At 39.4% G+C, this 67,895-nt stretch overlaps 1 protein-coding gene across 1 annotated transcript; it reads right to left on the bottom strand.

The window, feature by feature from the left end:
* Positions 1-8,207: 8,207 nt before the first annotated feature.
* LOC141793131 (mitogen-activated protein kinase kinase kinase kinase 4) lies at positions 8,208-64,768 on the bottom strand. The gene is made up of 33 exons (XM_074673549.1): positions 64,593-64,768; positions 63,798-63,863; positions 54,061-54,117; positions 51,599-51,724; positions 51,390-51,500; positions 47,910-48,000; positions 47,565-47,695; positions 44,619-44,673; positions 44,275-44,353; positions 41,210-41,382; positions 36,276-36,348; positions 35,736-35,859; positions 34,699-34,815; positions 34,170-34,304; positions 33,516-33,581; positions 30,327-30,659; positions 27,875-28,009; positions 27,642-27,779; positions 26,321-26,391; positions 23,768-23,841; positions 21,923-22,008; positions 21,649-21,743; positions 21,350-21,434; positions 21,081-21,245; positions 19,999-20,107; positions 19,552-19,704; positions 19,252-19,395; positions 18,888-19,022; positions 18,635-18,735; positions 16,355-16,504; positions 10,089-10,248; positions 9,850-9,989; positions 8,208-9,695 (listed from the first exon to the last, which is right to left on the bottom strand). The coding sequence occupies exons 1-33, from the start codon at positions 64,647-64,649 to the stop codon at positions 9,612-9,614; spliced, it is 3,819 nt and encodes a 1,272-aa protein (XP_074529650.1). The 5' UTR covers positions 64,650-64,768; the 3' UTR covers positions 8,208-9,611.
* Between the last annotated feature and the right edge of the window lie 3,127 nt (positions 64,769-67,895).

Here is a 67,895-nt window from a genome sequence, read left to right as displayed (position 1 = left end):
CTACTACTTCCACAATAATAATAATAATAAAAATGATGATGATGATGATGATAATGATAACAGAATAATAACAAAATAAATAGATACTAACACTAAAAATACACTAATAATAATAATAATAATAATAATAATAATAATAATAATAATAATAATAATAATAATAATAATAATATGAAATAAATCATACATATTTATTTATTTATTTATTTTGTACCAAAGAGGGCTAATGAATGAAAATCATGCTCTTGTTTTGCAGGGAAAAAATTGGAATTAAATGAGTTAATATCCAAAAATTTAGAAATCATATTTTTTTTGTATTTTAAACTTAACATGAAGCATTTTTCTGGCACAGATGGGTAATTTGTTGTTATTTATTGAACATTGTTTGAATTCAGATTATGTACTCCAGCCTGGTTGATCATTCAAAGCTTTACAGGAGAGAGGAGGAGGAGGAGGAAACTGACACCCACACCTACCTGCAAATCACCTTGTTAAATTTAAACAAACCACCCACTGTGTAATTCCAGCTCTTCATACAACACCATGAAGCCCTCGGCCACCGTCAACTCTCAGCCGAGGACAGATTTAGCTCAGCAGCAGCACATTCAGGCAGAGGGACCAAGTTAAAATATAGGAGTGATCTGTGGTTACATAAGTCTGAGCACTCTGCTTAAAGTCCATTAGATACTATCAGACAGTGCAGTCACATGTTATCACGTTTAGATGATTTAACCTGATGAAAAGATGTTGTCTGTTGTGAATTGACTGAGGAAACTCTTTGTTATTGGTCTGTTGTAGGAAATGTTCTTGATTTCTTCTTATTAGAAACTAGCAGAGTGCATGAAGTTGGAAAAAGCAGGTTGAAGCTAATACGGAGACTTCACTCCATGAATTAGTGATCGCACACTGAGGCTCTGCTGGAGGTTTGGACAATCTGCTGCTCTGCTACCTGTTAGTGCAAACATGCTCACTGGGATCACACCTGTCTTTTGAAGCCATAATGTTTCTAATCTTACACATCTCAAGTGCTGAATCACATCAGGTTAAAATGTCACTTTAATCACATTTTTGCCCAGTTAATCAGGTAGAAGTTAAAATATATGGCAGCCTATGTGGGAACTTTTACCGACCATACATTACTGATAGGTTAAAGGCTGTAGGAGCGTTCACTCTGGGCCATGGTGGTAGATAGACTAACCCTCTAACAGCTGGACTAACTCTGACAATCTTCAGATCATTATTTTCTCTAAAACGACACAGAACTCCTCACTTCCTGTAAGATCATTTTGAATTTATGCTCCTATAGCACCATCATGACAAACCTCTCAACCCTCCAACTCTCCAATTCTACTTCCTCCTCAACTCGTCTGCTGGAGAGACCGATTTAGCCCTAGACTGGGTCAGCTGATCCCCCTTCTCCCCAATCAAAGCTGAGCAGCTGAGCACAGTGTCATACAAGCATGCCAGGCTTGCCCCCCCAACACACACACACACACACACACACACACACACACACACACACACACACACACACACACACACACACACACACACACACACACACACACACACACACACACACACACCACCCACTCAGCCTTGTGTTGCCTCACCCAGCCTGCTATATAACTAACATACTTCTTTCCCACTCATGGCCTTTAAACTCCTAAATGATGGAACAGATTTCTCATCCGCTGCAACATTTTTGAAGCTCAGATATTCAGCACCACAGATGCTCTCCATCTCGATCACACACCAACGCTTAAACTCACAGATTTACAGACAGATTATGAAACAAGCACTCGGGAAGTGATGCAGACACGGTCAGACTATGACTGATAAAAAAGATATAAGCAGTGAGAGATGATGATGGAGAGATGGGGGAAATGCAGACATTTAGTCACTCTGAATGAACTGATACATACACATGTTTATTGATTCAAGTCCCAGAAACTGATATGTTATGACTGACATAGCATCAAAGCTACACAAATAGCCACATATGTATAGCAGAGTTATTAGAGAGGGCTGGAAGAAGATATATACCATCCATATATATCTTCCTCTCACTCACTTCACTATTGAAGATAGACGGATAAACAGATAAACATGACACAGCAAATATAGTTAGCTACACTCAGATCATACCAGCTGTGTTCCTCTCTCTGGGCACCAAACACAGACTGATAGCACTCAGTATTAAGCAGCTGAAGGGCCTTTACCCAGAGGATTAGTGCTTCTGATCATGTGATCACCTTTACTTTTGTTTTCTTTTTATAACCAAGGAAGGAGTATGAGGGATATGTTTAAAACCTACACGGAATGTTCCTTTATTGGATTTCCACCCTTCACTTAATCTACAGTTTGTACAATAATGTAAAAAAAAACAAACATTAAATTGGATCAAACAGGATTTTTGGTAGACAGGCCTCAGAGTACCTGTCTTTTTAAACTGTTGATTTGTCATGTTGCATGCACAGCAGGCTCAAACCTCCACACACACCAAATGCTTCCCACCTTACCTGTCTGTTCGTTTCCCAAACTGGCCAACAAACAACAACAACAACAACAGAAGTATTGATCCAAAGCAAAGTGTGAAGGATCCAGATACTGAATGCTAAGCTGCTATGTGACAGTCAGGTTGCCAGTCATGGCTTGGTTACCGGACGCTCGCTCCCCACTCAGGGAGAGCTGACACACACATTTACACACAAACACACAGACAGCAGCAAGTGTGAGAGTTGAGGGGGGTTGTGTTTGTGGAATGGGGTTAGGAGGGAATCTGAGGCTGGTAAGGGGGGCGGGCTGAGGGTTTCAGTCAGAGGGGTACTAAAGGGACAAATTTAGAGCAGAGTATAGAGTTCATCAACAGAGACAAACTCATTTAAAGGCAGAGCTCCATTCAGAGGTAAAGAGAGTGAAGATACTGTTTACCATGTCTGTGACCCGCTGAGCTGCAGCAGCAAACACCAAACTGAACCCATCAGAGACGAGTGGGACAGACAGAGAGGGAGGACTCTGGATCACAGAAAGTAAAGAGTACACCGCTGAGCTGCTTCTCCAGAGGCTCTATGACATAATTTCATCCAAGTCTGTCAGACAGGAAACCTGCTGCTGGAGCCACCGAGTCTTCAGAGGATATATGAGACCAGATCAGATGAGATGAGAGACAGGCCGAGGCCAACACACCCAGAGTGACTTCCTTCACAATCTCTAAAGTGATAAACAGGTATATCTAAATAAATCAGATTATGGTGGTCAAGTTAAGTTATTTCAGTAATTCACTTCAAAATGTGAAACTCATAAAGTATATAGATTTAGTACACACAGTGAAATATTCAACCCTGTGTTTCCATGTTTCCTTTTCTGTTAGTCCACAGTGTTTTCTGAAGCTCAGAGTAAACACATCTGTTAATCATCACTTCATGCTTCCTACAGATGACAAGCTTCAATGAAGAGGATGATTTCCTTTTCCAGCACTCCTGGCTCCTGCCCACAGCGCCATAACTACCAAAAGCTGGTTAAATGATATAACTGTGACTGATCAACCAACTAAACTCTCCAGACCTTAACCCCTGTTAAAAATCCTTTCTTACTGGTTTTATGAAATTATCTGATTTTATAACATTTTTTTTCCTTCATTAACTGTTAGCCATTATCATCACTCTTAAAAGAAATAAAAGTTTAAATGTTTGACCCAGTGTGTACAGAATCTGTGTATACTATAAAATATAGGAGCTTCACTTGATAAGTTGCACTGCTGGAATAAATTCACGTTTCTACATTATCATAATTAATTGAGATACAAATGTATTAACATTAGGGTTGCAAAGGGATGGAAAATTTACATGGGAATTTAATTCCGAAATATTGAACATTTAAAGGTTGTTGTTTTTTTTTCCCCTGTCAACTCAAATAAAGATTTCATAGAATTCCCAGGGGATGTTAGCTCAGAATTTCTGGAAATTTTCTTGTTTTCAGCTTGAATGAAGTTTTCAAAAATGATCTTGGTTGAAACAACATGGTTGAATGGAAAATGACTGTGTACCCACATACGCAAACACTTCCATGCACATTTGATGGTCATCAGTCACTGCTTCGCTGGTCTAAAGCATATCCACTAAGACCACATTTCTGGATTTAGAGTCCAGACAACTTAAGTTTTAATGATAGTACTGAGATAAATATATTTGACGGTATGGTTTAATTTTAAGTTAAACAAACAATTTTTTTTTTTTTTGGAGTGCTGAGGGGATAAGAAGAATATGTCAATTGTAAATAACTGAATCTTCTTTTATTTGTCACCATTTGTGTTTTTTGTTTCTCTGTGAGAGAAACCATTTAAGTTCTAAAAATTAATTAGTGTCATTTAGAAATGTTATGGGTGTCCCAATGTAACTGGTACAATGATATTGCAGCCTTGGCTTTTGGCTGAAATTGATATCGATCACATATCAGCAGGAATCTTACATACTATAGTTACTTATTGTTTTAGTATGGCATGTTAGGAAAGGCTTAATCAAGTGTTATTGCTCAATCTCAATGATGAGGTTGGTCATATTAAACTTCCTCAGTTCTGTGCCACCACAGGAAACTTGTGCATGACAGGTTTTGACTTAGTTGCTACATCTTTTTCAGACTTTAACAAAAAACCAACCAACCAACCAACCAAACCAACAAACAAAAAAAACAAAACAGAAAAAACTGCCACTCATCCGACATCACTTCTACTCCTTGCTACTTTGTTAGCACCTTAGCATGCGCTGTTGTTGTGAGGCTCTGCATGATGGACAGAAGTGCTGGAGCAGAGTCTGAAACGGACAGCTGGTATCAGAGTGTTTATATCAGGGATTTTTAGATGCAGATTCATATCATCTAATACTTTTTTTTTTTTTGGCTGGTATCGGACCAATATCCAACATCATTACTTGATCAGGACACCCCTAATAAATGTTGTGTCAGGCATATTTGCACAAGTTTGTCTATGATAAGTATTTATGCCTTTATTCATGACAGTTAGACTCAGTTAGGAATAATTCCTGAAAACTTATTTATAACTTCAGTCAAAAATTTTGCATTAGACATGCATGTCTTCCTATAACAAAAAAAAAAAAAAAAAACATTTAGACGTGTATGACTAGGTAAATGCAGTTGATATGAATTCCTGAAAATTCCTGTTAATCTGTGTTCGTTTTCTGAAAAATCCTGAGGAAACTTGAAAAAAATTGTGGACTTTTGCAACCCTGATGAACAGTATTTTAAACTCACTTTTTCAGAGCCACAGGCGACTTCATTCAGCCAAGGACTAAAGTGTTCTCCTCCTCTTTTCACTCAATTGTTATCTAAATAAGGATAAATGTATTCAACAGAATCTTGTCACAGAACTCAAACTCTGAAAACTGAATGAAAATGTTATGGAGGTAATAAACCAGGGGGTCAAAGGGGCGTTTTTTGACCATGAGAAGTTGCAGAGTGCTCAGTGAGTTCACTCAGGGTTTAACTGAACTCTGAAAGAAATCAAAACAGAAGACAAGATGCACTGTTGAACATGTTTATTGTCCTTTCACTGTTTTATAGCTCAGTAAATGAAAACATAAGTTAGTATGTGTTCATCTCAAAGCAGAATAAATGAAGCATCAAACATAAGTCCAGTGCAAAAATTCAACAAAACAAAAACAACTTAAAATGCTACAGACATGAAACAAACGAGGGGAATATATCTTCTAAAATATATATCAATAGAATATTTGGTATTTTATATAATTCACCTCTTAGTCACGCTTATTTACAACTGATAAGAACACAACGCTCCTGTTATTGACTGTACTGAAAGCAGCTGCAAACTTCAGCTTTTCTTCATAACAAAAGATGGAAACAGTTTCTAAACTGTTTTGTTTACGCTGAGTTCAACCAGAGGGATGATAGAAAAACATAAACTATAATATTTTCATCTGAAAAAACTTCATTTGTCTACTTTCTACACTCTCACTTCTTCCTCATTCTTCCAATCGTAACCAACATCATCTTTAAGTTTTGATTTCATGTTCGTCCTCCGTCACTGTCTGCTCTTAATGCTCTGTGAAAAACGTTGAATTTATTTTTTTTACGCAAGTTCAGTTTAGCCTGACACCAAATGTTACTGAAATAAAGAGACAAAAAAGCTACTTTAAAACTATTAAAGTATGTTGGTTTACATTTTAAAGCAACATTCATATTCCTTCTGTTTGCTACCAACTTCTTCCTTCAAACTCCATCCTTCATTTCCACACTTACTAAATTCTGGCCTTCCTCCTCCACACAGACACACTCTCATCATTTTCATCAGATGTGTAACCTTCACGGCACTTAAAACAGAAAAAGATATCACATCTTCTGTCCAATAAACTTTGAGCTAAACTCATCATGGTTAAATCACCCCTCAGTACTCTCCTGTGTTGTCTCTCCAGCTGGAACTCTTCTGTTAGGACTTGTAACTCGGGGTTTGTGACGAAGAGAGCTCATTAGCAAAGACGGAAGCAAGAATGTGAGGCAGCAGAGACATGTTGACGACGTGGGTGAAAAGGAGTTGTACAGGTGAGTCACCGCTGAACGGAAACAGAATCTGTTCTCATGTGAACCAGGAGAAGCTGGAGGTGGAGGAGCACACATCTCTCTCTCATTAATGCTACTGTGAAACACTCAGAGACAGTTTGTCTGCAATGACCAGCTGCAGACGACAATATAATTAACTGATATGTAAAAACATGAGCTCCAGACAGCTTGAGTTTCCCTACATTACAACAATTCAGGAACAAGATGATCATTACTGAGAAAAAGAAGTGGATTATTTGAATAGATTACTTTACGTGAACTGAGGATCAAAAGCTTTTAAACCCCTGATATCTGACAAAGTCCAAACTCAATAAACAAAATCTGTCTTTGTGATTCTACTGCACATCACTGGCACTCAGAAAGTGCGACTGCTACAAAGTTAGGGACATGATTTTAATCTCTAAAAGCATTCTTAAAAATAGTTTTCACTGCAGTTAGACAAAGTTTGATGTCTCCAGAGGACCAAACCCACAGCACTAATACCATAACTGTCTAGTTTGTATTGACCTGTATTGTGTAACCTCTAATCACTAACAGATGTTTGTTAGATCATAAAAAGCAGCATATGCTACCATAACTGTCACAGCACTTAATTGACCTAAGTGTTTGGTGCTGTAAACTCTTCTTAAAATCAAAACCTAAAAACATCAATGTCCATGTTCACAACATGACTGTGTGCTGAACACTTGAATCTCACCTGATAACAGTTGAAAGTTTGATGTTTGGGTCTAAATAAAATGTGAGCAGCTCATGTTGGGCTCTACCTCCTGAGAAGGAAAGAACACAGCTGTATGTATGTATTCTCTGCAGCCATGTTTGGTAAAAACTCATCTGGTGTCTAAAGCTGACATGAATTCTACAAGTGATCTTGAATCTATCATTTAATCCTACAGATTTATGCTCCCGGAAACCTGTAATCCAATGTTCCCATCTTTCCCATTTCTAAATCCTTCAAACAGGTAAAAAGAATAAAGACACCTTCCAAAGTGCTTTTGTTCTCTTTGGACACACATCACTGTGAATACTGAAGGAAAAACCTGTCGACCTGATCCATCTGATCCTTGAAACTGACCCTGAACGAAACCCTGAAACTTAAACAAAGCTCTATTAAAAGAGACAGTCACTATTAAAAAGTTCATATTCCAGTTTGTAATATCTGTAGAAACAGAAAGTAATGAAAACATAAACCGTAATTTGAAGCCAATAACAACTAGATTATGAGTTTGAGCAGTTTCCTATTGATCAAAAAAGTCACACTTTAAGCTCATACCTGACTGAAAAATGCTTTAAAAAAAATCATAAACCTTCTGACTCTCCCGTTCATGCAAATGAAAATTTGACCAGCAGTAAGTCAATGAACTTGATATGGTTTGGTGAGATGTATGGTCCAGCCCTGAGTTTGATGGAATCCTTTACATTTTCCATGAAGTCTGGCTTTAAGGGTCACTTATAGGGAAACATAGTTTTATACTTAAGAATGATAAATTAAACCCTTGCAAACTTATGTAGCTGGAATAGGATAAATCAAAGCTAAATTAGCATCACTTTTATTTTTGGTGATCTGATTTGAAGCTAATTTTGGAAAAAGTCAGTTAAAGGTAAAAGGACTTTTTCATAAACTTGACTTTAAGAAGCATTATTAGTTCTGTGCTCGTGCATGAAATAATCTGAGAGTTGTAAAACAGTCCATCTAACCAAACTAAGCAGCTTAATACAAAAGCCTCTAATTGTTAAAGTGATCTTTTTGCTAATTTTGCTTTTCTATGAACTGCAACTTTAACGCTAAAGTAAAAAAGACTCGTCAGGATAAGAACAGGAGAATAACAAACTCAGAGGTCTGGAGTTATGGTGGTGGAATGTATGTGGACTAAACTTTTCCTTCATCTGGCTCCACATTTAGGAATAATCATGGATTAACTGGAAAGCAGTTTTCAACGTAAGCACGGAGCAAAAGTTCACTTTTTATATCTGTGATAACTTTAAAGGCTAAAATGTTTCTCTTCATAGCTAAAGATACTTTCAACCATTAAGGATTGGACAAATGTTTTTTTGCTGAGTAATACTGCCTGGTAATACTGCATGTAAAGAATAACATAATGATCAGAAATGATGAAATGACCGACTCTGTTCAGCTCCTTCATAAAAACACTTCTGAGGTAATAAAGAACTGATTCAAGGAAATCTTTCAGAAAAAAAATGAAAACAGGAGCAACAAACTGTGGAATGTAGAGAGCGTCTGTTCTGCCACGGCTGCTTTTTGGCCCCGACACCTTCTTTGACCTGTGCGTAACACTAACTGTACTAACTGTAATAGAAGTGGCAGATTAAATAATGCCGATCCAGTAAAACACAGACAGACCTTGTTAAAATTTGAGTGAATAAATAAAAGTGCATGATAAGCTGAGAAAATGATGATCAGTAATTTGGCACTGAAAAAAAAGAAGACTGAAGTCATCCAGGAGAGATGTGAAACACACAGAGCAGATTTGAAACGTCTCCAGTATTGACTCATTGGGGACGGGATCTTGAGAGCAGATGTTGCACTGTATCGATGTTTACAGGAAATTCCTGCTAGTCAGTGTATCAAGTATTTGTTTTGCCTCCAGGTAGGTTTGGATAAACACGACACAAAACAAGATCTTGATGTTCGAAGCAGGGATGGTTTGCAGCCCCAACTTACATGTGATCAGCACACGTGGTAAGACTTCCTTAACATCTCTTCATCAGGTCTTGCTGAGGGGTGGTACATTAAGTCTGGAGCATCTATGGAAGGTGCGATGTCTTCAAGTATTTCTGCAATGGCTGGAGCAAACCTCTGATCCTTCTGCATGAACATGTGATGATGATAAATAATAGAGGGCTGCTTCCTTCAGTTCATCACTGCATGGTGTGGATTAATCTCTGTTCATCTTAGATCTCTGAGGGAACGTCGGCCAGCACAGCTATACAAAAGCTTCCTCAGGTAAACACAGAACGTCAGAGGCAGACATGAGCAGCTGATCCCAGACTAACAGATCCAGTTACCAGTTGAACAGTGAGTTCTGTCCCAGAGTCATGAAGTAGATCTGACTGCTGCCTCCTGACTGCACTGAGGCAAAGAAGACCTGTGAGGCAGAAGGATGTAGAAAGGAGTCAGGTTATGAAAACAGGAGGAATTCACCATGCAAAAAAAATCTATATCCTTGCAAATTATTACACTGCTACAGAGGCTTTATGATATGTAACACTTAAAATGCTGCAGAAAAGATGAAGCCCCACCTTGTCATTTCTTTCACACAGGAACTTCAGTTTCTGGGCCTTCTTATGCATGAAGACTCCCTCCAGGTTCCCGGTGTTTGCCGACCTCAGCTCGATGGCTTTCTCTCCCCAACCCATCACCTGGTTCGACTGAAGGTAGGCTTTACAGAGGAGAGAGAAAGATCAGACAGATTAATGTGTATGAGTTAATACATACGGTCTATACTTTTCCTCAGCAGTATGGTGAGTGAGCTACTTACCCACTGATGCGGGCATTTCCCCCCACTGCAGCACCGTGTCCTTGGTGATGCGGCCGTACGTGTCTATGTAGACGCCCTCATCTTCATAGCAAACCAAAACCTCTGTCCCTGCGCTGTTTGGCAAAATGATGATGGCATGGGGATGGATGGAGCCCTGGATCTATGACACAAACCAACCACAAACACAACAAAAAGTTTTAATCTCACAGTTTGGAAACTGCTCAGTGTTTTCAAGGTTTGAACACTGGTTTGTATAATTACACAGTCACCTCCGTTGGATGTCCTAGTTATTCTTCCTCTATCTGCTCAAAGTAATACACACTTGTTTAATGCGGAGAAGCAGAGCCATAGATGACTTTATACTCTGAACAAGCAAAACACACATCACTTTTAAAAAGTTAGGAAGCTGTTCTTCTGAATCATTTTACATCAGTTTGAACCTTTTCATTTTCTACTCAACCTTTATTTAACCAGGTTGGTTCCACTGAAATAAAAAAAAAATAAAAAAGGCACTTCATCTGACACTTGATGGCAGCATCTACAGCCAAATAGCTTGAAGCATTTTGTTGCACTAAGTGAGGTTTTCCCTCCAGTCTAAAGGAGCAAAAACACAAAGAGCGACAGAGTACAATTTACAAAACACATGATTCGCATGTTTTTAATCTTAGATTTAAAAACATTTAAGGACACCAGCACCTTGAGCTTTAAAGTGATAATCCGGGATGGAACAAGTTGGGTCCTATCACAAGGTTTAGGGCAGAAATTACCCCTACAGCAGTGATTTTGTGCAGCAGAAGCCCAGAGGGCACACACCAAACACCCCCTCCCTGCTCCTCTGCCGATTTCCTCTGCACTCAGGCGGGGCCATATTTTAATTGACCAAAAACTGCTAAATAAGGCTCTAGTTCTCATCGTGTCTCTTCGTCCTGGCAGACTACCTGTGTTTGTTTATATCTGGCACGCCGCGCGCGCGGACGGATACACTAAGCGGGGAGCGCCTCGTAGCCAGCTGTGGCTCTGCAGCGGAGGTAGAGCCGTTTTGGTCAAGTAAAATATGTCCCCGTCTGAGTGCAGAGGAAACCGGCGGAGGAGCAGGGAGGGGGTGTTTGGTGTGAGCGCTCTGGGCTTCTGCTGCACAAAAACACTGCTGTAGGGGTAATTTCTGCCCTAAACCTTGTGATAGGACCCAACTTGCTCCATCCCGGAGTATCACTTTAAGTCATTCTGTATCTGATTCCAGGCTGAAGGTGCAGAGTACCCAAAAGCCCTTTTTACAATTTCTGTCTGAGTGTTTGGGACTGAGAGCATAAAGAAGTCCTGAGAACATTTTTGACTTCAGGGCAGACTTGTGGCTGATCATCAGCACATTAACTGAATAAAACAGGTCCTGAAGTTGAGTCTTGTGGCACAACAACTACCGGACAGGTATTGTTGCGTTCACAGGACCTCATCATGCTCTCTGTCCCAAATGCACAAACTGAAATTGGGAAAAGGGCTTTTGGGTACTCTGCACCATCAGACTGGAATGTTTTGCAGAATGACTTAAAGCTCAAGGAGCTGGTGCCCTTAAATATTTTCAAATCGAAAATGAAAGACATGGAAGCAGATTCTATCCGATGCCGATGTTTTTAGCCAGGCTGTGATATGGCTCATAGATGTGTCTGTTCTTAATCCATAATGATGTGCTTGTAAATTGTTTTGTCCTTATTGTACCCGTCTGCAACTTTGTGTTTTTGCTGCTGCCTGTCTTGGCCAGGTCTCCCTTGAAAAAGAGGTTTTTAATCTCAATGGGACCAACCTGGTTAAATAAAGGTTAGATAAAATAAAAAAAAAAAAAAAACTAAGAAAAAATGAGGTCCTATCACCAACGTGAAAACATTGCCTCCTTGTTGTTGGATAGGACTCCATCAAAGTGACTGAATCCAGCAAATAAAAAGACAGTTGGACTGAAGAACATTAAGTTTTACTGTGTCAAATGAATTCTTCAGTCCAGGACCACACCCCCTGCAGCACCCCATTGTCAAGCTATGATTCAATCTGTTGCTACAGTAGCAGCATTTTAATGTCTTTTTTTCTCAAACTAAATTTCACAGGATGACGTGAGGTTTTTCCTAAGTTTAAAAAGGTCAGTTAGTTGTTCAGCAACTGCTCTCTAAATGACCCTGGATAATCCTGACGAGATGCAGATTAGTAAATAGTTAATCAGACAGATGTCCTTAAAGATGGGGACAACAACTGCTGACTTCAATGTATCTGGGAAGAGTAACTCAATTGACAAATGCCTAAAAGGTCTGTTTTTTTAAGTTCCACACAGCACAACTGACTTATTCACTGAGCAGAGTAAACAGAGTATAACATCTTTAAAGCACAAGAGACCTCTGCAGGAAAAAAGAGAAATTAAAAAAGATATTTTTTCTTCTGTTTCTTCATTTGTCCTCTAAGCCTGTGTCATACGTTACCATGTTTTGAGCCACCACAATCCTGAGCATCAGCACCGGCATCCACAGACGCAAAGCAATCTTAATCCTCTGCCTTGGAATCAGCATTGTTACATAGTTTGCAGGTCACCATGAAAAGAGCTTGTGTGTGTACGCATGTCTCTAAGGTGGTGGGAGATGCATTGTGTTTGAAAGCGGCTGTGTGTTGCTTGGGCTTGTCTTAGAGAAAAGAAACAGAAATAGGGAAAGAAAGGAAGAAGTGCCCTCAGAGTGAAGCTCAACAGTCCAAGATCCTCAAAAGTGACGTGTCCTCAAAAGCAGTCCATGAGATCCTCAACAAATGTCAAAACAAAGGTTAGACATAAGGTGTGTAGGCTGGAAGTGCCATGAAGAGCGGTGTGTGTGTGAGAGGAAAGTATGACATGAAAAAGAAAGAAAGAAAGACAGAAGCATCAAGACTTGAGAGTTAAAATGATATCGTAGCAGCAGCAGTAGCAGCAGCAGCAGTATAAGGCACGGGTGTAGGAGGCAGCTCTGTGCTCACTCGCTTAATATACCACAGAAGCTGTGAGGAGAAAAAAAATCTCAGCTGAGGCAAAAAAAAAAAAAAAAAAAACAGGTCAGGACTCAGAGAGTTAATGATCACTAGAGAAGGATAGCGGGGGAGTATTTTTAGAGCTTTTTCTGGGTTTGAATGATCGCCCCTTCAGTTTGTGTTTGACCAACTCTACTTGCATATATTACAGGCAGATACACACATTAAAGAGGTGTGGGCAGTGTGTGGGTGTGTGGGAGAGAGAAAGGTGTGAAAACATGATATAGACTGAGAGAGCAATAAAAATCTGAAATTAATCCCAGCACAGGGAAAAACTAAAAAGAAGAAGGAGAGGTAAGGAAGATGCGCAGACTCTGACCTCAGTGAGTCCTCCTCATATGATGAAGCCTCAACAAAATGATCACTAACAACTTTAGGTATACATGTCTCTGGACAGATAAAAAAGGCCATTTCTTTCCCATTCCTGTGTATTTTATCACATTGCCAGCCTCTAACCTATCTACTTATTATTCAAAATGATGTTTCTGAATCTGAATATGATCATGACTCACCAGAGGCTACAGTGAGCTTTATAAGCCCACATGGATCAGAGGAGAGGGGAAAAAAACTACTTTAACTCTAATTGTTTCAGCAGTGGGCGTTTGTTCACAGTAAAGTGGCAAAAATCATTTGCACAAAACTTTCTTAGTGATAGAAAAGGCTAAAAGTTTTTTTTAAAGACCACAAGTCATCATAACTTGTAAAACCTGCTTTGTATAGTTCATTTTATGAATCCAATGTCTCCATGCTAACTCGATGCCTGTAACATTTAGTCACCAAATCCAATAGAGCATATATTTATGTGTGACTTTTTTCTTTTCTAATGACTGTTAAATGATAATGGCATCTAGTCTTGGCATTCCCCTAAATCTTCTTAACCTGCTAATATGAGCAAAAAGAATTTGGAAATTTTTATCAATCAGTCTTTACCAAGAAATAACACGTTATCAAGACATTTTTTGAAGAAACATTGGCAGTCATGGTCACATCACTATAATCGAAACAGATAAAAACGGTGCTCTGACAACACTCTTGAAACAACTCTCCACAGGACAAAACTGAATTAGTTCCTGTTCATGAAACCATGTGTTGATATGTGTTAGGGCTGAACAATTTTGGAAAATAAGCTAACTGTGATGTTTTTGGACCAATATTACAACTACAATTTAGCATGTGATTTTTTTTGTTTCACTAAATACAAGCAATGAATCATGTCGTTTGTAGTATGACCAACATCACAAAGGAAACTGTTGATATAATAAACAATTATTTCTTGCACTTTGAATTGAAAAAGAAAAAAGGAGCACTGTGAAAGTTTACTGACCAGAATAAAGTTTACAAGGGGTATAGCTCTGCCAGCCGCGGTTATTTTACTTTATGTATCCGATTTGAAAATTGCATTCTATTACATTGTGATATCAGTTTCAATTCTATTGATTGTTCAGCCATAATATGTATTTAATATTTAAATGTTGAGTCCTTATCTAGCCATATTTCTACCTGTCACTCTCTTAAATCTAATGGCATTTAAGGATATGTACATTCTCATAGTCAATATTCCTGGCCCTGGAGAACAGCATGAATTTTTTTTATTTACCTGAGTTTAATGCAAATTGAGGATTATAAAGATATTTCAGGAGATAATCAAAAGCAATTTGTAAATTTCAGTCACTGATTGTACAGAATCAGCAATATGGTTAACAACAGCACCAGCTACACAAAGATGGGCATAATAACCATTCAGAAAGGAAACAATGGCATTGATGTAAAGAGAGAAATGCACTGGGCCTAAAAAGGACCCTTGTGGCACACCTTTCCTGGATCCAGACACATGTACCTTCATTTACAAGTAGAATAGAATAGAATAGACTTCATTTGTCATTGCACAAAAGCAACGAGATTTCGCAGGTGGTGATGGCGGTGATCCACCTTACCAGAAGATTAAGACAGAAAGTGGTGCAGCAGGCCAGGGCTGGGTCAATGTGCTATTCTCGCGATTCTATTCCATCACGATTTTTAGGGTGCCGATTCAATTTAAGTTGGGATTCTTCGATACTTACGATTTTTAGTTTTCTTTTTTAACACCAGACCATTTGAAAAAGTTAAATGATGAAGACAACGTCTACAGACTACATCGAGGGCAATATTTTCCTATAAAATGCACTTCATGTGAGTCGGAGAGAAACATTTCACCCTCTACCCTCAAGTGGTAACTTTTTTTTTCAATTCAGTCAATAAACAAAGACTGAAATAACAATCTGAATTTGAACATCTTGATTATTTGACAAAGAATCACGATTTTGGTACCTACTGCAGGTGGTTGCTAGGCTAGTGAATTAGTTCATGTAGGCATGGTCGGAGGCTGTGAGTGTGCCCTGCCACTGGAACTGAGCCAATGAGGAGGATCCCAGTTTGATTTTGTGTTCACAAACCAGTCACTGAAACTCCTGCAGACCCTACCTAAAGCCTACTAAAGATTTTATTGTTGTGTTTTCATTGGTATACAGAACAGCTAGTGTTGTTGTAGAATATGAACTAACAAAGTGATATGATGTGGTCAAAGGGCTTCACATTGGTGAGGTGACTGTTGTACATAAACTGAGTGAACAGGAGGAAAAATAGTTTTCTGTAAGTCTGTGTCAAAATGTCTTATGACATAACTACTATGGAGGGAAAGCTAAACTCAACCTATGACATCTTTATGACCTTTATCCCCTCGCCTTACTTCATTTATTTATTGAAGTTCTGGCTCAACTTAGAAAACTCTGACTCCATTTGTTGGATACAACAGACAGTCTGAATAGAAATGTGGGCATGAGTCACAGCGTTCAGCAGCAGCTCCACCATCCCACAGACTGAACAGAGAAAGAGAAAGGGAGAGGTTGGTTGAGACAGCTTGAGACTGAAGATGGGGGTGGAAAGAGAGGAGCAGGAGGAAGAAAGGTGAGGATGACTTACATCTGTAAGACTGTGAGAGGCAGTGGGAGCGGGGAGGAAGGGAGGGGGAGTGCACCGTCAGAGATTGGCAGAGATTACATAAAAACGGTTACACAGAGATTAGATCTGATGATAGTATGACAAGTAAAAGTAAAGATCAGGTACAGTAGAGATCCACAGTGTTATGTGTTATATCATTCACAGTGTTGTCTTTTGAGCACGAGGTTGGATCAAATGTCCCCTGATAACTTTACAAGAAGATGTGAAAAACAAAATGATAATAGGTCAGCTCTTACGTGTGTAGGCAGGTAGAGGTCGTACGGTGTGCCAGAGTCAACATCAATGGCGTGGAAGCCTGACAAGGAGCCATAGATGACCTTTAACCTCTGTCCGTCCTCCACTGTCAGGTCAACTGACATGGGCTTTTGAGGCAGAGACCTGAATGACTGCACAGGCACAGACACAAGGACAAACAATCATTTACTGTTAATATCTCACAGTTAATCACAGTTAAGCTAAAGCTCTACACTGTCAGATTGCACTACTTCTTGTTTGCATGAGCATCACGTTGCAATGAGACCTGGAGCCACCTCTAGCACATAACAAATATCAATCTATCCCACCACGATGCAGCAGCGGTTAAATCAGTTTGCTGTGTTTTCAGAGGGGGTGGTTTTAATACAGTCTTCACTGTAAAACAATGCAGTAAAACATTTTAAAACCCTGGCAATGATTTAAACCGGAAAAAAACCCAGTTATTTACTGTGTCTATATTGATTTCACAGTAAATTTGGAAAATAGAAATATTAAATAGTAAAAAAATACAGCTAAAGTCTGTAAAGTTCAGTAAATCATTGTGAAATATTACAGTATTACTCAGACTCTACTCTGCACTTCACACTTATGTTATAAAAAAAGGAGTGACCCCAGTATCTATCAGGAAAAGTTCCTTTTATAAATTTACAAGTAATTTTCTTTGACAAGTTTGGAAGCATCTGGAAAAAGGCACAGTATCATTTCCGCAAGGAGGAGTATTTTTGTCCCTTGCTGTTGAGAGAAGATGAAGAAATAGATGGAGAGAGATGAAGAGAGAGCTGTAGTGAGGAGGAAAAAGTAGCTCAGGCCACAAAGGATGCAGAGAAATGGGACACACGTCTGCTGGGAACCGGTGTGTACGGCTCTCGTAGCCTGGATTTGTCATGACCCTGTTAGGTATTTCTGCCTCCTCCTATCGATGTCCTTTACCACATGAAAAGATGTATTAGGTGCAGTTAACATAGTAGAGTGGACTTCTTTTATCAGCCCTTAATGGAAAAATTAAGGAGAAAAACTAAGAATAGGTTCTACCTGAAGCCAAAGAGGCTTCCTCTACGTTTCTAGAGACGTTTCTCTAACTTAAGTTGATCTTTAACTGTCATCTTATAGGAGGGTCACGTCAGATTTAAACCACCATAAGTCTGTTTAAGTAGGGATGCAGGATATTGGATTTTTGCCGATATCCGATATGCCGATATATCGAAACCCCTTTTGGCCGATACTGATACCGATACCGATAATCACAAGTTTGTTTGTTTTTTTCACTGTAAAGAAAGCTAAGTCTAAGTCTTATTTGTTTAAGAAACACACATAAAACAAGACAGAAAACATTTGATTTTACCATAAATAAAAAATGTATTATTTTTCAAACTCAAGACATTCAGTATTGAAATACAGAAAAATAATTTCTTTAGATCACATGAACTTTAAATGTACAATGCATTTTTAAACATAACCAAGTTGCATTTGATTATTTTAGAGCTACTGTAACAACCTGGTGACAGACACAGAGCTCTGCAGTGCAAATAAATGAAGTGCTACATTTTATTTAAGGAGCTTATTTTTCAGATGGAAAATAATAATAATCCTAACTGAATAGCACCTTATCGGCTGTGCATATCGGCCGAAATTTTCATATCTGCTGATACCGATAAACGTGTTTGTAACCTTTTATCAGTCAATACGGATATTGTGCCGATAACATCGTGCATCCCTATGTTTAAGCTGTAACCACTTGCCAGTAGCCTCAGCAAATGCTCTGGTTATTAACAGCTACAAAAAAAAGGTTAGATGCATAACTACTTGGATGTAAACCAACTCAGATGAAAGATGACAAACTGTCCTTCAGTCAGTGATGTAACATTTTCAAAGTTAACTCTCCCCAAAGGTTTTTGCTTTGGAGACAACATCAGCATCTTTCTTGGCTTTCCTGGGACGTGAGCCCTCGCTGTAGTTGCATTTTTACTTTTGGTGCTTCTAATATTGTTTTCCATGTTTACTTCAGAGGTAAGGTTTGATTCTTTGAAACAAAGTTTTCCTTACAAGTTTTTTCTTTGTCAAGCAACAGCAAAGCCAGAAGCATGCTAAACAAAAATGTTTAGGTCTGCGTGGGCACCTTCGGCTATTATCAAAGAGCTCATTTTATGCTTTCTTTAAACTGTCCATGAAGGTTAGATTAAGTGTGTATGAAATAAGCATAGAAAACGATTCTATTTATTGAACAAACCCATCTCAAACCTATAATTATAAATGTAACTAACCTTGAATGCCATGAACTTGTGGTACGGTTTTGGGGCCCAGGCGTAAACCTCCACAGCATTCTTCAAAGCGATCACCAGGAACTTAATCTTGTCATACCGCACTGCAAAAACAAGATTGAGACATAATAACTAGTTTTTCTACTGCTAGGCACTCCTGCACTAAAATAACACTTGCTGTTTTCAACTTTCATATTCTGTGGCTTAAGTTAAACAATAAGTACAGTTACACACTGACTCTGAATCTTGTACTTACCCACTTTATAGTGCACACAACCCTCGAGGTCACCTACTGAGGTCCAGCCTTGTCTCTTCTCAACCTCGGGATCGTTGTGTAGGATTTTGTTTCTCAGCCAGGACAGGTAGTAAAGGCGGAGCTTGTTCTTTTTACCTGGGAGAAAAAAAGTAAGAGTTTGGTTAAAAAACAAACAAAACAAAAAAACCCTCAACACATGGACAAATCTACTTTCCATCCTGTTTATTGCACATCACAGAACAGCAGTGAGCTCACGTTCACGTTAAACCCAGAGTGAATGAAGCTGATGTAGGATTCTTTGTGCTCTGGAGCTGCATTTAAAGGCGTCTCGTCCTAAATGGACTTCAAGCTAAAGTCCTTATACCTGATATTGTGATGAGAACATTGAGTCCTTCCAACACGTCCATCTGTTGGAACCTCCGCCTGCTGATGAGGGAGTAGACTTTACCTTGACCACTTCGATCAAGGAGCCACAAGCCATTCTCAGTCCCCACTAAGAGATTCACTCCTGAAGCAGAACGAAACAGATCTTACAGCTCATACAATCAAATTATTGATTAGACAGCAGCAAATCTGTGTTTTCCTCCAAACTATCAAACACACAAACTCTTAATTAAATGTTATTCCTTCAATTCAATGTTAAAGAGACTAAAAAACTACAAACCCCACAGCCCAGCGCAGAGAACCTCCGTGTTGAATTTCTTCTTGTACTTGCGGATCTCAGGAGTGTCACTCTGCGGTCGAATGTTGGTGGGGTTAACATTCACCACAGAGCCCTTCCTGTGGTTCTCCCTTTTGACTGGCTCATCTTTACTGCCTGGAAAACAGTTTTATATACACGGTGAAGTCATGAAACACACAGCAAACCAGAGATTTCTCATGACTCTGTATGTATGTCTTACAAAACTACTTTATATGAAGTTATTTTACTTATACAAAACATAGGAAAATCAAATTGAAATGAATTTAATTCATTTTTTAAATCAAACTTGTCTTATTTAATTTTTTTAAATTTAATTTGTCTTATTTATTAACTTGTTTATTTACTCCTATGAAAACATGAATGCAGTAGTGTGTGTGTGGGTGTGTGTATAAGCATGAATGGACTCACTTGGGCTCTGTGGTGGTGAGGACATTGGGATCAGTCTTGGGTCGATGAAGGACAGGAAGGATGAAGAGGATGACGAGGATGTGTTTTTACCAGTGGGACTACTGACAGTCTGAGGATTAGAAACAACAGGATGAGCAGGTATTTTATGTCAGATTTATTGTTATCTGGGCACTAAACAGCACAAACAGTTTGCTTGGTAAGATTTTTGAGAGTGTAAAAAAAATCAATTCATTTTTTCAACTGGGATGAAAATTCATTGAAGATACATCAAGGCTGGGATAAATGTAACAGGGACCCGGTAATCTACAGACTGATTGTGAAAATTGTGTTATCAATGTATCTTGATCTAGATGGATGCAGACAAAGAAAGTGCACTTTAAACTTTTGAGACTAAGCCAAAGAAGCCATACAAATAAGAAAACTATAAGGAAATACTTCACCTCATATTATCTTTGGCGAGAAACCACAGCCCTGAAATAATTGCTCATGGATCAAGTCAGGACATCCATGTGCAATTAAAGCTGATACTGTATGCACTCACTACATAGATAGATTATTTCAAGGTGGTACACGTGCTTCTGAACCGACCACCAGCTCCATCTGGTGGTCAGTTTAACTAATGCAGCTTGTCTCATACATGAACATGGCATCCAATTGTTCAATCTTGATTGTATCCAGAATTTTCTTTAACCAATCAAGGTCATATGTTTTTTTTTTCCAGACTCTGATGTCTTGAAATTTTGAGTGACACAAATAAAAAAAAAATAAAGAAAACACAATCTTTTGTAATAACTTCTTAAAGACTTTGAATTAAAAAAAAGATCAGTGCTTCCGAGGGAAACAGATCACAAGTTCTACATCACAAACCAAAAACTGCATTAAAAAATAAGTCTTTGCTGTTCACACTGACTGCAGGCTAGACTGGAGTTACTAAGACGATGACTGCTGATATGGAACTCAATGATTTATTCTGAACAAACAATTTTTTAATAACTGCAAAAGTGTGTGTGTGTTTGTTCTTGACTGTTTCTCTGTGTCTTTGTGCGTTACTGACATCATGTTCCTAATACAAAACAACTCACATAAAGTTCCTGGTGCGTGTTGGAGCGAGGCGCTGTAGGCAACAGTGAGTAGTTGAGTTCACGTGTTTGCTGCTGGGCCAGAGCATTGTGGGTAGGACTGGGGGAAGAGGTTTTCTGCAGGAGGTCTGGAAGCAGGTAGGTATCATCCGAACCTATCCGAGAAATCTGAAGAAAAGGAAAAGACTTGACCTGGTATTCATCATCCCACAGAAACTGAAACCTTGAGCAGTTAAAGGGGAAAGTAAGAGTGTGTGGGGGTGTCAGGGTACCTGGTTGAGATTGTGGTGAGGCTGCAGGACGATGCCATCAGGTATTCCTCTGACGTATTTTCCCTTTCCATTGGACAAGCCGGACCTTTAAAAACAAAGAGGGGTCAAGACTTCAGCCAAGGGTCTGACTGCTTTAAATAGTTAAGACTAAGATTCAAACATCTTCAGGAAGAAATACAGGGGGAATGAAGACCACAATATAAAAACACCACAATCTGCTTAAACACTGTGAACATAAAATATGACAAGCTGATCTTATTTATATCAGATGAAGATGACGACCAGTGGCAGGGATTTACCTTTTAGGTTCTTCTTCATCACTGCTGCCGACCTCGTCACTTGAAGACGAGTATTCTGTGGCCTTGTTTAATCGACTGAGAGCAGATCTTCCTCCCTGCACGATAAGAGGATGAACAGTTAGAGTGAAAGACGTAAAGTGAAGCAGCAGCAACAAGCTATCCATAAAAACATTCATACATCTGGAGGTAACATCTGTCAACTGTTGCATGAGAACCAAACAGACGATATTTGACAGAACCATGGGAACTGAAACAAAAAGAAGTCTTTATTTACCTGTGAATCTGGACTGGTGATGTTTTCTTGTTTCTTCCTGTGTTGCTGGCGGGACTGCAGAGGTGGACTTCCCAGCTTGAAGTGACCTAATAACACACACATAAATGTACTGATGTTAGAGGCAGTTACACAGTGAGAAAATTGCAGCCAGGAAGTGCCAAGGAGACCTACCAACCAGAGCCCTTCTAGTCAAGTTGATTCATGTATGAATGCTCTTTCTTTTTAGCTTGGTGTAACTGAGCAGACCCTGAGTCAGCTTCATGTGGTGACATTAAGCATTTTAAAACAAACTGTATGCCTCTTTATAATCTGTAGGTATGCAACACTTAAGCTTATGTATTAATTTGTTGCTGTCGAAAATTTAGGGAAGAAGAAATACATCAGGAATCGTTTTTGTCAGAGGAATTATACATCATTTAAAGGTCCCATATTGTGCAAAAATCACTTTATTAAGTCTTTTAGTGAAATTTGTGGGTCTTTGTCTTTCCTCCCAGCCCACAAAATGTGATATTTAATGACAAAACCTGTACTTAGTAGTGCTTGTGAATGTAAAATCCTGACCTAAAATGAGCCGTTTGGATTTTGGGGATTTGCCGACGTCAGCGATTCCCATTTTTGACCAATCAGGAGCAAGTCTGACCTGATTGGTCCACCGGCGCAGATACCCCTGAGAACCTCCTCCCCGCCTACTCCCCTCCCCGCTGCTGCTCCAGCAGCCATCACTGCTCTGTTATTGGCTATAAGGAAATGTCCCAGCTACACTCAGTGAAACTGTGTATGTGTGTGCTTGTCACTTCACGGCCGACTGCTTTTCCAGCTTTGGACAGTACAACAGAGGGCTAGTGAATAGACTGGTCCTGAATCCAGGCGCATTACCAACCATCCGCCAACAAACCTCGGACCCTGGAAATGTGAGTATTTTAAATGTTGTGTGCTGTGGAGCAGATGTTAGAGCTTTTCCTCAGTGTCCCCCTGTGTTAGCTTCACGATGCTAACTTTAGCTGTGGTTAGCCTGTTGTTTTAGCCTGTAATGTTACGGTAAACGAGCTTCCCCGTTTTCTAAACATTGTGCACTCGGAGCTCGTGGCGCCGCTCTCTGTGACGTGGAAGAGCGGGGCGGTGTCAGTGGTGGCTACATATGAAGGTCACGCCCACTAAATCAGAGCGTTCTGAACAGAGGGGCTATGGGAGCCTGGACACAATGCTGCTGTGCTTGATTTATTGGCTTTTTGGACCAAAACATGTTACTATCAATTTGTGAAGGCATCAATGATCCATATTAAACTGCAGAAAATGAGCAGAAAATGGGACCTTTAAAGTTTAATCAAAGATTGAAGAATGCTTTTGATTTGATCTCTACTTAATAAACTTTTTAATGATAGTGTTATCAAAGACAAAAGCAGCAGTACAATGCTGAGCAGATAGAGAGCTCATGATCACAGTAAAACTGTTTGAGTCTCCAGAAAAGTCTTTGATCTTTGTCTCATAACAATAAAGGACCAGGCTAAGAAGCCAGAGTGAGTGGGAAGTTGCTCAGAAGTTCCCCTCAACAACTTTGAAATGTTAATCATATTCTTCCAGTTCTTCTCTTTTTCCCATTTCCCCTCACTGTGATCTAGCTTCCTCCTGACAGAGCAGGGCTGAGACAAGCATGGAAAGGTCGGGTTGGTTTTTATTGATTCATTTATTCTGTCTGATTGTGTGTTTTATACGACAAAGCTGTAACGTTTCTGACTGCAGGGCTGTGAACTTTAAAGTTCAGGAAAACAGTTTGTATATTTACAGTTTAACAGCAGGTTACAGCAGCTTCACATGAGACAGACTAAGTGTAGCTCCAACACTGACCTGGGTGGTTGCTGTTCATTGAGGAGACGTCATGACTTACTGAGCGTCCATTTGCATGAAACATTGGACTGCCACTAGATGGAGAAAGAGACACACACACACACACACACACACACACACACACACACACACACACACACACACACACACACACACACACACACACACACACACACACACACACTGATTTTTATCTGACTGCACAGGCCTTCGTACTGAAACACAGATATTAAAGATAGGAATGAAAAAGAGCTTCACAGTAGCTGAAAGTATTCCTCTGGGTTAAAGAACCACTCTGTTCATCATTCATTACAAAAGATAACTCTACATCTGTACATCTAAGTTCAGAGATTCTGGAACTCTTGTTTGAAATTTGCAGGGTATTCTTGTGCTACCATGCACTTTCACAATGACTGCTGTGCAGGAGAACCTCTTCAGTGCAAAAAGCTAGTAGGTTCTTTCAGGATCCAGATACCCCTCACTGATTTATCCTTGCATTTCTTAGGCTGTATTCAGACCAGAAAAGTCTTTTGGTCCACTTGTTTGGTCCGGACCAAAAGCGGACTTTATTTTTTTCGTTTGGTGCGGTTCATATTCAGATTGTACTTTTTGCAAGTGGATTATATTCTGTAAACACATCCACATGTGTGACGATCAGTGCTCTCATTGGACAGCACTGACAAAGGGCGGCACACAGAGTACAGACCTGGAAATGGAGTTAAACATGTGTGTTTGTGCTCTTATTAGAGCTGTAAAATCATTTTCAGTTTCAAGAGCAGCTCCTTCAAAGCAGGCTTAATAACACCGTTTACAATTTAGGAACAGGAAGACATGCATCAAGGAGACGCTATGCTTTGTGTGTCCTGACCCACAACATGCTAGCAACAGCGTGGCTAAACAAAGGACGGAGGATCAGGTATGAACCAAAGACTGTTAGGTTACGGTGGCTTTATAGGCCCAAAAGGTGCATGTATCCTGTAGTTAGTTCGGATGGACCTTGGTTTGTATTCAGACCTGCAGAACCACGAACCGCACCAGAGTTTGTTTGGAAGCGGGCCGAGACCACCTCAAAAAGTGAGTCTCGGTCCGGTTGTTTGGTCCGCATCAGGGTTTGTTTGTGTCTATTCACACCTGCATAAAAAGTCCGCACCAGCGTGAGAAACGAACCCTGGTCCGTTTAAAGTGGACCAAAAAGTCCGGGTCTGAATACGCCTTTATATAACACAAAATATGGGCCAGAGCAGGAAGTATCTCTGTACCATATTGTTTGACAGACGCTCTAAACGACTGGAAGTGTTTGGCAGACTTAACTTTTAAAAACTCAACAATATGACACAAAGGAATAATTTACAAACAGGAGTCTGTGTTTTACATGTCAAAACTGAATGAGAACAGGTGTTTCTGGGCTAAAAAAACAAACATACTAGAATTCTGAAAAAGCTTTAGGTTTTATCTCAGTTTAATCATTCCTTTCATGCTTGAAGTCAAATCTCCACCTGCTGATGTGGAGCCACAGTAAAGAAGTTTTATGTTAAAGCAACGTTTCTGATCCATGGACAACTGAAAGTAGATTATTCCCTCTGCCTTTCACTTTACTTTGCTTTAAACCAACTCTTCAGGGGTCTTTCTGGCTCTAAGCAGCTAGACACTCCAAATTTCCACCATCTTGATCAGGGACATCCAAGCTTTTTTCAAAGAGGGCCACGTTTCAACGCGTAAAGCTGCTCTTACTGACTTATTATTAACTGTTACAGTAATACATGCTCTGTTTGTTACATATTTCTTTTAGTGATATCTGTAAAAACCAGTCACTGTGTGTGGTAAAACATACTTGCGTCATCATTACAGACTAGTACCAGATAAGTGGTCAGTTTTCTGTGTGCCACGTGTTAAGTGCTGTAAATATCATCAAACTCTGCTTCTGACTAAAGAAAATGTTCTTTTTAAGGGGCGGTATTGGGAAAATGCGATCAGGATCTGTATTGATCAGGATTGTTCTTCATAATTTTTAAAAACTATTTTGACCTGCACACATTTTAGCCCAAAATATTTCTTATCATTAAGATTTTTTAATGCAGCAGTTTGGGCCTTTTCTGCTGTATTTAATAACTACTCTTATTTCCTCTTATGTGCTTTTGAGCTCTGAAGCCTGCTTTCACATCATGCTAAAAACACTCATTCTTGAGTTTATGCAGAATGTACAGAGCTTTAGCTTTGGTTTGTGATCTTGACAGGAAATATAAATGTACCCATGGGCCTGGTTTTGGAAGTGAACTTTGCTTTTTTGCCATCTAAAGCTGAGGGCATTTCTCACTGTCTGTTTAACAGAGACTCAACAGCTTTGAAACGTACAATCGTCAGAAGAGCCACGCGTAGCTTCAGAGCTACACCTCCTAAAGTAAATCCTTTCACAAAACACAATATTTATTATGTAATATATTACACTAAGATGATGACTAGAAAAGCATAAGGGAAAGATAACTTCTTGATTTTATGAGATACAGATGTTTCTGCGTGCTGTTTTTTATATAGGCTTTTGTAGTTGAGATCTACCTTGAAGCTGTCCTCTTGTGTCCCATCACCAGCTCTCGACAGTAGAACTTAGAGGTAGTGCGTTCTGGGACCTGGAAATTTCACAAAGCAGAAGAAAAATGAATAATTAACTCAAGAACTCGACTGAATTTCATGGTAAGTAAATGAAAAATGATGGCGCTCTTCTTTTAGTTCTGTGTGCAGAGTCAAATGTCTACAACAGCAAGGCTTCAGTCAGTCATAGAAAAGTTTCCATCAGAGTAAACCAGTTGACTCTCGACTCTCAGCTGCACTAACCAGCTGGTGACTTATTGACCTCTCATCTCCTGGTTCTCATGACCTAGATGCTCAGAGGAAGACACACCCAGTGGAGCAGGAAGTGAGTGGTGAAAATATCTATCATTTTTCTTACAAGTTGCCCACATCCTGCCTCTGGTTCATCTGAATTCACAACCTAATGCTGAGACGTGTCTCATGTTTCCTGAAAACTGTTTCAACACAGGTTTGAATTTACGATCAGAGGTTACTGAACAGTCACACAAACTCATGAGAGCAAATACACTATGGACTGAATTCTGACACCATGGGCTCCATGAAATGCACGCAAACTGCCACCAGTGTCTGCTTTTGTGTCAAAGTCTGATTCATAAAGCACATGGTGATGAGGATATTACAGCACAAACACAGCCATGGAGCTCTGCTGACAGAGCAGAAACCATGACAGTGTCAGATGATTACTCTTTAAGTTTTGTGACAAGTTGTCATGTCTCTTGCATTATTTCAAGAAACTTCACAAGTTAATTTTTCTTACCCAATCAGCACATTTTTTCCTCTCTACAAGCAATCCAGGTCTCAACCTGTCTTAATATCTTGAGATAAGAGCATAACTGGTAGAGGGGTGTTAATCACATGGGTGTTTCAGAAAGGTAAAAAAACAACTCCTCTATATCTTCAAGCTTTCATTGGAACTTTCCCCAAAATACAGCAACGCACACAGAGACAATACTTATCTTGTGCTGTGTGAACCACTTCCTTAACTTTGGTGTGATCAGAGCACATGATGGGCAAACACAAGCACTTTATGCCAACCTCGTGATGCAGGCTGGTCTCCTGTGCGTGGCATAACTATCCTAATGATGTCCTTTTTTAACCACAGTCGAGACAACAAAGTAGATCTAATTTTAAAGTTTCATTTTATTTAGAAGACGCTTTAGTCCAAAGCGACTTACAGCACAAGTAAGAATTTAGACAGACGGAACAACCTAGTTTAATTTCCTCTCTCTGAGGTCAGTCATCTTTCTTGCTGGTATGTCACTTCATGTGTCATCTGCTCATTCCTCACCTTAGGAGGTGTCTCCACAGAGTCCCAGAAGACATCATCAGTTGGGGAAAGTGGGCTGAATGGGGCTAAGGGGGACAGGACCATATTGGACATGGAGCTGCTGTGAGGGGCATCACGGCTAGAACGTAGATTGGCATTCTAGAGGAGGAAGAAAAGGACAAATAAAGTCATTTATGGCTGTGATTTCTACCTGAACACACAACACCCTGTGTGATGGGGAATAACTGAGTCACCTGGTTTGGGTTGGCTCTTTGCATGGCTGGGGTACAGGGACTGGAGCTGCTCCCCGAGCCCATCCTGGAGTGCATCTGGTTGGGCAGACCAGCAGCTAAAAGGAGCCGAGCGAGGTTTGATTCCTGGAAGTCCATCTGGAACAAAAACAACATGCTTAGGACTGTGAGCGTCCGTCTATAACCAAAGAGAGATTAAATCATTCTTCCTAAACATTTTACATTATAACACATTGATGGTTCCAGCAGTTCTCCACTCCAGCACTGCAGACTAATATGTCAATTTTTGGTGAAATGTGACTTAAAAATTCATTTTTGAAGCTCACACTTTAACTGAGATGAAAGTTTGAGTCAGAGTCTCTTGAAATGATTTACATTTTGCTGCAGACCCAGTCCCTCTCTAAAGAGAACTATAGTCTAGCATGCATGCAATTTCTCATTATTATTACCCGTGTTGGACCCTAACTATTTAGACTTTACATTAATAATCTCCCACACACTGGTGATGACACTGTTTTGTATTCACATGAAAAACATCTCACTAAGCAGCAAAGAAGAAATCAAAGGCCATGGAAAGGATTACAGTGTGGCTGGACCAATCATGTCTCAGACGTAAAAACGTAAAACAAAGGGTATGTTTTTTTCTCATATACTTAATTAAAACCCATCAACAATGACATCATCATTCAGGATTAGATAACTGAATTAGCAAGCTAGTTTAGAGAAAATGACCAAAACCATCAAATACAACCTCCCAAACTTTAACATGAGAAACTGTCTTTCAGTTAAAGCAAATATATTTTCATGCATACTATGATCCATTTCTTACATATCATTCTCCACTGTTGCTAATATAATTGCTAGTGATGTGTAACTCATACAACCCCACACTAAAAAACATGAAGTCCTAACCCACAATAATACAAATTAAAGATAGACCGATGTGGATTTTTCCGTGCCGATACAGATACCGATTATTTGTGTCCAAGGAGGCCAAAAACTGATGTTTGAAGCCGATATTCAAGTCAAAAGTCAAAGTGAAAATATTGGTGTCAAAATTTTAAACAGTACCAACTCCTACACTTAACTTCATTCAAATACCTTAAAGCATGAGTTTATTAAACAGCTCCAAGGCTTAGCATCATGTTTTATAAAGTTAAATGAAAACTCAAAAAAATAAATAGCTAAAATGTTACAGTAAATAAAGTTTTCCATAATTTCAATGTAACTGCAATAACTGTAATAACTGCACTGCTGATTGGCTGTTTCCCAAGCCATGGCTCTGCTTGTAACCAATCAGAGGGTACTGTGGGTGGGACAGTGCTGGAGACTGAGAAGTGGGGGCAGACAGCAGAGCGGCTGCATCAGAGCCACAACAACACATTTTTAAAATTTGTTTCTTATTGGCCAGCGGATTAAACAAATATCGGCACTGATAATTGGCCCGGCCAATAATCGGTCTATCCCTACTCCAAATCTGCTGTTTTAAGATGAAACTTGTCACCTCATACCTTACATGAAATTGGAGGAAATCAATTAATCAACCTATCAGAAGATGAAAACAACATTTCTGTAAATTAGTTTATTAGGGCTGGGATGATGCGCTATTCTCGCATCTCAATGCTGTTACGATTTTTGGGGTGCCGATTCGATTTAAATTGTGATTCTTCTATGACTTTTGCGATTTTGAGTTTGCTTTAACACCAGACCATGTGAAAAAAGTTAAATAATGATAATAATGTCTACAGACTATATCCGGAGCCATATTTTCCAATAAAACAACATCACGTGAGTCAGAGAGAACTATTTCACCCTCTGCTGGAGAGAAGTGGTAACTTCTTTCTAATTCAGTTGATAAACAAAGACTGAAATGAAGAATTTGAATTAAAACAAGTTTTTTTTGACAAAGAATCCTAATTTTGATATTGCCAAACAAAAAATCCAGATACACAGATTTTTGACTTTTTTTCTTCCACTCCTATATTTCGTCTTGTTGAACCACTTAAAAAATAATATGTGAATTTAGACTTTGCCAAAGTTGAATGCAACAGCACCTTCATTCTTTTGACCATTAATAATTCTTGTTCAGGTGTTGAATTTCCTTAGTAACTCAAATGTGTAATATTTCTGAAAATGTCTGTTTCAAATGTAACTACTGGAGAGAATTAGGCTTCACGTTTTTGTTTCTCTGCACACACTACAAGTTTACATTTCACTTAATTTCTGTAGATCTACAGCTTATACTGTAAAGATCCAGTAATTCAGAAATCAGTGAAGGCAGTATAGAAAAATGAGAGAAAGACCAAAAGCAAACAGAACTGGCAAAGGAAGAGATACAGGCAAAAAGTGACTGAATAAACTGTTCAAATAAACTAAAATGTGTGGGTGTGATAGAATCAGAGTCAAACTGAAAGATGTTGGATGTGCTGGGGATTTCTGTGCACAGTGGCTTTACCGCTGATCGCTGGCTGTGTGCGGGGCGGCTGGGTGAGGAAGCAGCAGGAACAGCAGCAGCTGTGTTCCCACTATTAGCTGCTAGCTTCTGGAAAGCTGCCACAGGCTTTTCTCTCTGCCTCTGCCTCTCCCTCTCCCTCTCTCTGTCCCTGTGTCTGTGGTCGTGTTGCAGTGAAAGCAGCTGGGTTTGGTCCTTGGGCAGGGTGCGGTGAGATCTTCTGCTTGCTGAGGGTTGCTGATGCTGAGCGAGAGGCAGAGGCTTTGCTTGTGGCTGATGCTTAGGATGGGAGAGCTGGGCCTTGTGCTGAAGCAGCTGGTTTGAGACCACGGCTCTCTGCGTAGCAAACATAAAAAGCACACATAGAAACTGACAGAGTCTGGAGGTGCCAAATGAAGCCACTTACAGGTGCTCTTCATTCGGAAGCATTCATTTTTGTTTGCAAATGCAGACTGATAGGATTTACAGCTACTAAATAATGAATCACGACACCTGCCAGAGAAAACTCAAGACACTACAGGTGTCACTGGTGCTCAACTTTAATAAATTAGGAATTTTTTTATTCTCCTTTCCTCATCTTCACCCTTAAAATGTATTACTATTTGAGTTTTTACTAAATCCATCAACAAATAAAGAATCCAGCGGTGCTATTTTTTACATAAAGTTCTCTAAACTTTGAAAGTTGGAAGGTCAGATGAGGCTGCTTTAAAGTGATACTCTGGGATGGAACAAGTTGGGTCCTATCACAAGGTTTAGGGCAGAAATTACCCCTACAGCAGTGTTTTTGTGCAGCAGAAGCCCAGGGCGCACGCACCAAACACCCCCTCCCTGCTCCTCTGCAGGTTTCCTCTGCACTCAGACGGGGCCATTTTTTACTTGACCAAAAAGACAAATAAACGGACTCCCACCGAAAAAATCTGATATCGGTCTGCATTCACGCTTTATTTAGAGAATTTTCAGCACGTTACTTTCACACAAAAACACCGCTGAATAAGGCTCCAGTTCTCATCGTGTCTCTTCGTCCTGGCAGACTACCTGCGTCTGTTTCTGTCTGGCACACCGTGCGTGCGGATTGATACACTCATATCAAGCGCCTTATAGCCAGCTGTGGCTCTGCAGCTGAGGTAGCGCCGTTTTACAACACAATGAGAACCGAGTCCGTTTATTTGTGTTTTTGGTCAAGTAAAATATGGCCCCGTCTGAGTGCAGAGGAAACCTGCAGAGGAGCAGGGAGGGGGTGTTTGGTGCGTGCGCCCTGGGCTTCTGCTGCACAAAAACACTGCTGTAGGGGTAATTTCTGACCTAAACCTTGTGATAGCACCCAACTTGTTCCATCCCAGAGTATCACTTTAAGGTTTAGTGGTAACTGACAAGACAAGCCACAGCTACTGGGTGAACTCCTTATAAAACACAAGCTCGATGTAACAGACAATCAAAGACAGACACAACAAAGCTTATGGTAAAAACACACGAATAAACACTGATAGAACCGCTCCAGAGCTGTAAAATAAAGCTTCAACAAACAGTGCAGCCAGCAGGTGCTTGAGCTTCAGGCTCTGGTTTGCAAACTCATCTTTCTCCAGTAAAATGTGGTAAAGGAAAACATAAAGAGTCAGTGCTGTCTTAGATAAGAAACCAGGTGCCAATATGCTTTCTGAAGGAGGATAACCGAAAAAGAGAAGATGGCAGATTTGCCAAGTTCATGAAAACTTCAGCAAAAATACACGTGATGTGGCAAATTTGGCAAGCCCTACCAAACAAACAAAGAAACAAACAAAGATTGTGACTGTAGATTGAGCTTTTTACTTAACTGGACCACCTGTTCTTTCTTTCTCTACAGCATGCACATTTGTGTCCATCCTCACATATAATTGTAGAGGATACATGCTAAATGAGATTATATCTATCTCAATTTTGCAATGAAGGTAAATACTCAAGAACTGACAGTTTCCTGGAAACATGATGGAAAATCATTTGAGTGACTTATCCTGCCATAAATTACCTAAAAGTTCTCAAGTGATTACAAGTCACTGATATAGTGATTTCAAACTGGGTGTATACACATGACAGAAATAGAAGAATATAACAGCAGACATAACCGAAAAAGGGAAAAAAACAGGGAAGAATTTTTGAAGAGTAGAAAGTGACACTGAAAAAATAAAAAGAAAAAAATTGCTGAACTTTGAGAAAATAGAAAAAGGAAACACTTTATGATTGTTAAAGGTTAAAAAGAAAAGTATAAAAGAAAAACAAATGAGTAGAAGTGACATGCTGGGATCAGTAGAGACAGATAATGTGTGGTTTAGAGATGGAAGACTTCAAATCAAAGTGAGGAAAGCGCCATAAACAAAGGCTAACAAGCATGTCAACATCTGATACTGTTTCGAGGTGACGCTGTCTCTCTAGGGTTTCCAAATCCCATGATAGTAGATAACAAAAACACACTGTTAACTTAAAAAAGTGTCCAGAGCATGGCTTTGAAACTGTCTTAATTTATGCTTTTTAATTCCAGTCATCTGGAATTGGGGCAATGACACGGACGACCCGGCATGAACTGAAGTGAAAGCACATGAAAACTCAAGTCTATGATTTAACTTCACTTTGTGTTCTCTACACTACAGCCAGAAACACAATAAGCCACAAGAACTAATACATTTCTCAAAAGATCTGAAAATGACTCGTCTAGATTCCAATAGAGCTGCAGAAAGTGATAAATAACTCAGTCTTTAGGATTTCAGAAAACTGAGCACCGTCAGAGTCCTTAATCCACAGACTGTGCTATACGACCTGTTTGAACACATGTAGTCAGGACTCTTTGTAGAATTCTGTCCTTTCTTTAACACACACAAAAAAAGAAAGATAATAAAAACAATGAAAAAGAGAATGAATAGAAGAAAGCAAACAAAATAAAAAATTACCAAAAGGAAAAGAAATAAAGATCAACTAAAAGAAAATGACTTCAGAAAAAAGATCAAAGACAATGAATGAAAAAAAGAATAAATGAAAAAACCCACAAAACAGAAAGTGGAGTCTAAGAGGTTGACAGTTAGTACCCAGTGCTGCGTCACTACTGATCAAGACTATCAGCAAATCAAGAACCAGACAGTGTTCAATGATTCTGAGCCTTAATATGTTCAAAATGTGGAAAAAATCTCAGCAAAAAAAGTTTTAAATCAATTAAAGGTTTTTTACCTGCTCGACAGGAGAGTCTGGAGGCCTTACCGACACATCAGCACCACTATTTCTGCCTGTGTGGTCCTGTGGAGGAGACACACACACACACACACACACACACACACACACACACACACACACACACACACACACACACACACACACACACACACACACACACCATAGACTTCTTTTAATTAGAGTATGCTAAGGTCTTGAGCAGGATGAGGTGGGAGCTAAAATATTCAGAATGTGCAAGATGGCACGATGCTTTTAGCCAACATTGAAACTTTGAATATTTCATTATGACCTCTTTTTGACTTTGACTATAATATCCTTATATGGGCCAAAATACTCTGTTTTTAATTTAATCCTCCTCCTTACTCCTCAGGTTTTCTCTTGTCTTCCTTTTTGAAAATGGGGCGTAAGGAGCTTGAGACTGCACAGCCGAGTCTCAGCGTAATCTAGTGTTGGTGAGCTTAGCTGAAAAGTCTCCCTGCCGCTGTCCACCAATAATAAGCTTCTCTTATTAGTAACAGGTATTTCATGGCTAAAAAGCAGCACCCTCCACCTTCAGTGACATCCAGCAGAGCAACGTCTCACCACAACAAAGATTGTGTCAGTATTACACTTTCATGTCCTCAAACTGAAGTTATGACGATTCATCTTCACCTGTCTCCTGTCACTCCGGCAGTTCCTCTCATCCAAAAAGAGTCTGTTGTCCCGGAGATCAGACTCCTCCCCCAGCAGGATCTCCTGAAGTTCTGCCCACTGGAAGGCGCAGTCTGTCAGCTGACGCCTCTGCTGCTGCACCATCAAAAGTCCAAGTAATTACAACCATATTTGATCAAACATCACACAAGCTGAACTTCTGATTCGAAGATGAAAGTGATCACTTCTTTTTAATGAAACATGGATACTTATCTTGTTTTAACTTGGGTGAATGTATCTTTAGAATTTATTAAAAAAAAAAAAAACAAAAGTAAAAATTTAAATGAGCTAACCAAGAAAAGAGTATATTTTTCAAAGCTATCAGCTCAGATAAAGTTCAAAGTCTAAGGAGCTGGAACTGGTAAAAGCTTTTGAATCTTACATGAATTGCTCCTTCTCTAAATGAACTATAACCTGCAGCCTTCTAATTTCTCACAGACCAACACATACAGAGTAAATACAGGAGGTATGGTGTCCAAATAGTACTCACATCCTCTAACTTCTGCCGCTGCTCATGCTGCTGCTGAATCCTCTTCTGTCGATCAGCCAGTAACTGCTGCTTGTATCGTTCCTGCTCCGCCAACTGCTGCCTCTGCTGCTGCAAAGCCTGGACATGATTTATTTAATGATCAAAGCTGAAAAACGGAGGACATTTCATGTGAAACTTGTTTCCGCTAGGTGAAAAAAATAAATAGGAAGACTTTCCCTAAAAAAAGTTAAAAGATTAAAACATCAGTCAAAGTTATGAGATTAAAGTTGAATTTATAGTAAAAGATTTTAAGGGATTAAAAAAAAAACAAAAGTTTGAGAGACTACATAAAAACTAGGCCATTTGGAGCAAAAAAATGAAATTAGGAGACTAGGTCCAAATAACCATACAAATAGTAAAAATAAAGAAGATAATTGGTCTTAAACATGGAATAAAAAGTCAAAATAATGAGAAATAGTAAAAATTGTGATACACAAAGTCCAAGTTATGGGTATCAAAGTTGAGATTATGAGATGAAAAAGCACAATTATGAGTTAAAAAGTCTGAATTATGAGACATAAATTGAACTTATGGCATTAAAAAGTCAAAATTATGGGAAACTAAGTTGAAATGATTAATAAAAAGTCAAAATAATGAGAAAAGGTTTAAATATTTTGTCAAAGTAATTAGTTGAATATTCAAAATTGTGAGAAAAAATGATAAATCATGAGATAATGTCAGAAATGTGAGATGAAAAACTAGAAACTTCAAGGCAAATCTAGTGGCAATGACATCTCTGTTCTCTGAGCTCATGATTTTTAAATGTGTTGTCTCATCATTTGGCTGTATTTCTTTGGATGGCCGTCTTTATTTTTTCACCTGGCAGAAACCGGCTTCCACAGACTCATCACACTCTTTGAAATATTAGTTAACCAAAGCTTTGAACTACGCACTGGGAACCAAAATAGATGCCTGGATTGTAGATGGGTTTTTGGTTGACAAATAAAGTGAGACAACTGCTCGAGAAAACAACACACAACACCAATAATGAAACTGACCTGTTGTCTCTGTCTGGCCCCGCCTCCTCCAAGGCCTCCCTCTCTGCCTCCTTCATGATCTTCTGTCTGTAAACGCAGAAACTCTCGCCTTAGCGTCCACTCTCCTGGAACATTCACTATGGAGCTTAAAGAGAAGGAGAGGAAGAGAGGAGAGAACGCATCTGTTAAGAAATGAAGATGAGTTAGACAGAAAAACACACTAACAGCTCATCCTCAGAGGTAGGACTTAGTTCTTGGTGCCATCTGCTGCTTGTATCTCAGGGGAAAACAGAGGAGTTTGTACATCCAGGAGAACATAAATGTCCCCTACATTTACTCATTAGCTGTGTGAAAGGGAGCTGAAAAAACGATAATGATAGTATGAGCATTAATCTACATGTTTGTGAAACACACATCACAAAAACCATGAAGGAAAGGTCTGCATGTTTACTGGGGTCAGCTACTGTGGAAGACTTTTGATTGGTAGAAGTTACAGCTTCACTTCACTGACCCAGAGAGTAAATCCTTCAACACATTCTAACATGCCTTAAAGAGACTCACCTGGGCTCGCCTTCCTCCTCTGTCACCTCATCTTCCTCTTCTTCACCATCACTGTACTCGTACTCTGGACCCTCTGACGGTCAAGAGAAAATTAATAGAAAGACAGACAGAAATGGAGAGAGATACCTGAGGTCATTTATTCAGTCATTATTGAGCCAAATATATAAATAACAATATTAAAATTGATGATCGGTGGAGAAATGAATCTTCTGTAATTCCATGTATTGACAGCACTTTGTGATGAATTGTAGCAAGGGATGTCCCGATATTACATTTTCACTGCCGATACGATACCGATACTGCAGCATTGAGTATCGGCCGATACCGATATTAATCCGATACGATATCAGCATTAAACATGTATACTTTTATTACTTATTTTGTAGTATGTCTGTCATGTTAGAAAAGGCTTGATTAAGTGATATCATTCAAACAAAGAACAGTAGTCAGCAACAGTAGGTATGAGGAAAAACTGACCCATTTATTATTAACCAATGGGTAATGGAAATTTTAACATTAGACATAAGAATATACTAGTAATTGAATAAAAAAAGAATAAATTAGAAGACCCAGAAAATAACCTAAATCAAATAAAAAAAGCAGGAGCGGAGTCTGGAATGGACTGCTTACATCGGAGATTTTAGATGCATTCCGATATAATCCGATACTTGTTTTTTTGCTGATATCAGACCGATATCCGATATCAATATCAGACTGGGACAACACTAATTGTAGCTACAGTGATAAGTTAACTGTTTGTTCAGTGCAAAGTTAAATACTTAGCAGCTACTTAGTTACTTCATTTGTTTGAGTCATTATGCTCAAATAGTATCACCCAGCCTGCCCAAGGTAAAATATGTCTCTTTTCTTATTTTACAGATTTGAAACTGAACTGTTAGACAAAGCAACTTTTTGAAAATGCAGACCAATGCCCAATCACTGGGCTAAAGGTGGGGTACATCCTGGACAGGTGAGCACTGTACTACAGGGCTAACATGTAAAATGCTAACTCCAAACAGAAAGGATCCTGCCCAACCAAGGAATCAAACCAGGAACCTTCAAAAGGCACATTTATGCTCAACGTTACATTCAGATAGGGATAGGGACGGAGCCTTCTGTCCTTGCTCTGTGTTCATTCATTCATTGATTGTCTGAACCACTTATCCTGTTCAGGGAGCCTATCCCAGCTGTCATTGAGCGAGAGGCTGGGTACATCTTGGACTGGTCGCCAGTCAATCACAGGGCTGACACAGAGACAGACAACTATTCACACACACAATAAACCTGATGAGCATGATTTTGGAATGTGGGAGGAGGCCAGAGGACCCAGAGAGAACCAATGCATGCAAGGGAGGGACATGTAAATTCCATACAGGAAGGCCCGCCAGCCTGACTGGGAATCGCACGGGTGCATTTCTTTCTTTCTTTGAAGCTGCAGTGCTAACCGTTGCGCCACCGTGCAGTCTTGCTCTGCGTTCATTTCGTCCGTATTTCTGCATGTTTCCATAAAGCTTACAGGTACGGACCAATCAGAGCAGTACCACCGGAAACCATGGGGGCAGTGTTGCTGTTAGTACCCGATACAAAGTTTAAGTGAGACATTAAAAAAAATAACTTCAGTGAAACTTTCGCAATGTATTTAACCACCTCACTGACCCCTGCCTGCTACAATGCTGCCTCAGATTTTGTCTTTTATGCAAGCGAAACATTAATACCTCATCCACAGTCGCCATGCTTGTTTTTGAGTTTTGTTGTCATGAACTTTTGACTTTGCGTAAAGGACGTACGGATGTGTGTGGGCAGTAACATCGTTTGAAACGGACGGATACATTTTCGTACGTAAAGGGAGTATAATGGGCCTTCACTGTGAGGGAACGGCGCAAACCACAACAGTGCAGCCCAGAATATTATTAATTTAAGAAATATAAAAAATTTTTTTTCCAACAATACATCATTTGAATCAAAATCTACAACAAGATAAATTGTTTTATTAAAGCTCCTGAACCCCACAAGTTTTAGACATCAACAGTTCATAGAAACAGTCATGTTGATGGTGATCTTCTTTAATTTTGCAGCTCATAAACATGTCTACGTATCAATTAAATCCTGTTTCAGCACCAGCTACAAACTTCTCACAGGAGCTTTGAATGCATGGAAATTATTGAGTGGTCACCTTGTTAGACTTCAAATTCATTTTTAAAACATCTCATGCTCCATTATCCCTCACTTCACAATAAACAGTGAAATCATTCATTAGTCAAACCCTAAAAACCTAGGAGGAAATTTCCTCCTCCATGCTATTAAAAAGGACAGCGAGATGTAGCAGAGGCTCAGCAGACTGTGTGAAAGGAGTGTTTGTATGTTCATGTAAGAATATGGTCTCATAATTCATTACACTGATGTATTAAAAAGAACATTTGAAGGGGCAATACAGAAATACTACAGTCTCTGATCAATCAGCCTCAGGGTGTATTTAAACCATTTTGGTATCCATCCTTTAGCATTTATGTTTGAATTATGAACAGGAAATTCTCAAAGTCTCTCGGAGTCTCTTGGCAGCACATGATCTTTCCACCAAAATCGCTAACAGTTCAAAACTGGTCCAGGGGGCTTTAGTCCACAGGCCAGTCATATAGGCTGTGAGCCCAGCACTTTCCTGAACATATGGTGAGAGAGTAGCTCGGTCCAACTCGGGCATTTACTGGATTTGACACGCCATATGTTGCCATTAACACCCAGGAAGCTAACGAGGTACAGGTGTGTGTGTCGAAGCAGAGGAAGAAGGAGGCTGCCTGAAATGAACTTACGCTGCAGGAGAGAAGAAAGTGGAGGAATATCTCTGCAGACGCACCAGTATGTTTTTGTCTTAATTTGGAGTTTTCAAAGTATAAACCATGTTTGTCCAAACTATGCTGCGTGATTTCCTGAAAATGGCCTATTGGTTCTGCCACAGTAACTTTTTCACACACACGTACCCACCAAGGTTTCATTTCCCTGGAGGGGAAAAACAAATGTGATTTAGAACACACTGCCTTGACACCCCCCTCACACACACACACAACATATGCAGCATGCAGTGTGTCTCGCAGTCATTAGTGTGTTTTTAAAAGCTAATAGAAGATTAGAACCAGATGGGCAATCTGTTTCCTCCTTCCTTCCCCTCTCAGTTCCTCTTTCCAGCTCTGTCTCTTTCTCTCAGCTGTGCCTGTGTCTCACTCTGTCTCTTTCTGCTGCTATCACTGTCTGATTAAGTTGCTTTGGCTGTGTTTGACTCGTCCAAATGACTTAACTTCATAGACAACAACTGTTGCTGACACTGCTTGAATGCTAATAAGAGAACATCCCTTCTGGGCTGTTTTTAAAACACTAGTGCTCATTAAATTAAGTAGAATAAAACAACTCATCTGTGGGTCTAGAAGCCATTTCAAACTTATTTGAAGACTTTATATCCAAACAAACAATTTAGGACTTTTAGTTTAGACAATCAATCATAAGGCTCAAATTCATGAAAATTTGATGATATAAAAAAAGGAAAAGGGTTGTTCACTAATTTATAGATTCATCTTTACCTGTCTGGAAAATATATAGTCATGGACGGAGCTTTAATTATTTAGGTCAGCCAGCACAGGAGTGCAGGTTAGTCTTTGTTTTGTTCAGGTTAAGACGAGCAAAACGCAAAATTTAATTTGACCATGAAATGTGGAGAGTGAAACATAAGCAAGTTGAACCTTTTTAATGTAAATATATGCCTTTTTGATTTTGAACAATGAGTTGGTAAAAAAAGGACACTAAGTCATGGAATCCACATCTGTTGAAAGAAATGAAACATCAGCTGCAGACCTGAGAGTGAGCACTGGAATTATTTTCATGAATGAAAGTGTCAGAACACCAGTTGTGCATGTATCACTCAGGTGGCTATTAAAACAGCTTGGGAGGAATCTGCTACTACACTGAGACTCCATTAAAAATCTTTCCTTTTCGAAGGTTACCATGACTCCTCCTCATGTCCCTCTATATTTTGACCACTTCAAGTATCTCCTTGCATTTGTATCCAAATTGGTTTTATTGCAAGACAGTGCTTTTTTGCAACTAGAAGACAGCAAAATCAAACGTGTTAGATTTACAGTGTCAGAGCAGAAACAAGAATAGAGAATTAACTCTTCTTGTGTGTATTTAAGCTACAACATACTTGTTTCTCGAGGAGAGTCATCTTCATCTTCCCTGATCACTGCTACAGTGTTGTTTTTAAACTTAGGTAATGTCAGTTTTTATTTGTCTCACTTGTACTGAGCAGCTGCTGTACTACAAACTGTTTAAATACAGCTTTCTAGTAGGATAAATGAAGAAACTATGGTTCCATGTTGTGAGTTGTTGCCGATGAACTGGTTGTCCTGTCAGAAGGTTCCTGGTTTGATTCCCTTACTGGGCATGGGCCTTTCATGTTGTCAGTGCTTGCATGGGCTCACTTATCGTTCCTCTCAAAGTCCACTAACATGCCTCACAGGTTGATCAGTCACTCATAACAAAGTGTACCCTGTCTGTTGGTTCACATTTAGTGTGGACAAATGAAGACACTTTAAAGTGTTAAGTTTAACTCTATGTATGTTGTCATAGCTAATTTAGGGGAACTGTAGAGATTTAATGGTTTGCATAAGTAGTTGTCTGCCATTTTCAAAGTAATACTGATCAAAGATAGTTAAGTGTAGAAAAACAAGTTTTGTAACTTATAGGTAACAGTCACAACTCAAAGATTTCAATTTACAGTTTGATCTAAATGAAAAGATTCCATGAGCTTTTGATTCTTTAGGAAAGCAGAAGCTGTTCCACCAGAGCAGATGCTGCACTTACTCAGCTACAGCATAATAACAATTCATCTTCTACCACAGTAGGGAAAGAATTAAGACATTTGTCGTAATCCATCCGTTCCTCCTTACCTTTCTCCCTTTTCTTCCGAGTCCTATCCAGGTGATCTTTGAGCATGATGCGAACCTGTCTTTCATTGGCCAGGTCTCGAATGAAGGCGTGTCTCAGCAGAGTGTCTGTAGTGGGTCGATGCAAATGGTTCTTGACCAGACAACCGTCGACGAATGACAAGAAACGCTTTGACCTGCAAAAAATGTAATTAGACAAAGATTATGCTGTGAAATATCAAATTTTCCTTTTTAGTTTAAAGTCTTAAAGTGTCAAAATGTGTGCTTTGAATAAAGTTGGGAATCTCTCAGTGGTTTGATGTGAAGCTCACCTTTAAACAAACTCATTCCTAGTCTTTTGAAGTAAACACATTTCTTCACAATCTGCCACTGCCCACCTTGACTCTGTTTTTCACTTAATGCCAAACCTTCTGTGGTGAAATGACCCACTTAAAGGGGTCTCAAATTAAACTGGTTTAAGGGAAATAGCTTCACTGAGGAACAATTACAGACATGCAAGTGCATAGCTACAGGTACTACAGAAGTTAAAGCTATGACAATGACTTAAGTCCATTTCCTTAAGAAGTCTGTAAACCTTTTGTGCTTATTAAAAATAACATGTCTTAACTTGAGCAGGTTTAGGATCATAAAACAAACAAAGTAAAAAACCAAAGCATACAGCAGTGTTTGTAGCCAATGAATCATATGAAAAAGAAATCAAAGAAAAGTTTGTCAAAAAGAAAAGTGGGAGACAAATAAAAACCACAGATCAATTTATCAAACTTAAAAAATTGTAATTTTAAGAAACTCTCTCCCTTACATGCAACACCAAAAGTCATTTATGCTGAAACTCACCAGAGCAGTGGAAGCTAGAAACCACTTGTTGCAGTGTAACCAAGAGATATCCTGTCAAAAATGTTGACTACAGAGGCAGTATCTGCTTACAGTTTACAGAGACTCCTCAGAGGTGTACTATCTGAGCTCCAAACAAGAAGAAAACAAGGAAGGGACACTATGTGCTGCTTCTTAGTGTTTGGTGTGCTTTCTGCCTTTGGGAGGCCTTGAGGCAAAAGAAATGGAGGCAGTGTACCCCTGACCATTGAAGCTATTAAAAGCTGTCCTGCAAGCTGTCCTGCAAACTTATCCATTATGTATGACAAGGAAGAAGAGGAGATAGTATGAGAGAGGAGCAGAGGAGACAAGTGGAAGAATGGGATTTATCTTAAAATTGACAAAGATACATCAGTAACAAAAAGGACTGACGTTTACTTTGAAAAAAATGTTGGACACATAACTGTTGGTAACTTTCATTTAGCTCCCTGCATGACTTAGAGCTTAAGTGTTTGTTAAAGGAGAGTGCTGTGAAATATTTTGTCTGAAGTCAAAAGTTGATTTATCCCTGCTTTGAAATATACTTTTTTCCAATTCAGTGTCCACGCAGACAGTCCAAAGGACAAGATGTACTGAGGCCACACTCTTGAGAGGGTTTGGTTTGGAGGATTGTGCAGATTTCTCTTCACTAAACAACTGTTCAGTCAACAAAATGGCAAAGGCAGTGGGTGGCAATGTAAAGTTAGTGTCTACAAAAGCTATTTTGGGAGGATTTAGATGTAAACTGCACCAAAACAACAAACCCACAAGAGGCGTCAGTATGGCCAATTGCCCCACGAGTCAAATAGCCCTCATGTGGTCGTCCAAGGTTTAAGTCCAACCTGCGGTCTCTTTCCCACATGTCACTCTCCACCCTCACCCTGTTTCCTGCTCCCAATAAAGGCATAAAAACCCTGAGAGTATAGCAGAAATTGAAAAAAAAAACAAACAAAAAAAAAACAACAAACCTACACCACTTTTGAGTTGACACCTCAGGCTGGTTTAGCAAGCTGTGGCTGAAGTTAAACCTGTGGTTCACAACCTAGGGTGGCTTCACAACTCACTCCTCTGTGAGCTTTAGCCAGGCTCTGAATGCCTACAGAAGATAACTGAGTCTGTGTTGATAGACTAGGCGCTGCCCTGTTGGCTATGGCTGCCTTTTGCAGCAGCTCTCTCTTCTTTGTCCATTTCTTGTAATTTATTTGTCTCTTTTTCGCAATCTTTGTATTTGGAGTGGATCATTACTTTGTATGGCTCATTTGTTGGGCATGGACACCAAACTTTTTGTGGCTTCAGTGATATTTTTTCTACTTTTTCTCCTGTGTTTGTCTGGAGATCCTACATGTAACCATGGCCGCATTGTTTACATGTGAAATCAGCTGTTAGCAGTCTGTAGCATGTCAATGCTAACTGGTGTAAGGCCAGATGTCTTCCCACAAGGTGAGGTGAAGGAGGTGAGGACGACGTGCTGGTTCTCAGGTGTGAGCTAAAAGGTGACAACATGGACCTGTCCTTCCATCCATCGTTATTGGGAACGTAAGATCTATTTCCAATACGATGGATGAGCTAGCTGTGCCAACCCAGCAACAGAGGGACTACCAGAAGGCAGAGTAACATGATGCTATTCACAGACATGGCTAACAGAGCTAACACCAGACACCAACGCCACATTAGAGATGTGAGAAGAGCTTCACCTGACTCTGTGGAGGTGGAGGCTGGCTGAACTGGAGAATGATGGACAAGCTGTCATCATCTATTTTCTTATGGACCTTTTTGCACTTTCTTACTTTTATATTCTTGATTGCTGCCGTGACTTCAATTTCGTTGTACTTGTTACAATGAAAATAAAGTTCTATTCTATTCTATTCTATCCGACTATTGTCCTTACTTGAATTAATAAATACACAAGTCAGTGGAGTCAGTTTTTCTAAACCAATACAAACAACTCACAGATTTTCATTTTAAAATAATGGAAGGTAATGTAATGAATCATAACAACATTTCAGTAATCTACTCACATCTTTAAACCAGTATCAGAGCATGTTATTCACTCTTAAATCAAATCAGGTCATATCAAATCCACAATAAATCAAATTGTGGCACATCAGAATCAAATTCAACACAGGTTTTTTTTTTTAAATACCCAGACCTTATCGTGTTTTCAACAACACGCTGCTCTTTAAGTTCTGTGGTGTGAGTGTGTGTGTTCACAGGCTTACCATTTCTTTGATTTCAGCTTTGGGGGAGGGTTTCGTGGAATCAAGAAGAGAGCTCTCATTGGATGCATGTCACACAGGGCTACAAATAAATCACAGAGGGAACAAGAGAGTCATTGACAGTCAAAGTGAGCAGATGATGGAGAGTGAGAGTGGTTGAAGGAGGAGCGTGAGAGTTGTCTGGAAGGGATTTTTGGAAAAAGGAACTGATACAAACACAAAAGGTTACAAGAATCAAAAAACAACTCCAGAGTGAAACACACACACAAACACACAAACACACAAACAAACAAAAACAAACAGATATCACACATTAATGTGTGCATGAGAGAATGTTTCTAACTTACGGGGTGCTCCTTCAGCCATCTCTAGAGCCGTGATGCCTAAAGACCAGAGGTCACTCTGAGAACAAAAGAAACAAGAAGAGGTTAAGACTGGGATACACACAGATTAGCAAAGACTGGGGCACACATAAGTTCACATAAGTGCTTTGTTATCATTAAACTTTGGATGTATTTTTTTATTTTTAATTGTAAACATGCATTCTGTCAGTAAGGCATACACTGAAATTATAACTTTGACTGATTTGATTTGATTATCAAGACAACTATTTGCAAAATATGAAAAGAATCAGTTGATCTATTGGTTTAATTCCGTGTCTTTCAGAAGAACAAACATTTTTAAGCAGCTCAATTTATGTAAGTAAGTGTGATTAGGGTTGTTCATATTGCTGTATGTGTCTGTATTTAAGGCCGTATGGGGTAATTTGCAGCCAAATTCTACACAAAGATGTAACCCTGTTTGTGTGGTCAGGTGTTTCCAACCAGAAGGACAAACAGGTTTTGATTGCTGAAGCAGCACGGAGCTGTCAGAGTTATATGTGGGTGTTCTGTCAACAAGTGAATAAGATGTGGACTTTCATTTATCCAACATGGTAATTAGCAGCCCGTCAGTTAATTATCCAGGTGCTGTGCTTCAGTGGCTTAAAGTGTTAGCTTGGCCTTCACACTCGTGTTATTCTAACCTTTTTTCAAATTAATCATGTTCCATGAAAACAAACTAATCCCTTACCTTGGCTTCATTTTGTCAACATTTTTACCCTTTAGAAAAACGTGTAATTGCTTTTATTTTTTGTTACAGCTGCACACTTAAAGGGAAAGTTCAGTTTTTTTTAAGTGGGGTTGTATGAGCTCTATGTGACCACTAAGGACATTAGATACAGTAGAAAGTTTTCTCCTCTCCCTCAGTAAGACACAGACTGTAATCGATGGTGACGAGGAAATAGGCGCTAACAGAGAAATACTGTGCCAGATTCAAAGACTATTTTCTCTGTCTAAAAGAACTAAAATCAAAAAGTAATACCACAGTTTAAGAGTATGCTACATAAAATATTTTTTAAGTGCATTAAGTCATTTATAAACATTTATGTCTGTAACCGGCGCCCGAAGCACAGCTTGTTTACATTCCCTACAGCTGAAAGGAGGAGGGGGGATGGAGCGCACTAGCGCTGCGCGGAAGGACACATGACCAGTTAGTTAGGTCCGGATAAATGTTTATATTTCTGAAGACTTAATGCACTTAAAAAATATTTTATGTAGCGTACTCTTAAACTGTGGTATTACTTTTTTGATTTTAGTTCTTGTAGGCAGAGAAAATAGCCTTTGAATTTGGTACCGTCTTTCCCTGTTAGCGCCTATTTCCTCGTCACCATCGATTACAGTCTGTGTCTTACTGAGGGAGAGGAGACAACTTTCTACTGTATCTAAAGTCTTTAGTGGTCACATAGAGCTCATACAACCCCACTTCAAAAAAACTGAACTATCCCTTTAAGGTGTCTTTCACACAAACCAAATTTTAATTATACACTTGAAGTCTGTACTTTATTTCTTCACTATTTTCTCTTTCACCTTGCATGCTTCCGTAAAACTGTACACAGTCAGTATGTTTACATGCACGCAGCAGTTCAACTAAGATCATAGCTGGATCATAAAGTCACAGCAGGGGATCTGGTCTTGTCTGTGTATACATGCAGAAAAAGAAAGAAAGAATTAGACTTCTGGCCACCAATGTCTCACTCCTCTGAGATAGGTGGCGCTGTGTCCTATTTGATAAGAAAAGCTGCATATGTGTCAAACTAGTTTTAGTTCACCCAAGGAGGAAGGACTTTTTTTACAACGATGGCCGAGATGTTTTTTGTGTGCTATGGTGTTTGTTGTGTTGGAGCCATACACTGTATTAGCACAGTGACTGTTTTTATCATAGTCAACTACTTCCTGCTTTGGCTGAACGCAGAGGACTAATACGACCTGCTGAGTCCTGTCAAATCCGACGGCAGCTCAATAGCTATAACAGTATCTAGGTATGTCAACTGAGCTATGCTTAGTCCAATCTCAGTCCAACTAAGCCGTTTACATACATTTCAACATCCGATCAGGGAAAACAATCCGATCTCATGCTGACTAAGCTAATAGCATTACTCATAGAAATTTCCGTAGCAGCATGTAAACGTACTGTTATCACATTATCTTCAGACAACATCAAGGTGGAGAGGCAAATTCTTAGTCAAGAACTTCTGCAGAAGTGCTAAATATTTTATATTCTGCTGACAACCTTACTCATTCATTCACAGAGAAGCTTTGAAAAAGAAGTGCTTAAAGGGATAGTTCAGGTTTTTTTAAGGGGTGTTGAATGAGGTTCTTGTCAAATGATAAGTGTGAAAAACAGGCTTTGGAGGAGATAAAAATACAGCCCAAAGAACAATTTATTCTGATAGAGACATTAACTTTGGATACCTGTGTAGACACCTTTATGAAGAGAAGGAACAAGATTCAACATACTGAAGGAGAAACAGGAGAAACTTTTGTGCTGACTGGAGAGCAAGACAGATCCAAAGTTACCTGCTGGTCAGATTTGGAAACTGAGTCCACAAACCGAGACAGTCAATTGCTGTCATGAGTAAGACCTCTTAAAACAGTATTTGATGACCGTTACACAAAAGAGGATGATAGTGGATCACTTGCAGCAAAGTCTGCATGGCTCACCAACCTATATCCCACATAGTTGTGGTGTATGTGTGTGAATACAAATAGGTTTTTTGATGGCACAGAAAAGCTCAGAAATAAAATGTCCAATAGAGTGTTCACTTACAGAACAGTGCTTTGGTTGGAATTAATTAATATTTGATCTGATTGGCATTTCCTATAGCTTTTACATTTACTACCGACAAGTACATCATACAACAAGCATTCCACTCAAAAGAACTATCCAATGATCTTTTCTGAGTAGTTTCGTACCCTGTAGTCATATGTGGCCTCAGGGTTCTCGTCACAGGCGATGACCTCCGGAGCCATCCAATAGGGAGTGCCGATAAAGGTGTTTCGTCGACCTATCGTCTTATCCAGCTGGGCTGACACTCCAAAGTCAACTACAGTGAGTATAGAAAATAAAAACTGAGTGACAATGGACATCAGAGAAACAGAAGCAACCACACTGCTTCTTCATGTGATGTTTAAGTTACAGTCGTGTGATACAAAATACACATGAATATGAGTGTGTGATTCTCCTATTGTGTTGCTGCTTTGCTTGAAGGCAGCCTCAGTGCTGGAGAAACTATAATGTGTTGTGTTGATCTGTCATACCAAGCTTGACTTCGGCATTCTCTGTGAGTAAAACATTTTGTCCCTTAATGTCTCGATGAATCACATGATGGGAGTGAAGATGGGAAAGACCCTGCAGGATGACAAACATACACACACACACAGATATACACATAGTCAGATGACCACGATCACCATAATGTGAGGCTGAAAACACTCCTTGAAAAGAGGAGAAGCATTATGTGTTTATTATTTAAAGTTTAAAATAAATAAAGAGCACTGTTTATTTAAAGCTTTTGGAGTTTCACTTCCAAGAACGTTCAGAATAACCTCGCTCTGGGGTTGTGGGTTGGCCCAGTGGCACATGCTACCGATTAGCACAGTTTTGAGCGCTGTTTTTGTGTCCCTGTGTGTTTGTTAATGTGTTTGGGCTCTCGCTTCTTCAAAGGAGGTTAAATAAACAAAGGAAGTGAGTCCTATTTCAGACAATGACTTCATGCTACGCTAAGTGTCTCTGTGTGTGTTTCTGTTTCTGGTGAAACAATGAGGAGACAGCTTGGCTGACGGACGCAGGGAAAGCACTGGCGACTCTCCAGAGTCTTTTGTCTCTAAAGTTTGTTACGACTAGAAAATCATCTCACTTTCCATTTGTATTTGGTTTAGTCAGCATCACCCCAGACATGTTAAAGCTGAGTTGACATTAATTTATTCACGGTTTGTATATGTGAAGGTTTATTGCCAGAGCCTCTTAGACAAACATGACACAGAAATCATCACAAACATCCCTGAGTCTTTCTCAGGACCTTGTGATCTTTTAGCAAGATAACTCAAACATCTTACGAACATGTGTTTCACTTCAGTTTTGGCCTTAACTGAAAGTATTTTGGCCCATTTGAATATACTGACAACATATGAAGTCAAACCAAACAGGAGTAGCTGCCTTGTTCCATCAAAACTTGCATGAAATTTGTTGTTCCTGTTATGCTGCACAATATTTATGACTGAATAAAGCTGCAAAGAGGTCATCAGGCCAGGAGTCTTACATATTATGAAAAGTTTGGGTCAGATTAAAGCTTGGACTGCAGATTTGTAAACCACATGCATACCTCACAAGGTTCTTCATCTTTGGGCATGTGGGAGATTTCAATAGCTCATGCAGGTTAAAAACAATTATAATGGAAAAAAAGTAATGAAATTTGTGTTTGATGGATTATTTCCTTGTTGTAGCAGTTTTTTCTTGGTAGTAATATCTCATTCTGTTAGACAGCTTATTTATTTCTCTTTTAAATGAAAGGTGCCAGGTGTGAGAAACGTCCGTCTGTTGGACGAGCAGCAGAGAGAGCTGTGTATGTGAGTGGTTCCCATAAAAGATTAGCCAAATCTCTGTTGATGCCAAACAGCTTATTCTGCCATTGACTCAGGTTTGGTGTTGTTTGGTGGATTGAAGTTTAAAACAATAAAAAATTATGGCAAATTAAAAAGTTATTTATTTAACAAACAGGAGCCTCAGTTGTGTGGAAGAACCATTAAAAGCCACAGTGACCTGGCTCCTCCCCCTTGTGCTGGTGATCAGACTGGTGACACACTATTGGGGGATGGTATCCCAGTCTTTTACCAACATTTGACACAAGTCAGCCAACATGGTTGTCTTGGTCACTCTGGCACGAACAGCATGCAAAAACCGATCCCTCAAATGTTCAGTGGGATTGAGGTCAGAACTGCTGGCAGGCTATTCCACCCTCCAAGCTCATAGATCCTGAGTGTCATCTCTGAGAATCCCACCTCTGTGCTACATAAGATGCTGTATCGCAATGCTATCAGTCAACGTGGCGTGCTAATTCTTGGAGCAGACATCTACTGACCACTGTAGCAAGGCCCATGTTCACACGTGCTGACAATCCACAATGGGGGGTACCATAATCTCCAAACAAGAGTCCAAATGACACCAGACTAAGCTGTTTGGCACTGACATGAAGGAACAGCCAGGCTGTGGTGGCTGTGTATGGTTCTTCCACACATTACTCAGGCTCCTGTTTGTTAAAAGAATAACTCAATAAATTGCCAACATGGCTGTGCTGCTCATCCCATAAATGCATCTTCCTTACAAATGCAGCACCATTTAAAAGGGAATCATACAGACTTTTCCAAACTATTACATTTATTACCAAGAGGCCTTTTTACAACAAAGAAATATTCTACTAAACTGCAGGGGCGGCGTCATGGGTGGGCCCATAGTCCTACGCTCACCCATTTTCTGACAAACCCACCTAAAACTTTTCATTGAAAAATTTTTTTTTTCTTTATTTAAAAAAAAAAATGGTTTGAAGGAGGAGTATCATAAAATTTGTCACTCTATGTTTTTGATGGATGCCCTGTCTTTGCAAAATGAGCAAGTTTGGCGATCTTTTAGCCTGTAGGTAAAAACTCATTCAGTCTCATGTTATTTCGGTAGGACTAGAGGAGGTTTTTGGGAAAGACTGTAGGTTTTTGTCTTCTATTTAACTGTGGTTAATGTTGATGCTCTTACAGCCTACAGTACATGGTAAGTTGAGGCGGTGCAGCCCATTGGTGCGTTAAAGCACTACTCTATGGCTGATACCATTGAGAGCTTTTGCCATCTAATGCACTAAAATGTTATGAAATTTTGACAAATATTAAAAGATCAGAGGAACCAAATCTGCTTTAAAACATACATAGTAACAATACTATATCTATATCTATAAAGTAATCGTTTTTTACTCACTTATGTAATTTAAGGCCTACCCCAAAACCATGACCAATAGAAAGGCCCTTACTTTCTGAGCTAAGTTTATATGGTGTACCAATGTTGTGCCCGTGGACACCTGGGTGCCCTCAAGAGCCACTTAAGGTGTCCACAAGGCATGTTCCAAAAAAGCACTGGTCACAATGGAGCTACCTCCTACCATCACTGTTCTACAAATCGTTAATAACAACTGTGAAATTATTAACACTGACTTGTGAGCAGTCTCTTCACATAGTATTACCACTCCTACAATGATAAATGTTATTAAAATGTGGTGCAATTTAGTTCAGAAAGTTTTTATCAGACAGAAAGCCCTTTGTGCCACTCATTTGCAGTGAGGTAGCCCTTGGTCTCAAAAAGGTTGGTGACCCCTGGTGTAGATGTTATGTATGAAACCTTACATGTAAAAAAAACAAAGCCAGTTATAACAGCACCTTCGACTTGTCATACAACTTGGTTTTTAAATCCAGGAAAACTGAAAATAATTTAGACAAGCAGCTTAACTCATTGACTACTCAAAAACAAGGAGACAAAAAATCAAAAACACCCCTCACAATTACAGAATAAGAACACGTGACATGCTTGCAAGCTTGCAAAAGTTGACAGGTTTTTCAGACCATGTCTGATCATTTTAAAAATATCCAAAAAATGATAAAATAACATCTATCTGACTCCTCCTGGCTCTTATCAGTCCCCTGCAGCTCATTAAAAGGTGTCCTGCTGTGTAAGCGTGTTGATTTATTTTACATCAGTCTTACCCTGAGCACCTCTCGGCAGATGTAGGCTATCCAGTCCTCTTTCAAGCAGTTCCCCTTTGTCTTTTTGACCAAGTCTGTCACAGAGCCAGCTCCACAGTACTCCATCACCAACTGCAGGAACATTTACAGATTTAAAGAAATTGACTAAAAGTTTGGTTATGGCTAGTGAATCAAATGTGAGCAAAACTATCCAAAAAAAGTGCACAAACCCAGAGCTGGTGGTCCTGTCCAGCAGGCCCTTTCTTAATAAAAGCTCCGTAATAAGTGGCGATGTTCCTGTGGTGGGAATAGCTCTTCAACATGTTGATCTCCAGTTTAATCTCCTCTTCTTCCTCCTTCACAAAACAACAGATACATCAGTTAACGTCACTGACAGTTGATCTATTTCAAGATGTTTCTTCACAGTTCTGAGTTTTGGACTTCTACTCAGCCAGATCCTCAGACTCATCGGTTGCTTTTTCCTGTTTTTATGAAGTAATGAATCGTTGAGTGTCATGACAATTTGAGACAAATAAAATCATGCTAAGACAAACAGCATCCCTAATCAGGCTGCTGTGTGACTTCTTGGCGACTTCCCCAGCTGTCAGACCTTGATTCAACTGCTCCTGTTTGTAAACAGAAGCATGGGCACACTGCAGTAAGCACTTTTTTTTTCTCTATAAATCCAGGAAATGACTTGTGACTTCTCCAACTTACTGAGCCCTTAAATCTGTTGTAGACTGGGGTAAAGTTGGTGGAAGGAGGCTTGGGGCTGGAGGAGCTGCATGTGGCTGTTATTTAAAAAAAAGGGAAACGACCGAGAGCTTCTCCCGGTCACTGACCTGCTTTAAATCTCCACAGGACAGGAGGGGAGAAAACCAGGAGGCAGAGTCTGAACTCTCACCTCCATCTGAAACACAAAGCCTCCTGCCTGTCTGCAGTGTGTGTGTGTGTGTGTGTGTGTGTGTGTGTGTGTGTGTGTGTGTCTAAAAAAAATAGAAAGAAAGAAGATAAAAGCCAAGCATTTCCTGCTTAAGACTTTGTCTACAATATGTAACCAGACCAAGAAGTCCAGTCAACAGGGGAAGAAAAACATGTGTACTTCTGCAAAAAAAAAAAAAAAAAAAAAAAATCAGGCTGATCATAAACAGAAAAGTAAAATTTCAAAAGAGATATCTTCAAATATCTTTCTTTGCTTGAAAAGCTGACCAAGAGTGAATCAATGTGTAAGTAAAGCAACAAATGTGAAAAAATCAACAATGTTCAAATTTTTTTTTGCCTGCTCAACCAAAAAGTGGACATGTTTGGACATGTCAGGATCACTGCACCAACAATGAGCCGTTCTTCTCAACAACATTGGTAATCCTTTAGTGGCAGAACCACTTAAACCTTCTCAAGTATACCTGATCAAACTGAAAATAAATGACTAACATCACAGTCTACAAAAAACAGGTCAGCTCACTGCACTACTGCAGGTCATCAATGTAAACAATAGTGCTGTCAGTGTTGTTGTGTTATTCACAATGACATGAAACTCCAAAATTAGCTGTTGTTTTATCATTTATTTACTTTTGTTAAGTACCTCTGTCCCTTTCAGCACATAATAAAAGTTTAGTTGCTGCAGCTTCTCACTGCTCCCTGCTGCGGCTGTGGAGAAAACAATGACACCACAGCATTTTTAAATGGCACCTGAAACTCTCAAACAACTCTCACTGATCTTCCAGCTGTGAAAGATGCTTGATTGTGATTGGTCGAAATCCCTTGACAACTGCTTCTGACTTTCACCATCATGACCAATGCCAGAGGCTTGATCATGTCATGTCAACTCAATCCACAGAAGAGTTCAGAGAGTTTAGCTTCTACCTATTAACACCATAATGTGAGGTAAAACTGTTAGTTTAAGTCATGATTGATACTTTATTGGTAGATGATGGGCTAACCCGATGGTTTATGTTAACATGCTAATTCAAGGGTCAAACTACATGGATACCGGATCCTGCCCAGCAGTCTCAGCCACGGCACTTGGCTACAAAGAAACATAAACACTGAGCGGTAGTGATGATAGCAGCAGTTTTCCAAGTTGTGACATTTGCCTTGTTTATTTTTGAAGGGGTGTAAACCACAGAGCTCACAGAAAGAGAGCTTGATGTTAACTCTACCACAACAGGCAGATAAGAGTCCATCGCTGTGGATCTCTAACTTCGGTGGAATCACAGGGAAAATTTTTCTTATCTGTGTATATAAATAATTCCAAATCAATCAAATTATATCCAAATCAATGTTTGTTTTTGTGTCTTGTCCCGAAGCTGATGAGGTAAACCACACTACAAAGATCTAGCGGCACTTTGTTTTAAAAGGATCAGCTTTTTGTTGTTGAAAGGAACTTAAAAAATACTCTGAAATCCAAAAGGATTTCATTTTTAAGGTTTTTGAAAATTGGATTAATTTCACAATAACATTTAGGAAAAAGACATTAATTAGAGTTTGATTCTTATAGGCCTGCTAAAATCCTTTGCTGTGTTATAAATCACTTATCATTTAAAGAAACTGCTAAAAAAGATGTTAAAGCACAGTTCTCACATGAGAAAATTTATAAAGATACTATATTAATTTATTTTATCTAAGGCAAATAGGAAAACAGGAAGGAGAAATAGAAATAAGAGGTAGAAATGAACAAGGTTATAAGTTTTACCTCTGTGACTTCCATGACTTTGATAGCTGCCAGTTGGCCTGTCTTGACATGACGACCCTGAAGGAACACATGAAGAAATGTTCAGAATAGAAAAAATGAGCACTGTCATATTGATTTATTTCTTTCAATTTGAACTTTTTCAGACAGGTCTTATCTAAAAAGGAATATGCATCACAAACAACAGAGACCTGAAAGAGAGAACCAGCACAGAACACTCAACAAAATGAGACGTAATCCTGTTGCTTGATACATTCTCAAACACACTTATAGATTTTACAAACAGACCCTTTAATGGTCACTTCCTTAAATTTTGTATCTGTTTTGATTTCAGATCCCACTCCTGTTGTGTTTGGTATGAAAAAAAACAAGAACAGTATATTTGAATCAGAAGCAGCGTTGGACCACAGCTGCTCCTATCTGTGCAGAGGTTTGCATGATCTGTTCCTTGAGGCCTGAGCTGGGTCAGCATTCCAGCTTCAGACTGCAGGCTAGGGATTTCCTTCCTCCCCGTTTAAACTTTCAATTGTCCATGGGACCTTACCACCACAGGCTCCCACTGTTTCATGACAGCAAGGACACTGTGACAACAGCTCCTGAGTGTGCAGAGAATTTAAACTTTGTCAACCATCTCCCAGGTCACCCCTCACTGTTTGGAGCTGAGAACAGCTGACTGACTGGTTGTTGACATAGGACACCATGTTGTCATCATTTGGCTTAATGACAGGATCAGTTTGGAACTCAATCAGATTTTAACATTCCAACTGTGAATTAAGAAATGCCACACAAAGGTGGCGCTCACAGGGTTCAAGCATTCACCTGTCAGACTCACAGTCACCAGCCACTTTATTAGGTACACCTGTTCAACTGCTTGCTAAAGCAACTATCTAATCAGCAATCACATGGCAGCAACTGACTGCATTTGGTCATGTAGACATGGTAAAGACAACCAGCTGGAGTTCAAACAGAGTCAGAATGAAGAAAGGTGATACTTTGGCATGGTTGTTGACCTGAGTATTTGACAAACTGCTGATCTACATGGATTTTCACACACTATCATCTCAAGGGTTTACAGAGAATGGTCTCACAAAAAGAAAACATATAGTGAGCGGCAGTTCTCTGGAACAAAATGCCTTGTCAATTCCTGGGAGAAGACCATCTCTGAGAAAACAACGTGAAGCAGATGGGCTCCAGCAGCAAAGACCACACTATACGACACACCTGTCAGCTAGGAACAGGATGCTACGGTTCGCACAGGCTCACAAAAACTGGAGAATAACAGATTAAATAATGTTGCTTGGTCTAATAAGTCTTGATTTCTGATGCTAGATTTAGATAAAAGGCTCAGAATCTGGAGTACAGCCTTTTGGAGGATCATGACAACATTCTGCCTGCACTGATAAAATCACAGGTATCAAAACTAGAGATGTTCATTTTTATTATTATTTTTATTTTTTTATATTTCATTTTTTATGTTTTATTTTATATATTTAATCAATTTAGTTTTTGTTTGTCTGACTGTTATGCATTGATTTGTTTTGTTTTGATTTTAACTGTATATCTGCTGTATCTGTCCTTATATCAGTGTAATGTAAAAATACTACTACAAGATGTATTTATTTTTTTACTTTGGCTTTGCACTATAAAAGTTCATAAAAAATACATTTGAAAAAAAAAAAAAAAAAACTAGAGATGTTCGATACCACTTTTTTTTCAGACCGACACCAATACGAGAATTCCCTCTTGAGTACTCACTGATACTGAGTACAGATACTACTAGTACTTTTGATAAAATTCAAATTGATGGTGAAAGATCATTTTGATCAAAAACACCTCAGTCACTCTGCCACTAAGTCCAACATAAAACACAAACAACTCTCTCTGAGTTTACGATTTGTTTTAATAAATGAACAAAAGCGCAAAATAAAACTGACAACTGTCAGAGTTTTAGTAATTTTTAAAAAAATAAACTGAAGTGCAAAATAAAACAGCAATGAAGCGTCAACTACTGGCGAGGAGGACTTGCTCAATGTAAGATTTTTTTGCCTTGAGTATCTGCAGCTGGTATCGGCAGCCTTCATGAGGACCAATACCTTAAAAGAAGGTATTAGCCTGATGGTACCAATACCAGGTCTCGCCCATCTCTAATCAAACCTCTTCAAGGGGACATATCATGCTTGTTTCTCCTTTTCACTATGCCAGACTAGGATGCCTGTAAAGCATTTCTGCCCTCAGTACAAGTCATTTAGTTCCTTCATTGTCCCACAATAGCGTTCTCAATATCCTCATTTTAGACCATTCTGAAGATCTTGTTGAAACGCTCCGTTTCCAGAATGACCTCCAGTTACCTCGCAACGTCACAGCCCTTTGTGCTCTGATTGCTCAGTTCTATCAGAGGGGCGGAGGGGGTAGAGCCAGGGGGCGGTTTTTGCAGCACGGCAGTATTTACAAAATCGCCACAATGAATGGAGCAGACCGAGCGAGTTTGCTGTTTGCCAAAACTTCACCGTAAGGCATTGATAGCACTAATAAAATGGCAGAGTGTAGGATACGTCCTTTTGTATTGGACCCCGAGTCAGACCCGGACGGTTCTGCAGCTCAGGAGGAAGAAAATCCACCTGGACACAGATCATCTCAGGACGCTTCAGTGTGGTGAGTCAAAGCGGTACTGTAACATGTATAGTTTATACGTGGAAATATAGGCAGACTTCACCAATAAACTATTTCTATAACAGGGCTCCATCCTGCTCCTTCACTTTTCTCTGTCTGTTTTATCCATCACGCTGAAAGTGTAGTCTAAAGATCTCTCACTACCGTCAGTTCGTCACTATGTTAGCACTCAGAGCTAGTAGGGAGCTGTATTTATACTCGGCTCTCGGTGGGTGTATCCCTCGGTGGCGGTTGTGTGACTAACTGACATCACAGAGGAGGAGCTGCTTTATCAGATTACTCCAATAAAAAGAAAGGATCCTCGTGTCATCACGAAGGTCAAATGATCTATTTTCAGAGGCATCAAATCTCGTTCTAGGATATCAGAAAAAATACAATACCTAATTTTTTGAAAATTCAGGGGGTGAAAGGTCTTGCTTTCAAATTTATTATATCATATGTAAGTATTAAATCAGGCATCAGCATGATATGTCCCCTTTAACATAATCTTGGGAGGAATAAGGGACCAATAAGAGTATGTCATATTTAAATTCTGAAGCAGCAATAATGGTGTCTCAGTATTTAAAGAATACCTCAACAACTCATCTGAGTGAGTATTGGGACAGTGATCTTCAATACAAGATGTGGTTATACATGTGGGATTTAGTTTTCTTGGAAAAGGCACAGGCCGAGATAAGACAGCAAGATCACAAGGTGTGATAGAGAAAGAGAAAAAACAAAGCTGCAAAGTTCAGTCAGGTGAAAAGGAGAAAATTGAAAAGCTTGTCTTGAGTCAAAAAGCTGACAGGATACCAGCGCAGCGACTCTATAAGCCTTAGAGCTCTGATGTACTGTATAAAAAGGGAAGAGTGTGTGTAATACCAAAGACAGCGTGACAGTCGACTCAGGTTTTACTGCAGACAGAGAGAAAATCTGAATAAAAGTTTGAATATAAACAGGACATGTTTATAACATGATTGTTTGTGTTCTACTTTCAATCTGATAACTCCTGTTGTTCTCTCTTTCACTGTCCAGACAAATAAATATTCAGGACAAATTTCCACTCTGTAAAGTAGGCCATGAGGGATCGCAGGATGTTGAAACATATACAGTGTGTCTTAATCCTTGATTTCCACATTAGACGTTTTCAGAATTTCCCAAAAATGAGCTCAGCAGGTTGAAGATGTAGAGTCCAGCCCAGCTGCATGTCGTAAGGCCTGAGTGTCAGTGAAAAGGTTACCACACTGAATTTATGCACATAATCAGGATGTATAAGGGGGACACTTGTGATGTAGACAGTAAAGGTGGAGTTAGAGATGAGATGCTTGTCTCCAGCTTCATGTTAACTAGCTTTCTGTTATATTCACCAAACTGTCTCTCCCCTTTTCTCCTCACCTGTCTCCTACAGTCTGTGTGTAGATAAGTTCACTGAGTGCTTGCATGGAGCAATAGCCAGACTTCCCTTTTTCAGAGTGTGTGTATAAATCATGGCATTTCAGAGCGGGCTCAGTTTGATGACAATGATGCTGCTTTAGAACCGTTGAAAGACGTTTTTGTCCCTCGGAGAATGACAACCCCAAAATTTAAATGGCCTCCACTGTGCTCATGTCCTTCAGAGCACACTGACAGCATACAAACTGTTTGGTCCTGGGAGGAAACAACTTTTGTTTATACGAGCGATTCGCATCATTTGCTAGAGGTCTGTTGGTTTAGAAAAATATACTGATAACTGTTTTCCCTCATGGCTAACACTGATGGTTCTGTGTTTCACACAACTTTATGGAAGTGCAATGCTGAACCTAAGGGTGTGTGAAATCAAGATTTTGATATTTTTAGGAATCCTGCAAATAACAATGATAGGTAATGTTCTGCACTCCTCAAAAAGTCAACCATTTTCATAAAATATTATCATTTCATTATCATTTTTAATTGCAAATTTCAATGTAATATGAATAAAAACAGATCTAATATAAAACAAATAAAAATTGAGTACTTTGTGTAAGTTTAATACAAAAATCAGCAATGCTAGTATGGAAATCAAACAGTGCTAGTATAAGGAAATTATTTCAAAGTGGCCGAAAGGATTTACTTTATATTGTTTTATCAAACTTATTGAGTGGGTTTTTTATATTGCTTATACCTTAGCAATTTGGTTGTGGTGGTGATTTCAAAGATGGCTAAAAATGTTGTTTAGTCCCCTTTAAAGAGGGGGTATTGTGCCTTTTTTTTTTGAAGGCTTTTACTCCACCGATAGTAGATTTACATGTCTTCCAACTCCAAAATTCTCTATTTTTTGTTTTAGAAAACCTTTATATTAGCCTCTGTCTGACACTCTTTGTTGTAGCTGCTGTCTCTTTAAGGCTCCCTGCCCACAAAACCCCCTTCCCTCTGAGTGTTCAGCCCACTGGAGGCCTTGGTGTTTGAGGCCCACCTCTCCAGCGGGTCATGAAGCAGTCAGGTGCTCCTTATGCGATGACCTCATAATTTCGGCACGTCTTGTAAAGATCTCGTGCTTTTTTAGAAGAGACAGACATATGGGAAAAGTTTAATACCCCTCTTTAAAGAGAGCTATTGAATAGCTGTGTCTTTTAAGTAAAATAAATTGAAAATGAGGTTGATCTTATGAGAGAAATGCACTTTTTATTATGTCGATGAAGAGGCTGGTGTTTGTTTAGTGTCCTGGTGTTGCTTTCCAACATTTTTTTAACTACAGCCATGCAGGAAGCTAAGCTAGCTGAGTGTGTTGGCCTCTGTGAACATTGCATGTGCTCTCAGTGTGCACGAGCAGAGGTCTATCCTGCTGAGCTCGATCATATTCAGTGACTGGGCGGATTCTCAATGCATGTTTTGATTAGCTTTTGCAGAATGGGTGGGGTATTCGATACTTTCATTTCACACTTTGTTAAAACGAAACCAAGATTATTATCTGACACTCCTAAACGAACATCTGTTGTACCTCAGTTACAATTTGGCACTGAGAAAGTCACGTGTCAGAACACAAACACACAAAGGCAATCAGCACAAAGCAGAGCTGTTGTGGGGGATATTCCCTGTGCTCCTATTTTCATTTGTCCCTCTCCCTCTTGTTTCCCTCTTGTTTCCTTCTTTCCTCTCTGTCCCTTTGCCTTTCACCTCTGCCTTCCTTCCTCTGGGCCTGCTCGCTCCCTCACTTTCCTCTCCTTCCCTCCTTTTCCTCTTTTGTCTTTGTTTCTCTGTGCATTTTCTTTTCCTGTTACCATTAACAAGCACAGTATCCCCACACTGTGCAGTGGACATTGTCTCTCACTCTTTTTTCCCCATTTTCCCTCATTCCTCTTCTCTTCTCTGTACTTTTCTCTTTTCCACATTAATCTGCTCTGTGTTTTTAATTCATCCTTTCAGATGCTCTATCAGAAATAAACTCAGCACATTTTTCACAGAGAAGGCCTGAGAGACTGAAAGCACGCTTTGATGCATCTGGCAGCATCTCCAGCGTTGTCTGCGATCGGCTCCAACGTCACGCTGTAGGGTCATTTGGAACTGAGGCCTAAGTGAACTCGTTTATCCAGGGTTGTAACTGGGAGAGCCAGATAATAGTGTACATTTGACATTTTTTTAGACTCTTGTCAGCATGACAGTCAGCGTGAGTAATGTATGAGGGATGATATTTAGGTCAAAGAAAAGGAAGTGATCCCAGAAACCAGAGAGGTTTGAGGAAGTCCACATGACTCACTTCTTGTAGAGCAGCTGTTTCATGAGTTTTCACAGCCCATGATGTCACAACGGTGTCAACATATCCAAGCATTTAACTCACTGTAAGAATGAACAAGCAGGTGTTCAATGGACAGATATCTTGCAGTGGCGTTTGAGGGACGTAAATCCTTTCAATTTTTTTTTCTTTCTTTCTTTCTTTTTTTCCCAATATAAATCTCCATGAGCTGAACTAAAGATTATCAATGTAATACAATTATGAAGATAAAATCTATTCAATTTTTTTTAAGTCACTGTAAAAGCTTGGCAACTGAATTTAAAGATGCTATGAGGAGGATCTGTTTTAATTGCACTCCCTCGCCACCTTCTGGCCAGGAGTCTCACGCACACTGTGGTAAATTGCTCGTAGCGACTCCGAGGTGTGTGTTTGTTATCAGCAGCCTGATGCTCTGATGTATCTGTAGGCTAACATGACAACAAGTAAACACTGTCAGTTTGTAATAAGTTTAGTAGCTGTTTATATTTAGCGCAGCTGACAGCCCGGTGCTCTAAGACATGTCTGTAATGTGTTACATCAGTAAATCCTGGTTAGCTATGTCCTGCCAGTCATCTACCAAGCAGAGCTAACGTAACCTCACTCTTCATTTTATTGATAGACTCTCAAGTTTGAACAGACCACTGCAGAATAACACACTTTATCCCCTGTGTTAGCCTTTAGCTCGTGCTCTATCTCTCTCTTGTTTATCTTTCTTCTGCTCTTTTGTCCTCATTCTGTCTGACAGTTAGGCTCCTGTGTCCACCATCACTACAAAATTAATCACAGAAGTTGTTTTCAGCAGAGAAAAACACAGATGTCTCTTCTCACTACTGAACTTCGTCAGCCGGCGTGGTGTTTTTCATAGAGACTTAGGCCTGAACCACACGTATATGGATATATTCCTAAATGCGCATTTTTCTGTCTGATTGGGCCTCTCAACCACACAAACACGGCGATTTCACCCACATAAACGGAGATTTTTAAAAACTGATAAAAACGAGAAGAAATGAAAAAAATATCCAGTTGAGTGGATCCGTACAGTGGTGTTAAACAGAGCTGGTGTTGACGCGATGACGTCAAGCGCCTAGCAACAAGTCACTGTGTTTGACTGTGCATGCTCATAACATTCTTCTTCTATGGTTTTCACATTTTGCTAACCTGTCACTTATCGGCCAGGCATGGCATTGCAGGCTTCAGAGGTGATCGTTTTCAGTTTGGCCTCTTCTTATGGACAGAGATATTTCTGTGGTGTGGACAGAATTTTTTTTTTAAACAAGGACAATGATATCTGATCAAAAAAATATCCATATACGTGTGGTTGGTTTGTTAAACGTGCCGTAAATCAATCTGGTCCTGCTCAACACGATCGGGATGCTTAGAAATAGCAATTTAAAATAACCACAAATATTGGGGCTGATAATCTCATTTGAAAGTGTGGATTACCATCAGGCATATATCTAGAAGGGAGACTTTTTCCAGATCACTTTCAAACTTCTCACAGCCTCTTTAAGCTACTGTGAAGGCTTGAAAAGCTACAAAGCTACGAATGAAGGAGAACTTAACATCAGATCTGGGTCCACACAGAACAGCATCTCAGATTGGAACTGGCCTGTGGAACACCTTTTAGTGATTACTACTCAGCATGACTAATTTAAGACCCCCTGTCACATTTTGCCTTTCCAAACATACTTTATCTCCTTAAAATGAAACAGTGTGGAAGAAATTTCAGAGCATGGTTTTCAAGTTCCAGTGAAGCCCAGTGTTGCATTAGACGTGATGAGAAAGTTGGTATTCAGAGGAATTTGCCTTTTACCATTGTGACACACAAGTGCACAGATGTGTTAAGACAGAAATGACATTACAGCTGAGGCTTACAGGGAAAGGAAGTGTCTACTGCAAACAGGGAAACGCCCTGTGTGTGTGTGAGTGTGTGTGTGTGTGTGTGTATGTTAGTGTGTGAATGCTGTTTCAGATTTTCTTTTCCAGCATTCGGTATTTAAACATAAATCACAAACCAAACTTATGACTAAAAACTTAATCCTCATCTACAAAAGAGCTCCTGTTTGGAAATCTGTGTGCTTTGATTTTTCTTGTTTAACTCCTAAATCGGTGGAAAATGCAAAATTAAAGTGTTCCTAAATACTGAGTAGTCCCTCACTTTTGTCATCTCTTGAGGCAATCTAGCTGAAAAGGTCTGATTGTTTTCTCCAGACCTCTCCACTCCATGTATAACTCTCCATCTCCTCTTTCTGTGACCATTTAAAAATGTCAGGAAATCCTGTCTGCTGACCAGGACCCAGGAGGTTAGCAGGAATCTGATCAAATAACAGTTATAAACTGGGTTAAATCTTCAAAAGGGGGGTTGTTTTAAAGTGAAACAGGATTCAATCATAACATGTAGCTGTGGTTTTGGTCTCCATCAAATTGTATTAGTAAGGAAACTTGTGTTTGGCAATGGTAGAGAAGATTTGGCAAATTTTTCATATGAGCAAGCCACATACTCAGCTCTGCTGCTTGTTCCATAAATGCATGTTCCTTCAAAATGTGGCATCATTTAGAAGAAAAATAAAGCTTCTTTCCCAACAGAATGAGATTTAATGCCAAGAAGCATTGTTACAACAAAGTAAACACAAACTTTCAAGTTTATCATCTCTTTCTCCCACTCTATTCCTCTGTAAGAAACACATCCTGTTGAAGCCTTCACATGCCTTGCTCTCCTTTGCCCCTGTGCATCTCTTGCAATATCACCCTATTCAGGAAGTTGGGTGGCAGATGTGCCACACAGTTCTTACACACACAAACATGAACTCATCTACCCCTAAGTATCCAAACTCTGTCTTAGTTTACACTCCACAAAAATTGTGTCAAAAACCTTCACTACTTTTTTAGTAGTAGTAAGTTATTTTAATCAATCTCATTGAAACCGTTTTTGTTGTAATAATCTTATCCATAAACACCTTGAAATCAAAACCGTTTAATATGTATAGCTGCACACAGTTTGTGGTGTTGCACTCAGGTCAAAAGCAGCTCCACAGACCTAAATAAGACTAACCACCCACTTTAACCACAAAGCGCTCATACACACATTCAAACAGATATTGCGATAAGGAAGTGAGTCCCACCCAGGCCATTTAAAAGATGCTGCAGAAGAAAAACAAACTGGCTGGAAATATCTGTGGTAACTTTTACCAGAAATGACATGTCAGACAATGACTCTGGATCAACACTTACAACCGTATGGTGTATAACTAGAAAAAAAAATTAATAGGAGGAGGCTTTTAGGATTATACCAGGTGTTTTGTAAACAATGTTTTAATTAATACTGGAAAATACACATTTGCACCTCAAATAGAAAAGCCCTCACCTTGTACACCTGCCCGTAGGTTCCATTGCCGACCACCTCCACTAACTCAAAGATACCTGCAGGATCCTGGAAGAAAACCACAATATAGCTGGATCAAATAAGAAGATGACAGCATGATCACAGCTGAGCTGAGTGCAGGATAAAGACCATGAATGTGGATAAAAGTTTAAGCTACAAGGCATGAAAATAAGGCCTTAAGAATTTCCTTTATTATATATTAAATGGGTCATGGCTTTACTGGCAGTTTGTTATTAACTGAAGAGACATGACAGTACATCATATGGATAATAACATGTTTAAGCTTCACATGGAAAATGCAATTTCCTCCTCAGACGAAGACGAAGTGAGCTTTTTTGAGGGATTATGGTGATTGGAGAGTACACAAAACATGTTTTTACAGCACAAAGTTACAAAAATGTGCAGCTCAACTACACATTTTCACAGTGCTGTAAATAAATTGTAAATGACTTCATCCTTTTTGGTTAACTGTTACTGCTGCATGTCAACTTTTCATGAAGTCAGCCAAGTGAAAAATCAGTGTGTGGCTTTAAACAGTAAACTTGGAGCAAACAGGACACGATGCAGACGGAGTGTAACGTTCAAGTCTGTGCAAACATCACACGAAACGGTTCTTTCACTCTAGAAATAAAGCTTTTGTTGCACAAATATGAGAAAGCCTTCATGACTGCTCCAGCAAACGTGCTGTTTGAAACTACCGTAACAACTCCACAAGCAACACCCACAACATCTTCCAAGTCAAACATTTTTCTTTACAAGACACAAAGTCACACTTACTCTTAAAGCAGCGAGATCGATACTGTCCAAACTTCGGGTGGTGTTTTCTCTCGACATCGCTGTCACGAAGTTTGTGAGGTTGGTGAAAGTAGACAAGACATGGACGGTTTGTGTTTATAAGTTATTCACTACAAACCAAAGTAACGGCTTTTCCTTCAGTCGGGTCCATTCTGAAGTTTAGCTAACAGAGTGAAGTGAGTCAGCGTAAAGCACACCACTTCCGGACAGAACTTTCAAAATAAGAGCACAAACCACAAAATAAAGAACACGTTCTTTTGGTTTGTTTTTCAACGTTTCATGAATAGTAGGCCTATTTGAATATGTTAGAAATGCATAAGCTACAAAGTGTTCAATTTGCATGTCCAATCTTGCTGAATATATAGTAAAATACACCATTATGGATCGCTGTAAAGTCACCACCTCTAGACAGCCCTTTTACTTAAAAACAAAAAACAAAAAAACAAAAAAAAAAACAAACATAATAATAATAATAATAATAATAATAATAATAATAATATAAAAATCGTTTCTACTCAGCAGATACAAACGTGAATTAGTATTTAGCAATGCTTTATTTTGAAATTCCCATCACCGCTCTACTCTCCCGCATTGTTTTCACTTTACCATTCCTAGATCGCTCTCCTGCGCAATTTTTACTCAATGCAACTTTTGGCATCTGGTGAAAACCAAGAGCAGGACGAGATTGATGATTATCCATCTACACTACCTCGTTGTCGCTTGACCGACAACGCTGACACAGATCCAGTAGACCAGAGCAATCTCCCCCACGTTGCAGGTCTGGTGTGTTTGTGCTGAGGGGAAAAGTTCACAGCAGTCAAATTATTGCAAGGGAACCCCTTATATAGTATCATTTTTGTGTGAATTTTCCAGAAAAGTTACAGTATAACTGCAAGAAAAAAAAGGTCATTAACACGCTGATCATGAGAAACTTAAAACACATCACATAGGGAAATTATCCTTTTCTTTTATTAGTTATTCTCTCAAATTGTAAAAACTTTATCTCTCAGTAGGCACTTTCTTTGCATGCCACAGTTCAGGTTTGAATGGCCATTAATTTGCAGTGGTTGATCTGATTTGTGCTAATTCAATGTATTCAACAGTCTGGCTTTTTACCAAAAGTGCTAACAAAAGAGAAAGTTCTCTTATTAAATCCAGCTCTCCTCTTCATTATAACCACTCAAATCTCCTTAGCAGTGATTCAAGGACTGCAGAAGTTAGAGAAAAGGTTCTTGCTGACGACTTAAAGGTTCAAAATAACTGGCTAAATATAAGGAATAACATAATGCTCTGTCATATCTCCTGTAAACTCTGGGGCAAGCCGTACAGCACCACACAAATCAAGCATACAAATTAAAATAACTAGCAGGGTTTGACATAAAGCATCAGTGAGGAACTTTCCAATTGTGTGAGTTTTGGCATATGGGGTGGTATCTTTTTGACTTTCCTATTTTTGTCCCGTACATGTGAAGGTGGTCTTTTCAGACAAAAAAAATCTAATGCTGATATTTCTGAACTGCCAAAGGATTCATCCTATTTATTCACAGTGCTTGTTCAGACTCCTCCCCCTTCACAGTGCTTACAGGCATAAAATACTATCATGTGTGGTGTCAGTCGGGTTCATGTTTTAGACTATATAAAACAAGGACGTAGTCTCTGTGACATCACTCGTCTGTTCCTCATACTGTGAAATGAAGCCAATCCGTAGGCGCAGCCACATTTGATATGACGTTGGCTTTGAGCTTCCTTTTGAACAGCCACAGGGCGCCCGTCAGTCACATGAGCTGAGGCATGTCTCTGATTGGACAATCAAACAATCTTAACAACTTCTAAACTGCTAAGGTTAAAAAGAAAATATCATCCCTGGTACAGTGTGTGCCAACAGCAAAATCAGCTTTTAGACCCAATGCCGTAAAGTCTGTTTTTATGGCTGGGTGTGTGACTTCTGGTCTTTCTGCAGCCAGCCTCAAGCAGATTCTCGACCAATAGCAACTTTTAGCACTTCCACAAAGGCCTCATGTTTCTAACTGGATGTTGCCTCTTGGTAAGAACCCATCTATTCCAGGTTAGTTGGGGATGTGACTAAACCATACACCATAATGCTACTATCCAGATATAAACACTTGCAGGTAAAATATGTATTTCTGTGCTTAGTTTGAAAGTGTTTGGATGTAGGAAATGAAGATAAATTTGTACATTGGCTGCTTCTGGTTAAGCTGGTGTAAGACAACCCAGCTGGTGTGATGCAAAGCCAGCACAGGCATGAAGACATCAACCTTTAAGACGGTCCAAAGGTTGGTGCAGCTAACTCTGCTAATATTACTCCCGCTAGACACATTGCGTTCCAGTAGACTATGAAGCCTTGTTTAAAACAAACTGTGCTTAATTTTGGTGAATTAATGAGTGTTTTAATACTGTTTGACAAGTTGGTTAATCAGAAGTAAGTCTTCTAGACCATGAGGAAATGACTTGCATTAGCACATCCTAATCAGAAAGCAATGCACATATAAAGCCTTTCATAAATGCTACATAATCTGAAAGTTTCACTACCTAAAAGTTTCCATGGGGAATTGAAAAACGTTTCATTTTCGTATTTCCAGTGGATAAGCTATCATTATTAGCCTGTGTGAGGATTTTTGCTCCAGCTAAAATTATTTTGGGCAATGACGCTAGCATTTGAAGCCACAAATATTTGTATTTCAGTCAATACATCTGAGCTTTTTAAACCTGACTTAGTATGGTAAACTGTGCTGCAGGGCTTTGGAATTTACTATAGAAAGGACTTTGATGTTTCTTTTTACTTTCTGTCATAGTAGAAAAGAGAAGTACATAAAATCACATGCTAAAGCCAGGTTGATGTCAAATTCAAAGGTTTGAGAAACATGATGTGTCCTTAACAGATAAGGTGCCTATTAAAAAACACATTTTATTAAAAAATATTTTTGAAAATAAAAAAGTTTTTTAAAGACATTTTATCACTTAAAAAAATCTAATGTCCTGTGTAAAATTGCAGCATGACATTCCAGTCTCCTGACTGAACCATTGAGTCACAGTCAGCATGCTGAAACAAGGGTCATTATGTGGTGGCACACAGTCATTTGGTGTGTGTGTGTGTGTGTGTGTGTGTGTGTGTGTGTGTGTGTGTGTGTGTGTGTGTGTGTGTGTGTGTGTGTGTGTGTGTGTGTGTGTGTGTGTGTGTGTGTGTGTGTGTGTGTGTCTGTAAAAGAGAAATAGAGAGAGCAAGACCAGGAGCTGTGCGTCAGTCTGTGAGAGCGGGGGAATAGA

This window comes from Halichoeres trimaculatus, unplaced genomic scaffold, assembly GCF_033239565.1.
Source record: "Halichoeres trimaculatus isolate MK-OKI-2021-1 unplaced genomic scaffold, fHalTri1.1 fHalTri1_scaffold_7, whole genome shotgun sequence".
In the NCBI taxonomy this organism is placed as follows: Eukaryota; Metazoa; Chordata; class Actinopteri; order Labriformes; family Labridae; genus Halichoeres; species Halichoeres trimaculatus.
This window is presented reverse-complemented; position numbering and strand designations above follow the sequence as displayed.

What these genes read in the sequence shown, in the direction of transcription:
- LOC141793131 (XM_074673549.1), bottom strand. Translation starts at nt 64,649, where the DNA reads ATGTCGAGAGAAAACACCACCCGAAGTTTGGACAGTATCGATCTCGCT. An exon ending in GCCGGAGTGACAGGAGACAG is followed by an intron (nt 33,582 to 34,169) that starts GTGAAGATGAAT and finishes TCTCCTCCACAG; the next exon opens with GACCACACAGGCAGAAATAG. An exon ending in CACAAGAGGACAGCTTCAAG is followed by an intron (nt 23,842 to 26,320) that starts GTAGATCTCAAC and finishes TTCTCCATCTAG; the next exon opens with TGGCAGTCCAATGTTTCATG.